Source organism: Perca fluviatilis, chromosome 1, assembly GCF_010015445.1.
Source record: "Perca fluviatilis chromosome 1, GENO_Pfluv_1.0, whole genome shotgun sequence".
Lineage (NCBI taxonomy): Eukaryota > Metazoa > Chordata > Actinopteri > Perciformes > Percidae > Perca > Perca fluviatilis.
The window spans coordinates 30,484,592-30,556,680 of record NC_053112.1 but is presented as its reverse complement, the minus strand read 5'-3'; the positions used below and the strand labels follow the sequence as shown (position 1 = coordinate 30,556,680).

Below are 72,089 nucleotides of genomic sequence, written 5' to 3'. Positions count from 1 at the left end.
CACAGTTTGGTCTGAAGCTTCTACTTTTGTTTTCTCCACCACCTCAAACACAAGGTAACAAATAAAAAAATAGTAGCTACTAAATTCAAAAACAAAAAAACTGAACAAAATGGTGGCCCTTGCTGGTCTGCTCGGCATGATACACATCAATTTACGGTATGTATTTTTGCATAAAGCACACGAGGGAAGAAGAGATTTTCAACATTAAGGATTTCAGCAAATTTTGGTTCCTCAAGCCTCCTAAAAAGAAGCTGATGCTACTTCCAAAGAAAAGTCACAACAGCAGCATGTATTCCCTTTCAAGTTTAGTTACAGTGCTGTCATGTTCAATCAAACACTGTTCCGAGGATTAAGATGGGAGAGATTTGAAGCCAGCTTGTTGAAAAGAGAAAAGAAAGGAGTAATTCTTCAGATGGTGACTTCAATAGCCCTGAGTGCAAAATTACTACCGCGCTACCATGCCCGCAGGGGCCGTTTTAATGACAGCTCACAAAGATTGGCTTCACCCACCACGATTAAGGTTACCCTTCATGATCAGAGGCAGAGCAATACAAACAGTTAGTCCAGGAAAACAAGAGAGAGGTTTAACACAAAGACACCTGCCCACTCAGCAACTCCTTGTATAGTTCCAGCCATGGGGCCTCGCCTGTAGCTACCTGGCTAACAAGTCCAAAGTCCTGTGGATGATAGGAGAGTGACAGCAGCCTGGCAAGCTACCACTCTCTGATTAATATTTCATCTTGGAACTTTGGCCCTAAGATGCATCATAGTTGTCTGAGTCTTAGATGACTTAGTGCTGAGATTACAAAACTAGGGACTTCAACGCTTTTTAAAACTCTGTCTCTTGCAACTTTTTTTGACAGCATGTCAAATTTTTTCACCAACAAAGAAAACTGCTTTTGCTGTTGTGGTCACTGTATTTTAATCCTGATGGTCATAACTCATTTTCATATTATTCTTATGTAATTGTATGTGTTTCATATGTACAACTTTAGAGGTAGAATATAATATATACAAAAAAAAAAATTCTCTTTTTTTTAAACAACTATAACACAATATTGTGGAGAGACAGAAATTACATATATAAACCATTTCAAATGTGTCTGTAAATTTAGACGAAAAGGAAATTTCATTGTAGATTCTGGGCCAAAAATTGTGTGTCTGGCAAATTAATGTTGCATTCGGCCCTTTGCTCATTCATCATTGGGGGTTTACTGGTAGAACTCTGGGGGTAAATATTTCTCTTATCAGATTTTCCTGGCAAGCGTGCCTGGTATATAGCTCAATTTATCATATCCTCTTACAGCACAACATAATGAGGCATAATAAACAAGGCGAACCTTCATTTGATTATTTTCATCTTGTGGAAAAATACATTTCTGAGGGTTCAAAAAAATGTCCTGTTCAGGGACCCAGTGGCGAGAACCATGTCTCTGTTTAGTGTCCTGGCCTGGCGCAAAAGAAATACGATTGAATGAGTGTGAAATCAAAAGCACTGTTTCTCGCTCTCAGACATAGGACGTCTTGGTGAAGTGTCAAGCATTTTTTTCCCCAAATGGTTTAATAAAATATTTACCCACGCTGCTCTGTCACTTGGAGAAAACGAGAAGACGAGGATGCACAATCAATAAGCAGCAAAGGCGAAGTCCAATTATGTAAAAGTGTAAATTATAGATTTGGTGTGATGCCAAGGACACTTTATTGCTCTCTTGCTTATAGTCTTTCTCTCCCTCTCTCTCTCGCATGCACACACACAGAAGCAACCAAGAAGAAAATATGAAATTCTAATGTTTTGAGCCACAAGCTATTTCAAGTGCAGTGTGACTACATAGTGTACATGTGAGACCATATTTAAATTTGGACTCTTCAGCATCAGGGCGCACATCTTTGCTGAAGGTTTATGAAAAATGTATCTATTAATTCATTATTTCGATTGAACCTGTATTATAAAAACCCGACGCCGAAACACAACAGTGATTCTGTCTGCCTCAAGTTTCTATTTCCATAATTTAATTGAGGTCACAAAAGCAGCTTTGAAGAAAGTCAAAAGTTATGGGGCAAAAGCTTCGCCATATGTTTGCATCGACCTTTAATTTTGTGAAATATGTGTACACAATCCTCAGCTTCCGTGGGTCAACCTCAATGATTATTCACAGCAAAAAACTAGCAGCTGTTGACTCTGACAGCCACATTCCTCTCTAGCCTCCTGCGTTTCAATTTGTCTTACAGCAAAAAGCCCTTCCGTTTTTAAATACCAAGCAGGGCTTTTTCCCACACAGGTCCTGCTGAGGTGAAGAATCCCACTCCTGCCACCACAACAGCATATACGCCAGGGTCTTTTGAGAGGTTAAAACATTCTGCCGATGTTGGAGGAGGAGTGATGAAGAGAAGCGGGAGGGAGGAGAAGCGGGTCTCTCTGACAGTCAGAAAACAGTCCCTCACAGCGTTCGCCCCAGCCTCTGCTGCAAAAACAACACTTTCCTAACAACGAGTGCCAGGTGGTCACAAGATGAATTCATCGGGGCAATGCATAACGCAAAAGGCAGAGATTATCACATTGCAGCAGCCCTAGGGCCATGGCAGCTCAGGCTGATTGGAGACATAGAAGGAGGCCCAGGAGAGGCGCTGGTCTTCCCTCTGGCCAGCGGAGAGGTGTCGGTCCACTCCTGGGAGAGATGGAGGAGTAAGGGAGAGAGGAGGGAGGGGGTGGGGGGTTCAGCGTGATGGTTCACCTCGCTACAGGCGGCCCTCCCATTGGGGCAGGAGCAGGCTAGGAGAGGCCTGAAGGCCACACACACACACACACACACACACACACACACACACACACACACACACACACACACACACACACACACACACACACACACACACACACAAACACAAATAATACACACTTGCATTCTGCTTTTCAAAAGACACAAACACACAATGATCGTTTCTACCAGATCTTTGGCAACATTTTTTCTTGTCATGGGACTTGCAGTCCCAACAAGATAAGGGTTAATATCAAACAGGAGTGCTTGTATGCTTTGCCACTGTAACCCTGCATTGTTGAATAGTTAAGTCTGAGTAGCTGTACTGGTAACAGTGTGTGTGTGTGTGTGTGTGTGTGTGTGTGTGTGTGTGTGTGTGTGTGTCTTTTTTTCAAAGGTGATAGAAATCAAGAATCATCTACGCTGTCCAATAACACAATGTAAAAACAGATACTACTGTCATTCAAGAGCTCATCAAAATGGCCTTATGGTAAATATGTAAAATCTAAAGGGCATCAACAGTGAATATTTTTATAAACTATGTCAGAGTGAGGGTAATATATTCGGTTATCTGCAAGGAAGAAGCTTTATGTGCAAAAGGTCAAACTGTTTTACAGTCCTATCAAATCTTATATATGATAATCTGTGGTTAATGGTTGCATGTCAGTCATGTTTCATTATCATTACATGATTTGTAATATGAAATCTTAACATTTGTTTCAGCAGACACAAGTAACAGTATCTCAGACCAAATATATAAATCATCAAAAAGTGATGTTCATATAACACAGGTTGAATTATTTTTATTTTCTGTTAAAATCAATCTGTTAAAAATGATAAAAGATCCAAATGTCAATATTATTTAAGAAGAACGGGTTGGCTATCCTTATAACGTGTCTTTGAACAAGCCACTGACGCCCAAATTACTCCTGAAGATATGTATGGAGAAAAACAGTAATACATGTTTGACAAATGTGTCTGCCATATAAATGTAATGTTTAATGGCCAAATGTGTTTGTGGAAGAATTGGATGAAATGCAAAAACAGCACTGCATTATGAATGTAGAGATACCTATAAATATTATATCTACACATCTAATTGTAAGGAGACGTGTATTCTGGACCAACTAAAACCACCATACTAAGTACTATCATTGACTGTATGCAGGTTTGAAACTCAAGATCTTATTATACAACTTTAAGCCACTTTGTGGTTATACAGTAGCATCTTTGAAATGGTTCTGATAGCATTCGATTTTGTAGAAAAGTAAAACAATGGATGAGGTTAATTATCAGTAAGTAAAGTAAAAAGAGAACGGGGTTATTTGAAGCAATAGCTTTGGCTATAATTTTAATATTAAAGAAATCTTATGTGATGGCAACAAACTACAGTAGAAGGGCACCCGAAGACCGCAGACCTCCGCCAAGACACATCTCGCAATTGCTATTGCTAGCTCGCAACATTAACGTTCCGACTTGAGGGGGCGTTCATGTGATTTTTTCCAGTCAGAAAAAAAAAAAAAATCAGATTATTCTGACACCACATCAAATCAAGCAGATCCACCAAGTTTCATAAAAATGGGGCCGATAGATTTAGGTAATACGTGTTTTAAAAGTAGAATATCATCATCTTGGGGCATTAGCGTAACCTCTGGATGTAAGTTCTCCAGTTAATTGTACTTTGACAGTGCCAAAGTATCATAAACAAGAACACAACATACAATATCGCAATGGCAGCAGGATCAGAGTTGCCACATATTGGGGCCTTTATTTACCTGTGGTAAAAGTAAATATTTATGTCGACAGCAAGCAACCAGGGGTTATTAAAGTGGGCCGGAACAATCCGGATCGGCGTTCCAACACCTTTGATTAATAAGCAAACTAATCTAATTGACAGTTTAATACATCAGTGTTTCCCGTTTCATTTAAAATAAGGCCAAATATCCTTTCCAGTGTTTCCCCTATTCACTCTCAGCAGCGCATCGTCGAGGCCATGAATGAGGTTAGTTCACGTCTGTAATAATAGCAGGACAGTCGGCTACTACCTGGTAGTCAGTTGAACAGGTGAAGATCACGTTGTTGGTAGCCTATCGGTTACAAACAGGCTCGGTAGTGAACGACACGGTAATGTGCTGCATATCCGGTGTTTTTAGCTGAGCTAGACAAAGAATATGTGGTTAAAATAGTTTGGTGATGCTATTTTGCGCTCATTGTTCTTCGTGAAGTAAGCTGGAAGCAAAGGTAGACCCGGTGTGTTTAATGTGGAGTGACTGCTCAGACTCGGTTAAAAAAATAGCCTTTTAAATGCTTGTCAGCAACAGGTCATATGGTAACTTACCAACTTAACATTTTGTTTTAATGATAACTCAACTCCAGGCAATTGCTCCTGTGTTCTTCACACACTGTTTTGGAAGAAGGAAATAATCAGAGTAGCAGCTGAACTAGCTTTAAAAAATGTAAAAAAAAAAATTGAGAATGGAATGTGGTGTGGTGGATCTTAGGGTTCCACCACCTGCCAGATCCCACTTTAACCCCTGGATACAACTGAAGCGATTACAAAATAAAATATTATAAAAATCACCTGTGTCACAGTACGATCACATAATATTTAAGACATATTGACCACCCCAACAGTCTGATCATAAAAAGGGCTCAGGCTATAAACATGGATACGATTTTATGAAACATTCTTCACATTCTTTTTTATTTTTTTTTCATGAACCTGTTCATTTGAGGTCATCAAATCCCACAACATATTCACTGTACAGTTACAGTGCACAATAGTAAACAAATCAATGTGTCGAGTGTGCCTCTTAAATATCCAATATTCATGGGAAGGTGTGTACATCATGTCTGTTCAAATAAAATGGTTTTAACAAGCTCCTTATGGATGGAGGGGGAAAAAAAATAAAAGATCAAAATAAAACCAGACCTAAGCGACTGCCAACAACACAATCAAATCCACAAGTAATTTGTATGTTGCTGCCATTTCCAACCTGTGTTGTTCACTTTTCTGTCGGTGTTTCTTTGTCTTTGCTTATTCTACATAAATTATTGACTGGCTAATTTGGTCTGCTGGCCCTGTGAGACACTGCAGCATCGGCATGACAGCTTTATCTATTAGACTGGGCCCAATGACAGCCTTGTTCCGGCTACGTGTGTCTGTGTGTGCATGTGTGTTGTGCCTGTTCATGCGTGCGTGTGTGTGTGTGTGTGTGTCATGTGTCTGTGTGTCAGTGCTGCAAGTGGGGTGGGTGGGGGGTCAGGCTCGTTCTCAGTTGCATTAGCACAGGAGCAGGACTGGGACACATCAACATCTTAATCAATATGCGAGAGTCAATTACTGAGGAAGCGCGTGCTTAAGCAAGATCTGATTATTGGGTTCATGTTCAGTCCACCAAATGGACCGAATCAATGCGATGCGATATGTGCTATATACACCCCCACCCACCCCTTCACACACACACTCTCTCATCCGTCCTCCTCTCGCCTCCTGTCACCTCACTACATGCTCCCTCTCCACCCGCTGTCCCCCACCTATCACATTCCTCATGGACACTTGAGGAAAGGAAGGGAGGCTGATCAAAGTGACAAAGAGGAAGGATTTATGCTCTGGTGCGGCAACTAACAGGACTGCGCTGAACTTGTCCAGACAGCACAAGTGTATTAAGATGAAAAGGCTGGCGGAGCTTCAAGCTCTCAACGACCCTTTAAATAAGTCATATTTGGGCAAGATTTATGAAGATGGAAGAGGGTAAAAAGAAATCATCTTAGAGGATATCTGAATGTGCTCACTACACTCTACTAGACCAAAGCACACTTTTTAGTGAGGTTTTCACCATTTAGACGCTGGCTTTGATAAGCCCTGCGTTTTTATGCTTGTGGAGATACGCGGCAAACTTTATGTGTATTGTTTCAACTGTGAATTTTGTTTCTGTAGATTGCTGTACTGTGGATTTGAATTTGTCTCTCTCTTTCTCCGTTTGCTGCAGGATTTTGGGAGTGTAGCGGTTTCTGTTGCTTTTCATCATGTCATTTGAGCGCTTTATAACGATATCAAGCATTCTGCAACTCTTCTCAACCACCCCACTTCAATAACGAGTGAAACACCAGTGCCAAAATCTGCCTTTTACTGTAGTATTTTCAAGGGCTTTGTCTTTGTGTTTTAGATATTGATGGGTGTTTTTTTTTTTTTTTTTTCCTCCTCTCTTTTCAACATTTGGCTGTCATATTTGCTTTCACAAGGATTCCGTTTGGTGTGCTGCTCCTGTCTATAGCCCATCAACCTATCAAGATGGATCACACATTGGGTTTGCTGCACCTCCTCACAGAGAAACCTCGCCACACCTCAGGCCCCTCCTTGGCCCGGGACCCCACCTCACTGTCGGACCACTTTTTTTTTTTTTTATTTACCTGACTGAAAAGTGACACATGGAACACGGAGGACACAACAAAGGAGCGAGGGAGGAAAACGAGGGCGATGAGAAGCCAGGTGGTAGGGAGAGGACCAACAAGGCAAGAAATCAATAGCCCAGAGATTTTTAACTAAGGTTTTTTTTTCCTCTCACTCTCTGTCTTTTTTTATCTCGTAAGCTGCCAAACATCACCAGTGAAACTTGCACGAGGCAGTCTTTGCCAGAGGGTGAATCATAGCAATATTGATTTGATTATGTAAAAGCTCGGTGGAACCTCAAGCCAGATGCAGAAATAACTCCTCACCTAGGTCCTGCGGGATAGTACACACACTGGTTTGGAGGAGAAAGGGAGATACCGAGACAGAGACAGAGAGGAGAGAATGAGGGAAGGAAAAAAATATGTTGTTGAGGATAAAAGCATAATTGCTTCCCTCATAGCTAAAATAAATTCTTCTTATTTGCCGAATAGCTCTTCCTTTTTTGGTCCCCTGCCTCCCGTTCTCCAGCCTTGCCGGATGATAATTAACACTGCTCTACTGTACTGAATTAGGAGCTGACAGTTATGAACTCTGCAGAAGAATAGCAAGCTAGAAGCGTGCTACCCTACTTGATCAGATCTGTGTGTGAGTGCGTGTTACCAGACGGCGCCACGGCTGATAGAAAAGAAGGCAAAAGAAAAGGCAGAGCGTGCTTGGATTCTGATCTATGGCACCCTCTTCTGGACCCACCATCTCTGACTTTCTTTTCCACCGAGAACACAACAAAACTTGATAGTCTCTTTATTCACCAATAAAGACTCTTTAGGAAAAAGAAGAAGTATATTTCTCTCTATTTTTTTCAATAAGAGCTCTAAAATTCTGTGCAATGTTCCAACCTAGGTACACATGTAATCATATATAATATGCAGTGTGATCTTTCAGTATAACAACCAACGAGAATTTAGTGTATTTGCTGATAAAAAGGGATAACAAGGAATAACATTTTATAGACAATTTCTAGATTTGCAACTTGCAGCAACCATCTTTACAAAAGTTACGAATAGAGTTGTGCAGGCCTACGAAAGATTTCCAAACTCCCATATAGGATTTGGCCACTAATAGCTGGCGTACGCAAAGCCAGGTTAGACTAAAAAACGCCGTCGGGCAGGCACTAATTGCGCCACCTTTTTTACAGTGCATTATGGGAGCCACTGATCCAGCGGTCTGTCTTTAACTGCCCTAAATTATGATTCCACCTCACTGAATCTCCACCCCATCAAATGACTGGAACATTGTGGTCAGCTCTTATAATTGGCCTGGGCTGGTATCTCATGTAAAATACTAATCAGATCACATGAGTGGTGGGAGTGTCTTCAAAGGGAGATGGGGTTTCACAGAACCTATTTGAGCGTGTGATTAGGTGGGTATAAAATGGGCCAGAATAACAGATCTCATTAGACTGGACTGTATGCCTACCCTCGCTTTTTTCCCCCTTCCTGAGCATTTTACTCGTATGGACTTCCTGTGAATTTTAAAAAGGCATCCGTGCTTCTTGGTAATGTAATGCAAAGCAGAAAGGTCTGAAATGCTGTTTGTACCCTATCCTCCTGTGCTCTTTGAGGGCTTGTACAGTACAAAATAAAGGCGAGGCACAGACACAAAAGATGTGCTGTTGCGTCCGCTGTTAAAGAACAATAACTAGGTTTTCACACTGATTTAATGGATACTTTTTCATGGGTCGATTTTGATATTAAATGATTTTTGACATTTGTTGAAATTACAATACACGTTCTCCACACTTGTTTTACACATTATTCTATTCAATAAAGGCCCCAATTTAAAATACCAAGTGTAAAGACTAACAAGGCAAGAGATACTTGTAATCGCATCGCTTTGTTTGAGGATTGGCTTATTTTTCCTTTCGATTAAAAACAATTCAAACAAAAATCAGATTTTGTTTCTTTTTGACATTTTTGCAGGTTATCTTTATTCTAAAAAAAAAAAAATATCCACCTGAATCCAACATTTAGTTTAAAAAAAAAAAAATTGGAAAGGCAACCAGTCATTTCAACTGAGTTTGACACCAATTGAATTTCTCCCTCATTCTGGATGATTAGGTATTAATGTGATTTAGTGTGAAGGAATGCATGGTTTCATACCTAACTGGCATCGACGGGTTAAAGAGTAAACATCAATTCCAAATGCACATAATTATATTACCGGGCTAATCAGCATTGATTCTTATTCAGATCAAGACAATAGAAAAAGGTTGCATGCAAATGAAATAAAATACATTTTAACCATGAGAAGTTGTGAAGGATCTGAAGGACAGATTGCACTTGAGGCTTGAAGTTTGGAAATAAAGAAAATGTTCCTTTGTTCAAACTGATAGTAATACCCCTCTCTCTAATGTATCCATTACTGTATCGAGGTAACTTTAGTTAGAAAGGAATCCTCCTGTAGCAGAGACTCTTTTCTATTGCTTGCTAATAGCGTTGGAGCTCTTAATTAAGGTCTGTTTCAGTGAGAAGCCCTCGCTCCTGTAAGCCCCCTCTTCAGAATAAGGATAATTCCCATTCATTTGGACGATCTCCTAATGATCACTCCCACACTGGACCCAACCTCCAAATAATACAATGCCTCAATCAGCATATTCCACAATCAATTCTGAATGGATTTCCTTTGCTGCTGATTACTTTAATAACTTCAACATATCTATTAGCGAATGGGCAATGTGAATCTTTGTGATGATTATCATTTAGCTATGAAAGGAGTATAATTTAATTAGGGTCCAATATTGCTTTGCTCAATTATGGTCCATGTTCCTTTTTATTATCTAAATTGTTGTTTCAATACAGTCAAACAAAAAAATGGGAGACAAATCGCTTAGATTATAATGTCAGATTAAGTTGTTTTTGCTGCTTTGCCCACAAAGGAAAGACCACTATAATGTGCTATGTGAACCAATCTCTAATTACATCAGTGGTGCTTCTAAGATTTGAGCTCTGCGAGGGCTCGCACACTCCAGTGGGTACACACTCTTCTAATGAGTTCTGAGCACAGGATATAGACATATTTTACAAGGAGCTGAAACCTTGGAGGGAGGAATTTCTTGGATATAATCCCACCCATTTTAGATGCTGTTTCACGCTCCGAATACCTGTGTGACATATCAACTGGAAGAGGCTTCTTAGTGTTCAACTTCCGAAGTCAAAATCAAACTTTACACAGTATGGATAATGACAAAATGGCCTGCAAGTTTTAGGTAGATGAAGGCCTTAAACCCTTCAACAACAAAAAACGTGAAATAAGGATTAAAGTCTGTGCAGATTTAAATAATATGAGCCGTGACTAAAAAAATGATGAAATCCCAAAAAAGTCTCCATAATCTGCACACTGCATCATTTCATATTGTACAACACATCTTTTACAGCATGGTGTAGCCCTTTGGACAGCAGAGAATGAACAATCATGAAAATATTTCAACAACTTTATCTTTTTCTGCTCAAATCTGACAATGTTATTATCTGAATATTTAGTGCGGGCTGAAAAAGAGGCTAAAATAAGATCTGGCAACACCATCACATTATATTTGCCAAGTTTACTAGAAAAGGACAGTCACTGAGGACTTCACTCAACATCCATGCATCAACCCCACCACATACAAACACAGTAGCTACATTTGTCATCCCTGCTGACAGAAGCAACTGGAGATTGTCATAAAATGTGCATTTGTCATGGCACATGGTGATTTGTCAGGAGACCATCATTCATAGATCATAATGCCCTCCCTCTGTCTGCCTATCCAGCAATGCTAATGTTGTTTAAATGCCCAATGGAGCTGCACTACACCAGATAGCATCCATCTCCACAAATCAGTCAATCAGTACCTGGGAGAGCCCTAGAGAGCCTCTGGATTAGGCCTGTTAGGGTGCTCTCCGGTCTAGTTTAGTGGATTAAGCCCCTCTCTCAAAAGGCTCAATAGACCGAGCCACACAGGAAAGGTAGCGTAGCTGAAAAGTAGTATTTCCTCTGTAACGTATTTGTGGCTTGTGGTCTCCAATGTGTTCTTAATTCCTGGGACAGATGTAATTGTTGCACTGTTAGTTGCCTGTGGTCTGGTCCTGTGTGGAGCGAGTCTGTGTTGTGTTACACTTTGTCACAGAAAAGCTGAGAGAAATTAATAATAATTAATCTTTTACACTCTTCATTGATCCCCAATCGGGAAATTACAATTTACACTCTGTTGTTATTACACACTACACACAGGCCTGAAATACACACACACATGCTCAGGTCCTTTTACATGCACAAATGGAGAGATGTCAGAGTGAGTGGGCTGCGACTGCTGAAAAGGTGCCCTGAGCGGTTGGGGGGGGTTCGGTGCCTTGCTCATGAGCACCTTGGCAGGGCCCAAGAGGTAAACGGGCATCTCTCCAGCTACCAGTCCACCTATGTACTTCGGTCAATACAGGGACTTGAACCAGCGACCCCCCGGTTCCCAACCCAACTCCCTACGGCCACTGCCACATAAGTTGTGCTTAAAATGTAGCACTGGTGTAGCCTAGAAATCTAGACGCGCTCTAGCGGCAGCAAATGTAATTTGCAGCCAGGGGGGTCTAGCAACTCTTTGTTGGCTTGCGAGCTGGAAAAACCAAACTCTGGTCAGGCCAATCACATCGTGTATAGAGTCGGTGGGCGGGCTTATGGCTGCTGCTGCTGCTGGGAACAGCGGTCTTCTGGAAGACTTGGAGTTAAGCTTTTCTTCGAGAAAACAACGGCACTGAAAACATTCTTAAAAAAGGAAGATGTGTTCGGAGTTTTGCCGACCGGATACGGCAAAAGTATAATCTAACTAGCTCTGCTACCTTCTTTGTTGCTCTGCCTGGTTGTAGCGCTATCCTATTGCGTGCAGAGGGAATTTGAAAGACAACCGTTTATCCCGCCCCTCGGATTGAGCCCTGTCAATGGTGAGTTCCCAGATCCAACATCTTGATGTCGGTCTGGCCTGTCAGGCTAGCACTGGTGCTCTTGGATGTAAAAACATTAAAGCAATGTGTGGAATTCCAATTATTCTCCATAGATTCCTACAAAAAAAAACAACACGGAAAATTTTAATATTCTGGTCTGACCCTTGGACCTGAACTGTTCTTATTTCTGAGATCTGTATCACGTCAACTTAGAATTCACCCTGCCTGCTGCACTTAACTGTGGAATAAACAATGTGTGTCATACTCCAAGAAAAAAAGACACTTGCCTTTCTCTTTAAGGATCAGCAAGTCAGAATACATTTAGACTACCATTCTCTCCCTCAATGAAATTAGTACCAATTATGAGTGTAACATTTTGAAGAACCTCATTACTCCCTTTATAGTGAGCTTAGTGGAGAATCCCAGGGGCAGAGGGTTTGAGATAGGACACATCATTCTGTTGGGGAAACTCATGGGGTCATTGAAGGTACACAGGCTTTTCCCCCTGACGCATACAAGCAGTCAGAAATTAAAAACACTGCAAGGAAAAACAAGCAAACGCTGCAATTAAAGGCCAATTCTTCTCATATAAAGCAAAATAAAAGCACTGTACAAATAGCAATAAACTGCGGATAATGACCTCAGGATGCCAAAGCAATATATTTCCCCCCCTTTTTAATTGTAGTTGTGTTCGCCCTCACCGTTTCATGTTATGGGGTCGGGCTTTTTAAACTTTTCACAGCTGTGTGGAAGGGAAGGGGACAGCATCCTGAGGCGCTTTCAGGCCCTGGTGAGGGGAGTCACTGTGCCAGCTCCCAAGACTTGGATTCATTAGCCGCTTTAGCAGCGCAAACATTACCTTAAATGGTGAGGCCATGTGCTGGCATGGACCCACTCTCGCCTTGTTTCAATTACATGGAATCAAACATTGCAGGTATGCTAGGCACAGGCTCTTTATTGAAAGAGGGAAAGGGAGGGAGAAAGTAGTTTACAAAGCCCTTGCCCTCCCTCGCCTGTGAAAGCCGGCCTTGTTTTATTGGAAAACTATTATAAAACAAAAGAAAGTGGTAGTTTGGCAAACAGTTGTGTTTTCAGTAACAATGTGATTTCTTTTCTTCTTTTTTTATTTAACAAAGCTGTGCTAACTATTATATGCAAAGTTTTATAGTGAGGTTCCTTTGATTTTATGTGACTTGTCAGCCTTGTTAAAACGCCTGAAAAGATTAGAGCTGGATTATACGTGTCACTCCCCACATATACAGTATGTGTTTCATTATGGACCTCGGACCGATCCTCCATACGCAGAGCAGCATTCCTGCTGTTTGCATTGTTTTTGGAACGCCTGGAGTGCCCACAGCTGGTGCCAAAAAAATAAGGCCTTGTACCTTTTTGCCCCTACACCACTAAACAACTTGAATGTGCTCACACATCTACTAGGAGTCTTTACAGGTAATGAGGTCACTACATTGGAAAGGGATCATGAACACATTTTTATAATGTGACCCAACTGGAGGGAATTAGATGTTATGGCAAGTCGGTTACACTGAAAAACAAGAAAATTCACACTCGCATAGAGGGTAAGGTGCAAAGCGGAGGAGTTCAGAAAATATAAAAATGGCAGCCAGGTTTATGATAAGGTGGTGAGACCACTACAGCACATATAGTTAGAATACCTTGTGTTTATACAGCCAATCTAATGTAAAACAAAGCACACTGTTAGACTGCTGAGCAGAGGTAACTGATATATGCCCCACGTAGCAAGATGAAATAAAAGTTTGTGTAATATATTAATTAGTGTGGCTGTAGCAAAAATGGCCCAAAAGTTTGAATCCACTCATTGTGCTTGGGGGAGGGGGAGGTGGGGGAGGGAGACTAAATGGTCATTTGTTTGGGTTAGTGAGTGTAGAAACAAAATACATTTCAGGCAGTTGGATGAGAGTTTAACCACATCAGGGGCATAGTTTTGATAAATAATGATTGACTTGTGGACTTCCCTCGCCGAGACATGCATCACTCACTCACTGGGCTGTCATTGGTATTTACCTCTAATTTAGAAAACTGGCTTTTCCAGAAATACTGTCAATTTTCTCTTGCTTTCTTCTATGTGCAGAAAATGATGACAATAGACAAAACATATACAGTAGCTTTTCTGCTTTTATGTAGACGTCACAGCCATGCAGTGAAGACTAGAGAAGGTGAAGTGAAATCTGGCAGCAGTACTGAAGATTCACATTTGTGATTCCCTGCAATGCAGACATATTCTGTTCTACATTAAATTCAAACGTGTTAATTTTATGTGAGCAAAGTAATGTGTATGACACTGTTATGAAAGTGTATAGAGTGTCTTGTCAGCTCTTTAGCAACATCACTTATACCTCACCGTGCCATCTAAAATCAATACAATATTTTTCTCCCAATAAATAATGTAGGCCTGAAAAAGGTCCAAATGCACGCATCGACAGTTGGCTGCAATTAGAGGGCGGCGGCAGCAGTAGTAACTGATGACAGTCCCTCCCTCCCTCTGGCTCACACGGGATCAGCAGAAAATGAAGACGCGGAGACCACTTTGTCACCGGCTGAGGGTGGACCTGGAAATGACTCCTAATGGAAAAAAGGCTCCCTGAGCCGCCACTGCATCTGCTGCTCCAAGCACTTTCTCTGGGCCGATGGGCCAGCCCCAACCAGTTTCCAGCTCCCTTTATCTAAGCCTTTAATATGCTCTGGGCAGCCAGCAGCGACCACAAGCTGAGGTCAGGAGGCATCGGTGGCTGAGTGTATGTGTGTCTAGTCTCTACACATTTGTGTGTGTGTGTGTGTGTGTGTGTGTGTGTGTGTGTGTGTGTGTGTGTGTGTGTGTGTGTGTGTGTGTGTGTGTGTGGGGGGGGGGTGGGCGAAGAGAGGACAACAGCAGTGGAAATAACAGCAGAAAATACTATCAATACCAGGCTACTAGATTAGGGAAAAATGATTAAAGTTTACAGTTGCGATGTCAACCCCAAGCAACACACATGAAAAAAAGGAGGAGCAAGATATTACATTAATAAAAAAAAAACAAGACTAAAAGACTAGCCATGCTACAGTCCCTGAGGCTACAATGCTTATTACACACCAGAAAACAAAAAATGTTGCTTTCTTATATCCTTTCTTCTAGTAGAATGACCTTGTTGTTATCTAAATCAAAGGGGGTTATCCCCTGTACAGTGTACATCTTCGGTTCCGTCTGTCAAGATCAGCTCTAAACGTTCACTGGCATAGCGGTGGTGTGTGTTCACTTCAGTCCAACAGAATTCCTGATTACACTAGCCCATACTGCTGGGGGTAACAATCCTGATGTGTGCATGATATGAACAGTCTGCCTAGTCCTTACCTGTAGAGCCTTTGGATAGGGCACACAAACTGTCCCTACAATATTATATTGAGAATACAATAAACTCTTAGCTTTGGCATTTACTGTACAATTGCTGCTCTTGCAGCCAATCCATACATTTACACCACAAAATCATGAATCTGGAGGGTAAAGGTTGGCATGTCCACTTGCTATATTGGCAATGATCTTAACTTGATCTTTGATCTTTCAGCTGACTTTGACTAAAACTACATCATTTGTTTTAAAGGTATCCTGAGTGTTTAAAAGATAAAGATTTTTACTTGCCAGTGGCGCTAGATGAAAAGTCAATGATCAGCAAAATGATAAGGATTCATCATCTGCAGACCATGAATGTCTGTACCATATTTCATGTTATACCATGGTCTGGGTGAATACTCGATTCTGATTGGCTGCAGGGTGTCCATTAAAAAGTGTTATACCATGGTCTGGGTGAATACTCAATTCTGATTGGCTGCAGGGTGTCCATTACAAAGTGATATAGGACACCTACTAAAGGAGTTGGGTGAAATGAATGCGCTACATTAACTCAAAAAGTAAATGTGGATTTATTATTTCCAAATCGTCCTCTGAACACCACAGGATGGCGCTAAAACACACAGGCTGCAAAAAGTAAGTTCTACTGGTCCTCTGGACTGACTCAGTTTCACAGCGAATAACGTTATCTCACATCCCGTTCACTGTTCAGCTCGCTGCTTCAGGCTGCGCCGCTGCAGCCGACGGTAACGTTACACATCGCGGATCAAATTCTTCGTAAAAGTATTTATATTGTTTTGGGGACATGGCATGGCTGGATAGCTAGCTTGTCTTGTTGTTCAACATACTGTCAAATTATTTTTTGACTGATTGCCAACTGTACACAATGTTATTGACTTTGGATCTTGCTAGCATAGCGTTAGCTTTCTGGCTCGTAGCTAAACTGAAGGGTTCTATCAGCTGAGCGGACTATATAAATATCTCCGGTTGCTAAGGGAGGCAAGTCGTATCTAAGTCTAAATCTTCTTCCTAATTCCTGGTGGAGAGAACAACGTTTGCATTGCATAAGAACCTGATGGATGGGAATGATTGTTCCAGGTATTAGTCAAACCGTCAGGCGTAACCAGGGAAACGGAGTTATTGTTTGGATAAACTTTAGATTTCGATTGTAAAACTAATTAAAATATGAACTAATGTTTTAAAAGTATGTTATTTGGCAAGTGACCATGGTATAAGCGGGTTAATGCCCTTCGAGGTGTCCATTGTCAGGTATTAATGGACGACGGCGAGGCGTGAACCGTCCGACGCGCAGCCCTTACATAATCCATCTGCACATTTTATTCTGGAATGTTAAACCAACAGACTGACCAAAATTCCCCCACTTGGGATGCTGTGTACACTTTTTCAGTTTTCAAGACATTTTATCTAACTCCTGTGGCTCCCAAGCATATTACTCTCAAAGGACTGTTTTAGCTGTTCAATTACTTCAGGAAATTCAGAGAGATAAAAGTAAGTACCACAGCTGTCAGAGATTACGCGGTGTACTTGTAGCACAGTACACGCAACAGTCTGGGACTAACTTTCTAAACAGGCTGCTCTGTGGGGGTGACAGAGATGGTAGAATATAGCCTCCCTTTGTGTCACTGTGCCCTGGCCTCCAGGTGCCTCCAAGTGATGGAGAGGGCTCTGGGAAACATTTATATCTCAAATCCACTTTATCGACCGTTCCCCTGTCAGAGCGGAGCTAGCAGCAGTGCTAGTGGGGGTTGGAGGAGAGCAAGTGGCTCTTAGCACACACGCTGACACTGAAGGAGCCTCCAGCACTCACTCTTTAGCTGCAAGTCTGGAACCTCTTTATGGTGATTGTTTTATCAGCGTTCCTGTCTGTCCCCCGGGAGGCTGGGGCCCAGAGAGGATGACCCTCATTTTCTGAAAGCAAAGTGTTCAGTATTGATCAGTAGGAATGAGCAGCCTGTGACATGGGTTAATTTACTGGACCTAGGAAGGTTCATTGTTTCCTGTCATTCCTGAACTCATCGCACTGACCTTTACCGCCCTGTCCTGCCACGCACTGTGTGTACACGCACAGACACAGACACAGACACAGACACACAGACACACACACACACACACACACACACACACACACACACACACACACACACACACACACACACACGACTCAACTGCTCACTGCCTAACCGCAGAAATAGAAAAAGTGAGACCGACACATTGACCAAGAGATGGACAGATAAAGAAAGAAACAACCACCACTTCAGGGAAAAAAAGTAACTTTCAATTCATGAAGTTTCACATTGTTTTCGATAAAAAAAAAAAAAACAGTATCATTAGCTCTATATCTGTCGACTGTTAAGTAAAATGAATGGCTGAAGGTTGATAAATAGATAAGTCTCAAGTCACACATTTGAATCTATCATGGACCTAATGCACCTGTATTATGAAACACTTGCCAGGTCGAAAACATATTCCACAGATAATTCATTGAATATGTAGTCTCCCATTCAATCCACCACAAACTGAAAAGGGCTCAATACCTGAACATCTTTAAGACGAGATATAATCAATACTAAACTCATAACCTGTGCACGGAGTATTGAGAATGACAGAGGCCAAAGGTGAATGTCTGTGGGTGAAAAGGCCAGTTTAGTTACATCGAAAGGTCAAAGCCTTAATGTGATGCTCAATTGCAAAACTTATTAGGGCATGGCCTAACAACCAGACTACAAAGTGGGGTTATACCATTTTAGATAATGCAAACTAAACATAAACCATAGAACAAAAGAAGGAATTTTTTTTTTTAATGAAAATTTTTAAAATGTTTAGCCTTTTTCAGAATCCCAATCTAGTTTTATATACAATTGTATTCTTGCCATGTAACTTTAAGCTGTGTATTAACAGTATAATAGTATTATTAGGTCAGTATGTTAGTATGGATACAGCTTCTTTTTTTTTTATCTGCGGATTAATCAAGGATGAAAAATAGTCATTAATTGCAGCCGATATATTAAGCACATAGTTCGAGTGTAATTTACTGTACCATTAACTTAAAATGAATCACATTTTGATCTTGGAGGCACAGTAGAGAAAATCTAAATGATAAAAGAAATGGTAACAATGAATTGAGGATATTAATTCATACATGCAAATACAAACAGTTTCAGTACAAAGGCAAAACTCAAGAGGTCTCTCATGATTCAGGATTTCCAGGCTTGTTTTTGCCATGTTTGGTTAACACGGAGGTTAGCTTAATTTATTTTGCCCATTTTATGCAGGATTCGCCCAGCTCAGGATGGAGATGGGGAGGTAATAAATCCGTGAGGTGTCATCTTGCTCCCCTCCCCTTTGCCTGGCATCTGCGAGTGCTACGCCACTTCTGATTAGTGCCGCCTTTCCCTCCCAGAAAGCCAGCAGACAGGAACAAACTGATTACTGCCCATCTTCAGGGGATTGGAGACACCTAACAGGAGGATTACATTAACATATTAACGGACGCTTCTCACCTACAGCTCTCCTAATATCACTTCCATACTCCTTTATTTTTTGGGGAAGGGGGTGAAGTGTATGTGTGGTGTATTTCATCTTCAGCTGGAGAGCAAATGAATAAGGAAAGATAGTGATTCCCTCTCTCTCCCAGGGTGCGCTATCTGTCACTGATGATAGGTGAAGAGGAGAGGGGCGCCTTTGAAGTTTTTCGACATAAAAAGGCGCAAATAAACGCAAACACATCCTTTCAGCTACTCACATAAAATTAGGACCTTCGGAAGATGGGGGTAGGAAGCTGGCCTCCGCAGCCACACCTAATCACTCTGACGGCAGCAAAAGACTTCAGTCTCTGCTCTCCTGGGAACATCGGAATTAAGAATGAGAAAGAAAAAAAAAGTCAAAAAAAAAAAAAGAGCACTTTAATCTGCCTCAGCTACTTTTCCACTGTTTTAAACAATGTTCTGCTGAAACAAAACAACAAACAACAAGCAGAAAAAGAGAAAAGTTTTGCCGCCCTCTGAAATAAATATGAGGAAACTTTGAGTTGGTTGATAGAAGTGTGGATGAAGTTGACTCTGGCTGTGATATCTTCAGGCTTTGATATTTTCACTGTGGAAAAATCATAGCGTGATCCTATGAATCAATTACAAGGGTGGACGGGATAGTCCCTCCTATGAACTACCTCAGAGTACAGAGTAACAGCACAGACAGCAATAGTTATCAGAACTGTAAGTGTGAGGGGGCTCTTTTCACATTATTATTTGAAGCACTGCTCCAGACAAAATGAGCTAACTGCCAAAGGAGATAAAGGGATTTAGAGATTCAAAAGAATAGAGATTTAAAAATTAATGGTGGAAAGGATTTGCCTTCATGTTTCTACAACTTGTAAGCAGAACATGACTTATAAAGAGTCATGGAGACAAATTGCTTTTAAGAATAAAGTGATGGTGAAAGGGAAAAAACAAGCGGTGAATATTTAATGGGTACCACAGCCTCTTCGCAAACAAATCAATATGGTGATAGTAAACATAAGGAGACTCATACTGTGGCATGCAGCCTGGGAAAGGAGGGAGGACAGGTGTCAGCGGGCCCAGCCACAGAGTTTAGGTTTATCTTGACATTTCTGAAGGTTAAAAGATTGTAACTGTCTATCGGTGTCAATCACTTGGCTCAAAGGTCACAGCTAGTCTATTTTTCATTAATTATACCCTCAGATGTCTTCAGAATTCACACCTAACAATTCCAACTCCCTAAACAACGGCTGCTGAAAGGTTGTAAGAGAGGAATACATACATAAATTTAGAATTCTACATTCACACTGATGGTTGGGTACATCTGATTTCAGGCAATGATGTATATTGACTCTCTGCAATTAAACATGAGAGAGATCATCCTTTCTACTGTATCTATATTATAAAACGAGAGTACTTCAAATGAATACTTTAAATGCCTTACTGATGAGAATCAGAGCAGTCTGTGGCTGAGAGTCTGAACGCTGCCATTCTGTCACTTTCTCTGTGAATATAAACGCCGTAGCTGCGGTTTCCCTCCTGATAGACTGATTTTTTTTAGTGTGTTCAACATTCCCAAAGCACTATTTCTTTTAGCTGTGCTGATTTAAAAGACAGGGTGAATAAAGCCTGGGAATCTGGTCTAACGAGTCATCTTTCTACATCTGGATGAATGTACATTTGAAGAAAGCCAAAGTCTGCATGTCTGCAAACTTTAACATGACAGTGGAGCTATAATGATATCAACTGCCATCTACTAGAAGCCATTACCCCTAATAGTTGCTCTGTCGTACAGTCACTCTAAAAAATAAAATTTTACACCATCAGTTACACATTACGATGCCTTTTTCTTTCATAGCGTCCACATATTTCAGGAATACAATTATAAGGGTGGTCTAAGGGGCGCCCGGATAGCTCAGTTGGTAGAGCGGGCGCCCATATATAGAGGTTTACTCTTCTGTTTACTTTGCCCGGGTTCGACTCCGACCTGCGGCCCTTTGCTGCATGTCATTCCCCCTCTTTCTTCCCTTTCATTTCTTCAGCTGTCCTGTCAATAAAGGCCTAAAAATGCCCAAAAAATAATCTTTAGAAAAAAAATAAAATAAGGGTGGTCTAATGAACAGAATACCCATAGCGTCCCAAGTAATCAGATGTAATTCCAAGAGGAATTAAGGACGTTCTGAATGAAAACAGGTGTCCCTTTTCCTAATTCAGAATTAGTTGATGCTATATTTGTCTAATACCTACATTTAAAAATAAAAATAAAAGTATTTGTTGCAGTAGCCAAGTCCTTTGAGGAACAAAATTAAGACACATTGCAAACTTTTACTGACACAATGGTTGTATGTAAGGCTTCGATGAAAACATTTAATGCACCGTAGGACTGTAGAGATCGCAACACAGAACGTCTGAGAAACTGGTTTCTTACTAAAGGAAACCGGTCACTGACTACTGCAAACTGGTTTCAACCATGGGTTCGACAGTTCGACTTTAACAGATGGACTGCTCTAGTCTGGGCAGCCTTCTGGAAGCTAAAGGCCCTCTGGACAAAGACAGGACTCCATTGAAATTTAAGATAAGACCCATATTTGGGTACATTGGTCTGCAGCATCCAATACTGGCATCCTACTGACATATACTTGGGAGAGATTGAGCCTGCAGGATTCTCTGAATTGTGCCAACCTCCCCATGAAAAAGTGATAACATGGACAATGCAGGGCCTCTTTGATGACAAAGTAGTAATGCTTACTCTTGACCAGATCAGAAGGATGTGCTGAGGACAGGACAAGCTTGAATTACCTGCAGATAATAAGTAAATAAGTACCTTTTTGTTATTTGCATAGGAGTCTTCCTTCATGGCTTCTATTGTCATCATTTCCAGTCATTAATGTATTACTCAGACCTTTACTGACAGTATCTTGCTTTGAGTCTATTTTGTTAGTGGCTGCGTGAACCTCGGACAAAACACGATTGGCTAGTGATTAGATTTATTCACCTATCAGAAACTGGAGGTCGTTATGTGTAGCGGGACCAAGGAATCCTAAGGAACACTGCTTCACCTGTTTCTGTGAAGTCCCTTGCACCCTCTTACATATCACTGCTGTAATTTAGACTTTCATTTTGTTTTACTTATTGTGGGTGGTGCTTTTACAGTCTGCTTGTCCATTACTCTGCCTGGCTGTCACCTTTAACCTCCTCGGGAGCACTAAACGCTGTTCTTGTCTTACCATGCGAAACAAGGCTGAAATAACAACGCTTCTTTTCCGCTCAGGGGGCATGTAAGAAAATGGCACACAACCTGAAGTGAACAATTGTATGTGCACTCAGAGCACCTCTCAGAGCATTCCCCGAGCAGGATGCTCCACTGCTGTGACCAAGCCCTAAAGTGAGCGCTGGACTCTTCTGAGGCATGAAATAATAATAACATCCCACTTCCGTCTCCCTGCCAGAGAGGAGGGGAGGAAAGTATATGAGGGCCTTCTATTGTCACCGCTCACTAGAGAGATACCAGTATCCCCGAGACTTTAATGGGAAAGACAATAGGGCTGGCCTAAAAAGGCTTCCTATTAAAATTTAATCAGAGACTTTTGTCTCTCACTATATGTGACGATGTGCATGTGTGTGTGTGTGTGTGTGTGTGTGTGTGTGTGTGTGTGCGTGCGTGTATATGTGGGTGTATGTGAGTGTAAATGACTACAGGGACAAGTAACAGCACTCACAGCCCATCTTCATCCCCTCTCGTGTTGTTTGTTTCAAGTTCATCCCTTCCCTGTACCTTGGGAGAGTTATTTCATTTTCTCCCAGGTGTGTCACTATCCTCCTTTAACCACCCAACCACATGGCAACTGCTCGAAAAAATGTTAAGGGCAAATTGGATTAACACCACGGTCTATGGTCTGGGCACTTAACAAACACGGATGCACTTAAGGGAGCCCACAGAATGATTTGTGACTGAACAAAGAACTGGAGAGATGGAGCCTGGGCATGACCACAAGACTGGTGTAATATGTCATCTACCGGAAGAGCTATCAGCTCAGCCTACTGGAAAAGGAGTAAACTCCCAAGTGCTGAAGGTAAATTATTATTATGTGTCAAGTGCTTCTCTCCTACTTTTGTGGCTGAGACAAACATGTTTTATTGTCATCAAATCACAAGGCTTTTGCCTAGTTAGAGGTAACTTTTTTTTTGTTGGCAGTTTTGTATTCTCTGTAAAGGAACACGCCGACTTATTGGGACTTTAGCTTATTCACCGTATCCCCCAGAGTTAGACAAGTCCATACATACCCTTCTCATCTCCGTGCGTAACTCTGTCTGGTGCACCCACCGCTAGCCTAGTTTAGCACAGATCCTGGAGGTAACCGGCTCCAACTAGCCTACTGCTCCCAATAAGTGACAAAATCACACCAACATGTTCCTGTGTTGTGATTTGTATAGTCACAGCGTGTACAAATAACAAGGTCACATGAGACACAGCCATCTTGTAACCATATACAAACTGGGAACTATATTCTCAGAAAGGCGAAGCACTGCTACTTCTGCTACTTGGGCGGAGTGATTTGCTCGCATTACACGAGAAGCACCGTGGTGAGGAGCAACGGTGCTTTTCAGGTGTTGCGCTAATCACCCCGCCCAAGTAGCAGTGCTTCGCCTTTCTGAGAATCCAATATGTAGACAATATGTTAGAAGATGGCTGCGTTATCATGTGACCTTGTTATTTGTACACGCTGTGACTATACAAATCACAACACAGGAACATGTTGGTGTGATTTTGTCACTTATTAGGAGCAGTAGGCTAGTTGGAGCCGGTTACCTCCAGGATCTGTGCTAAGCAAGGCTAGCTGTGGGTGCGCCAATCAGAGTTACGACACGCACGGAGATGAGAAGGGTTAAGGCTGGGATACCCGACCCGAGCCCGACGGGTCCCAACGGTACCCGACGGGCTGGGCCGGGTTCGGACAAATATTTAGAAATGATGGACGGGTTCGGGCTGGGCTTGGACGGTCACATCAGCGCGGTAGCCTAAAGCTTATTATGTAATGGGCCTGTTTCACTTGATGCAAAGTTTCGTTTTTGTGATTAAAATAAATTTAAAATTAACCTAACATCCGTCTTTCTGTGTGCAGAATTGCGGAAATGTGTTTATAGCTTTAATTGATAACCAAACACGTGCATATCAAGCAGACTGCATGCCGCAGCGCATTGAGCGCTCAGAGCGCAACGATGGAAGATGTTAAAAAGAAGTTGGCCTCAGGAGATTTTAAAACCACCGAAAATGAAGGAAAGTCTACTGGGTGGAAGTATTTCCACATAGCTGTCTAGGCATATGTTAATTTTATTTCAATTATATGATTGGGCCTCTTGTGTGCGCCTGTGTTAACATGCGCTTGTTGCCCCATGTGCGCGCTCATTGTGCTGATGCGCTCATCTGTTGACATTTCTGAGTGCCTTACAGTTGCTTAATAAAAGCGGGCTTTCCACACAAACAAACGTAGCCTACATGTGTCATTAGTATGAGAAAAAAATTAGATTTTAACGGTGTCGGGCCGGGCCATGACGGTGTTTGGTCACGGTTCTGTCGGACGCAGGCCGGGCTCTGACAGAAAAATTCCTCCCGATCCCACCCCTAAGAAGGGTATGAATGGACTTATCTAACTCTGGAGGATACGGTGAATAAGCTGAAGTCCCAATTAGTCGGTGTGTTCCTTTAACACAGGCACCGTTTCTATGGAAGAATATGCCTCAGTATGATGATGAAGGTAGACTGAGAAAGAAACTTTCTTTATTTGAGCAACAAAAGTTGCCTCATCCTTTAATCTGATGGTTCTCAGATCCTTTCATAATTAGTAACTAAAACATTTTTTTTATTTTCTGTATTTTTTTAGCATTATCCATTTTCTTCTGGGGCAACCAGTTCAACAAATCAATAGTGGAGGTTAACGTATTAGTGTGATGAACGTGTTGACTTACAGTAGGGAGGCCTGACCCCAATAAACCTTGAATAAATTCTAACATTATGCAGCTGTGGCCTGTTGCATTGAAAGGATTCAGAAAAAAGCAAGTGCATTACTCTCACTCGCTCTACTTCTCCTCATATATCTATCAAGTTTAAGGTGTGTTTAGAGATTATTATTGAATTATTAAGTCAGACGGTTCATTATCATACCAATGTTTAAAATGGATGATTAGAAGACAAAAAAGAAAAAAAGTGCTATAAGACACCAGCTGCTCAAGTGAATTGATGATTCATTAACAGAGGTTCTGCACACTACAAGTAAGGTTTAATGTACACACACACACACACACATATATATATATATATATATATATATATATATACACACATAGCTAATATACAATATGCCACTCCTCATTGCCTTTTGTGTGATATTTATTTGTACTTTATTTCCTTTATACTTTGACAACATTTCTTTTAATAAATGCTAATACTACAGGGCCATATCAGTTTCATCTGGTGACATTTAATGCCGAGGCTTAGCCATTGATTACCTCTCTATGCTTTGTAATTGTTTCTTCAAGGTACTGTGATCCTGTGTGCAAGTGAAGTTCCACGTATGGATTTCTTTCCAATTAAGGTTGGAATTATTCACAGGGGGCTCACCCTTGACGGCCTGCAAACAATGACATAACATTGGAAAAACATTTTTGAACCAATCGATTAGAAACAACCAAATGATGTTGGCTGCATGATAAACAGCTCTTCTCCATGGACCTACACTATCAGGCCCTTAAGAGGGCTGATGTCAAATAGACACGCATACATACACATAAACACACTTCCAACCGGCCTGATCTTGTAGTCTCAGAGGCAGCTAGTTCTGATAGTATTCTGCGCCACCTGGAGATGAAGAATAAGAAGGTAGGGAGTCGAGACCTATGGGGAACATGGTTCCAAAGGAATGGCTTTATGGAAATGAGGGTTAAAGGGAGCATCGTCCGCCCTCTGATAGGGAGCCTATGAAGCGCTGACACATGCCCTCCCGCCACTCTCCAACATGAAACCATGTTATATGAGAGGGGGTCACCATTCACCCTAATCACGGCCGTGACATGACATGCTGTAGGTTGCCCCTCAGTGTTAAATATTTATGTCAGCACCACCGTATTGCCTTGATGGCTGTCAAGACTTTGACACATGCTCTCTCTTTCTCTATCTCTCTCTCTCCTCCTCTCTTTTCTGTTCCCATTAAAATTCAACAAAAACAGAAAAACAGCAGAAAAACACAAAGGCATAAGCTAAAGGTAGAGGCTTTTATGTATTTATAACTGGCCGTTGGAATTGACACCTTACTGTATATGCAAATACATGCACTATGTTCAGGTGCTTCTTTGCTTCATTCACAACTCGATGCATCAGTGTGCATGGATTGAAAAGTCCAATTGGAGACTGTCCCAAAGACTGGATGAAATTTACCCGTCACCCGTCACATTCACCAGACTCCTTGGAAGTTTGCGTTCCAATAAATGTCCCAGTTAAATAAACCAAAATGCGTGTGCTATACCAACATGTGGCTGCATGTCCTCTTTTGATTAACTTCCATAGTTTAGCTCAGAGTGATTTCACTCATATGTAAGAATGTAAAAGGTTTTGGGGGTGACTGAGATCACTGGAGACCGTGCTCTCCTCCTCTAGCCTTGCCGGCTCCCCCATGATAGGTGTCAAAGATATTCTAATGAATGTCAGAGTACATTTCAGGGGGCCATGCTCCGTACAAACCACTGGAGTGGCCCATCTTATGGGGCTGCCAAACCCCCACCACTCTAAGCTCCCCAACACCCTCTTCATGTTCAAGAGGGTTAAGAAGATTAATCAATGTCAATGTCTTTTCCCTTTTGAAGCCAATAAGGTGCACACTGTCTGGCCATGCCCAACAGAACATCACTTTGTTCCGTCGCACAGCCGCCCCTTCGCTGCGCTCACTGACCCCCCAGCAGTCCCACTTGTCAAAGTCAAGGGGGCGTTTGGCGTTTGGTAGAGACTGGCCTTCCGGATAGCACTCAGCTCCGCCCTGCTTGACCTATTCTCTGATATTTGACCACTCGGTTGCAAGACACTTGCTCTTTCGAGCTGAAATGTCACTGGGGCATCTTGTCAGCTCACAGACACCTCGGCTTGACAAGCGATTTTACTTTGGTGTGCTACAAGGCAGAAAATACAGGGCTGAGGCCGTGGCCTCGACGCAACCAAACTGTCAGCTAGCCAGCAGGGCTACTTGATACTGACTTACTGGCCCAGTGTTAAGACACAGTATTTTTTTTTTAAGTGTGGCTGGGACATTATAACAATATCTGGAAAACGATGCTGGCCATGCATAAGAAATCTGTAGTCCTGTGTTCTCTGGGTATAACAGCATGAGATGAAAGAGTAAACAAGCCTAAATTAAGTGTTTGTTTTAATTAATATGATGACAACAAACTCAACAAAGCATGTGTCCTGGGAACTAGACATGGCACAAAAGGTCAACTGATAACCTTTGACTTCCTCTGCACTAAGCTTCTGCCTCCTTTTACCTCTCGTACTTTCACCCTCTCCTCTCCTACGCATCCTCTCTTTTCTTGTCACTTGGACCCCCTCTAGTCTATTCACCTTTAAGGTTTTTACTAAATCAGCATGTTCTTCAGTTAAATGAGGGAGAGCACACGCCTCTCCCCTTTCTTTGACCGCCAGTGGCATTACAGCATGAAAGAGAAGGATGGGGATTGGAAGTAGCAGTCACATCATTTCTGGTTTGCGCAACCTGCTCAAAGTTTGCAACTAAATGCTTGTCTTCAGTCGAGCTGACAGGGGAGAAGTGGGCGCTCAGTGAACCATGGCCGGGCTGCCATGAAATGACAGGAATCATTGGCATACATTTCAAACAGCCTCGCGCTATCCTATTAAAGTGCCACATCCCCACTTTAAAACAGACAAGAAGGAATCCGCTTTGATAGATAGAGACTAAAATGGCTTATTGATTTTCTCACCCTTTTTTTTCGTTGTTAGGAACTTTTAAAAATTAGACCCCAAACTTATCTTCTTTTTTTTTTTAATTACAATAGATTGGGAAAAAGAGAAAAGTGGTCTCTTGTGACATCACAGCTTCTGTATAATAAAATTCATTGACATGTTTAAATTGTTTTGTAATTAGTGAAATACCATGGCACAGTAATCTAGCTATGGATTGTCCTGTAAGAACAACATTAATATATTAAAATAAATGTTGGGCACCATACTTTTTAATTGTTTGTTATACAGCATATATCGGTTAATCACATTATGTGCAACCTTGAGTTTCAGTGATAGCTTCGGTTTTACTACATTTAGAGCAGATTGATTTTTATGATGCCACAATTTGTTAAATCACCCAAAGACAAGGAGTGATCCAGTATGTCATTAGTAGCAACACAATGAAATCAAATAAGTAACTGAGCAACAAGGCCAACTGTTGAAGTTAGAATAACCCTATAAAATATCTAGTTTAATGTGATAATTATCACTAATATTGAGCTTTATCATGCAATGTCAATGCCTCATCCAACATAATTATCTACTGTGAATACTGTTTGGTGGGGACTAAAATATTCAATGCACAGTATAAATAGATATTCTGCATACTGAAATGATTTTTTCTATTAATATCTGGATTATAAAAGATGAATAGATCACAGAGGTTCTTGACCGCTTATGGCCTTCTAACTTAACGGCTGGACTTGACTGCTTCTAGCACATTTAACCCATTATGACAGAGGAAGTAAGGAGACATAATGGTCCTTTAAGCAGTTTACAAAGCTGTTAGTAGAGGTGCAGGGAGTCATGAAGTAGAATTAGACAGGGGGTGAACATTTAGACAATGGTAGAAATGTTTAAGGAATTAGATTTTAAAAGTGTATCTGATTGCATTAAGCTGATGCTCAGGTTTTAGGTGATACTCGTGAGGTTAAGACTGTAAGGATAACCGAGCGGTTTATATGAAACACTCAGAAAGTGCTAAAGACCAATTAGAGGATTTCTCCAATGAAGCTTATCCAACTATTTTGTTTCAAAGAATATTTTTAGGATTACCTTTCAAATTTAGCAACTAGCTCAGTGAGCTGTGTTACTTCGTAAATATTGTACTGCAGTTTGATAATCAAATTAACATAATTATTCCAGAGCTGCCTAAGGCAAGTGGTGGTTCATTCAGTGTTAAAGGGCTTGTGTCTGGCTGCAGGGTTAAATTCGATAAGTTATATCCCAAACATCCTTCTCCTAAAGTCAATTACCTAAATTTTGATTTAAAAAAAAAATATTACATTTTGAATCAATTGAAAATTCAGGAACACTCCGACACAAAGCATGTCGATTTAAATTTGGAGGCAGAGCTCTTAATGTTTCTGCACTGCTTGATACAAACAAATCCACAGAATTAGCCTAATCGGTGACTGTGGCCAGACAAAGTCCTAACAACCTTGTCAAATGCTTTGTGCCTTTCAGAATAGAGACTGTGTTCTGGCCCATCAGTTTCATAAGGCCTACATTATGGATCGTTGAGTATGTTGAGACACCCATAGCAGGGGATCTGCTGCCATGCTTGATTCCCACACTGCTCAGCACAAATATTATAGCCATAGACATAACATGGTGTAAAACACAGTGATCTCTGGGCCACGGCCATCTTCCTCTCATCTATCATTCAATCTTCTCTAATTAGGGTCTTTTTGTCATACTGAGAAAGGGGCACTAAGTAGCACTTCTGGGGGTGTGAATGATACAAAAGAGAGGGTTTCATTTCCATCTGACAGTATGATGGAGATTGAATGTGAGCTTTAGGAAGATAAATGGCCATCCCACAACCCTCCGACACTATCTGCAAAGCTGCTCTAGAACCCTCCCTGGGGAATCGCTTAATGGTGAATATTTGGGGCCTCTTTCGTTAAGTTCTGCTTAGGTTTGTCAATAACTTGTCAGGTCCCCAACTCATTGCCTTTAAATTAGTGAGTACATTTAGGAAAAAGAGGAAATGAAACCAATGAAAACGTGGATAATGTTCAATACAGTCCATGATATTAGTATTCATTTAGGTTTTTGGAATTACAGTTTGTGTTTGACAGTTATGTTGTAACATAAAACCACTATGACAATGATATAAACTGATCAGTTAGCTGCATAAAATTGCAATTTGCGTGGCGTAATCATCTGAAATATAAAGAATGTCAAATGGTATACAGAACTTTCTTTTAAAACTCCAAAATATTTTTATTGGAGGTATTAAAATATTTATTTTTATATGATTATTGTTATTTTATAATAATCGTGTAAATGGGATTTTAAACAACTTAACAAAAAACATGCTGACGTATGTATTTTGTATTTCACATGCACGATGAACAGTACAAGGCAAACGTCTTTCAAAGAGTTGTTTTTAAACTTAACAAAAAAAAATATTATTTATTTATTACACACCTGACTCTATCAGGTGAGTAATACCTGATACAGTCAGTTAATTATCAGGTATTAGTTATTATATTTAGAGTTATTATTACTGCAATTTGTGATGTGATGTGTAATTGAGTGTACGTGTCACTGTGTGGAGTGTGTGGCTGCGCCTGTGCGTGCGCGCATGTGTGTGTGTGTGTGTGTGTGTGTGTGTGTGTGTGTGTGTGGCGTGTGTGTAGGGAGGGGTCAGTCTCTCTCCCTAACAGCCCCAGCGGCCCTGCTTTAGGCCCGGTGACAGGGCTCTGTCTCTCAGCCACACTTGACTGGGTCCCGCTGACACTCAACTGTCAAGCCGGCAAGCCCTCAACCACCGCCCTAACATGCTCTACAGCTTCACCCAATTAACTTGCTTTCACTTGACATCGCGGCAAAGAGCTTCATAATAGGTGGTCAAGGTGCAGTGTGTCTGCTTTCGCCCCTCTCTGACGACTAGCAGTGCGCATACACACACATTCAAGTGTTGCCCCCACCATCCACCCCCCTCTACTACCTCTCAATGCTTGTGTGCCTCTGTAGGTCTAGCAGGCCTCTCTTGGCTGCCTCTGCTTGTTCACTGCACTGTGACAGCGGGAGAGCATTGATCCAGGAGAGGGGGGATGCAGTGGGGTACAAACGGTCTTGCACGAAAACCTACGTACACTAATCCTACTGGACACAACTCAGTCTTCTCACTATAGAATACAAAACTACATATGCAGATATGCACATCTGTGAGCATCTATGCTTGCATGAACGCTTGCGAGCATGTGTTAACATGCGTCCATGAATGTTTTGTAGTTTGGTGTGTGTATGTGAATGATATCAGTGTGTATTTCCAATGTGATTGTGTGTGTGTGTGTGTTTGTGTGTGTGTGTGTGTGTGCGTGCGTGCATTTGTGTGTGTGTCTGTGTTTTTGTGAAGCATTGTGTGGCTATCTTCAGCTCTCTCTCTCTCTCTCTCTCTCTCTCTCTCTCTCTCTATTAGACATTCAGTAAGTTGGACACCAAGCCAGACTGGGCAAAGGAAGGAAAGCGATTTGACCCCCAACTGCGCGTTTGGGGAAGAGGGTCTTGAAGCATGTCAGCTCCGCTCAGGCTCCACTTCCCCTCTGTGTCCTTCCTATTTTTTCCCTAGCGCCAGGCCCAAACTTTGAAAACATCCACCTTAATAGGACCTAGTCAGTGAGAGCTACTCTTCCGTCTATCAAACTGTGATCCGGAGTGTCAGCCTGGACCGGCTTTGACAGAATGTCTCCAAACGAACAGTACAATGGTGTTTCCCTCCCCAGCACTCGGCTACTCTAGTGCAGCCCCCTGGCTGCCTGGCCTCTCCATCTCACTACACCACCTCTCCCCTAGTTCGCCTGCTTGATTTCACCTCATAGAACACCTTGCAACAGTGGGTTGACTGACAGCCACAAGTCAGCCTAATTGTCTTCTTTCCCAATTTAGTGCACATTGGAATGCTTCAGTCTTATTTTCCTTTTTAAGGAGCTTCACTTTTTCATGAAGATGGAGAAAAAATTAAGTAGCTCATCATTATCTAATCACAATGCCTTATTAAACATGTGCTGCAGTTTTGCCATACAATGCAGTGATAAAAGCAAAAGAAAATCCTTAATGCATTGTATGTTTCTAAATCATATGTGGAGTTGTTATAGAATTTAGGAGCTAAAGTTTTAAGTGCCTGTAGTATTTGTCTGCCGTGTACCCCAAACTCTAAAATGTGTATGTAGAGAAAATAAATATTGGGCTTAAATTCCCACAACATAACAATCCCACTCGATCCATTCTTCACTCTGCCCAAAATAATACAATTCATTGCTGTCAGGCCCTATGGCATCCCAAATTTGAACAGCATCGATTGAGGATATTGACCATTCACCAGATGCAACTCCCTGTGTTTTAACACAGTGCGCTGAAATTATATCTGCCCTTCCTGTTAAACAATAGGCTCCCCAGTGGTCCCCATTACTGCATGATAAGTCAAAACAAATGTGAGAGGTTAAAATTAACATCAGTAACTACTAGACATGCACAAATGTGTATCGCTTGCAATACCCAATTGGAAATTACTAAAATGTTAATGAAGATAAGTATTCCACGCAATAACACCACCTCATTTTGTTCGGATTTTATAATACTTAATACTCTTGAACCTTTACATTTTCAGTGCTGCGCCTCTAGGCATCCTGCTCACTGTAGACATCCACTGAAAAGAAAGAGAGAGACTCAGACAGCTGACTGTTACTGAGGCCTAAGTGTTGTTTGGTTTGGTGATCTGATTGTTCTGTTGAGTTTTAATTATTAATACAAAGTCCGGGCGGCATTAGAGTACGCTTGAATCAGAATCTCTCTGATGACTTCCACAGCTGAGGCTTTGTCCAATAAATTAAAAATAACACAGCCAGCTATTTGTGAATCGGTGCTTCTTTTGCACCCCCAGACCATTTTAGGTAAGGGAAAATAAAGTCCCAGAATCGGAGAATAGGCATGTGGTTTCATCCAGAGTTTCGCAGCACCTGAGCTGCAGTAGCAGTGGTCTCAGTCTCTCTCCTCTCCAAACCAAATGTGCCCCTTTAGCCCTTTGGCCGCCAATGTAGTTTGTCATTCAAATTGTATGAAACTACTGTGGATTATCATGAAGGGGAGGCGAACTGCACTCCGGCTATACACTGTAGCCTCTTAAAAGCACTACTTGATGTCGTTTTCTCAGTGTGTGTGTGTGTGTGTGTGTGTGTGTGTGTGTGTGTGTGTGTGTGTGTGTGTGTGTGTGTGTGGTGTGTCTCTCTCTCTCTCATACTCGGCTGTGCTGGTGTTGAGATGGCAACACTTGCCCCTCTAACCATCACTGAGTCAACAAATGAGTCCACACTAGGTACTATTGGAGGAGCTCCCAGTGGTTTCCCAAGTTCCTGCCAGAGCTGGTGGAGACGTGCATACTTACGCACGCTTTTGCCCAGACACACACACACACACACACACACACACACACACACACACACACTAAAGAACTAACTGGTCTCAAGGACACTCATGCGGTTTCACATCTAGTCAACCACCCAAACAGTCCAGTTCACTTTATACATCCATATCCACAAAGAGAGCACTGGCACAATATTATTAACACTTAATGATTTCCTCTGACCTAAATGCTTTATTTATGGTGCTGTGGAAACAGCAACCAGAGTCATGATTTGGGTTTTAATCTGGCTGAATGTCAGAAGTGTCTTCAGCGAGCACACAGGCGCACACAACACACACACATACAGGCACACACAGTAGTCGCATATCGGAATATGCTCCTGACAAGCTATGTATTTCCCTCTAGCTTTTATCAGACTCAAACACGTAATAGGAATGAACCTTGCTCATACGTATATTTATAATAAAACTGGAACTTAGTGTAAATATTTCTGCATCGGGATCCTCAAGTATTGGGCCTGTTTTATGTTTAATGCTTCACATTCATGCCATGGCTGCTTCCTTTAGTGAATTTTCAATTCATATCAGGATAAGCGGTCTGTTCTCAGGAGTACCATTAGAATAAGATAAGTATTTAGCTTCAAGTAAAAAGCCTTTGAAATGAAGCCCTAACTGCAATAGTAGAAGTAGCAACATATCTGAGAGGGGAAGACTTATTTGTTGGAGCAGGATGTGGCTAAGAACAATTTCAGGACAGACATTACATACAGTGACCTGTATGTATGTGGTCCCAGTGTTTCCCATTAATCACACGGTTCAGTTCACCTATTGCATTAAATGTAATTTTAGTCCAACTGAATTCATTATTTCATTTTACATTTAAATAGATTATGAGCATCTACGTTTGTTTATAGCTTTACTAAATCTTGGCTGTAACCCTGTTTTCAAGGAAGAAATAGCAGTCTGGAAAAGAATTAAGCAAGAGCGGGAGTAGGAAACAGAGACAGACGTGTGTAAATGGGAAAAGGGGGGGGGCGGGGGCGGGGAGGGGGAGTATTTTAATGCCTGTTGTCACCACGTAATGTCCTCACTACGACAAATGCTGAACTAGAGAAACCGGAGAAGACTTTTATAAAATCCCCCTGCCGCCTCCAACATATCTCTGGGATATTCCAAGAGCAAAACGTATAAATCTGGGTCTTTCCACATCCAAGTCCCTCTCCTGAACACTGAAACACACACACACACACACACACACACACACACACACACACACACACACGGGCCCTTGGCTGGGTTATATTGAGACTATAATAACATGCTTTCAGTAAGACAAGGTGTTGGTCCTCTTTATCCTATGTCATCTTTACTGCTGTGAGACTCAGCAGAATGAGTCACACCTCTCAAGTATTTGCAGCAGGGTTAGATCTGGACTATTCTTGATTATTGTTTAACACAGATGAGGGGGCCAGAGAATCCCATGGCCTTTGTTTAGTTAGTTGTCTCCGCCGTTCACCAGTTGCATTCCATAGTCATGCCATGATTTGTTTTTAATTTACTTTCTCTTCCCACAGCTTACATTTTCTCTCCATCTCTCATCTTGTTATGTGGTTGTGGGGTGTGCACAGACTGTTTGTGAATGAATGTGTGTCCTTGTAGATTTATTTATTTGTTTCGGTCAACCACAAGCCGGCGAGCTGAGGAGGAACCGTCATTTTGGCGTAAACAGTCACAAAACACGAGGGAGGGGAACAAGGAGAAGAGAGAGGGGGTGGGGATAAAAAGAATTGGAGGAACAAAAGGCAGACAGAGGTGTAGCATGTTTGGGAAAGACGGACTCTCCTGCAGGGACTCTCCTGCAGGGACTCTCCTGCAGGGCCTGGGGGCACAGCGACGGCGAAATGTGGCCTATTCCCCACCTGGAGCTTGTCGACAGGAATTTAATGCCGGCTCTAACGTCTGAACCGCACAGCAGGAAAAGGAGGAGGAGGGAGAAGTGGGATAGGAAATACTCTCCCCACCTTCTTCATGTCAAACACAAGTCTGTGTGTGACTGTGCTGTTGCTGCCACCTGAGGGACACATTAACATCCTCCCTGCTCCCCGCCAGCCTCATTCCCCTCCTCAAGTCACACTTATACACATACAGAGACACCATTACACAAATATAAACAGACTCTCTTTCACAAACTCACTGAATGTCTTTGTTGCCTGCCCCCGGGGTCGATTAGGTCGCAGGACCAGGCCTGTCCCCATATGGAGGCTTTTGGTCCCACGCCCAGTTTGATTTCCCCTCTGCCTCCCTGATTAAATCAAGCTGGACATTTCTGTGAGGTGGGAGAGAAGGAGGGAGAGTAACAAGGGAGGGAAAGAGGAACTACTGCCAAACTTTGAGGAGAGCAGCGACGCACTGTTCCAGACAAGTCACACAAGCTTATCTTCTTCTTTCTCTGTCCATCTATCCTTCCCTTGCCCCTAATCTTTCTTTTGTTTCCTCAAAGCATTCCACGTTTGAAAAATGAATTAATGTATATACTATATGACGCAGAGAAACAAAAATGTCATCTTAAGAGGAAGGGAATGGCAAAGTCTTTAAAAAGGACATAAATCTAAATTAGCCTGAAGGACGTGGTGAGAGGACTCAGTAGTTGCTAACACATTCATGGTCACCAAGCTGGGCGGCGCAGCAGGGGAGCAAGAATGTGGGACAAAATCTGCCAGCTGGCTACAGACTGCAGGACGTTCAGCAGACTCTGCTCAAGTGTCCAGTCCAATATCCTGACTTAAGTGGCTTGTCATTTTACGTGCGTTTATTGATGCCAAAAAATAAAGCCACAGACATCTATAATGCTATCACATAGTCACTAATGTTGATAATCAATATAAGCAACATGAAAAGGGATACATCAAGTTTGTTTCTCTGTACAGTCCATCAGACGAGCTCGATGTAACGTCAGCGAGTGATGAGTCAGAAAGGTGTGTTTTTTGTGGAGCTGTAGGAAAAAACACAACAACAAGCTGGGCTAGCTCAGTTTAGTGTGTCTCAGGATGATGACATCATGACACGGTGAGTAGGAGGTAAAGAGCAGAACAATAATCATTCATCCCCATCAACTTCTGCCTCTGTTACATAAACACTCATTGATCTTCCTTCCCACTTTCTGACAGCCACACTGGAATAAACAACTAATGCTGTTAATGCACACAGACCTAGATACAGTGAAATATCCCATAGCAAAGTCCTTGAAAGCGCGAATGACCGCACAAATAAATGATAAGCTTAGTGACATGTCAGGGATATTTCCAAGTGCATGCATGGGTATGTACTGTATGTGCATAGAAATCTATGTGTGAACTTGCATAGATAAGATGAAACTCTAAACAGCCTCCGTTGTCGGGCTTTTTTTTACTCTGGAGGCCTTAAACCAATTTACACACCAACTCCTTCCACCTCCTCACATACAGCCGCATGATGTTTAAATTAAAGAGGGAGGGAGGGAGGGAGGCGGAGGGGTGGAGTGGGGAGCAGTGTAAAGGAGAGAAAGAAAAAAAGTTTCCTGAACATAGTAGAAAATTATTTTCTCTGGACAGTTTTAAGAGTCGACATCCTGTGCTGGAGTTCTCTAATCATCACCAGCGCAATTTACAATCAGAACACACAGCACGCCAGTTCAGACCAGCTCATCTGTTGACTTTGGCCCCAGCTGAGCGCCGCGTCCTGCTCTGTGTGTGTGTGTGTGTGTGTGTGTGTGTGTGTGTGTGTGTGTGTGTGTGTGTGTGTGTGTGTGTGTGTGTGTGTGTGTGTGTGTGTGTGTGTGTGTGTGTGTGTGTGTGTGTGTGTGCGTGTGCTGTTGCCATTTGAGACTTGGGTGACTCGGCACTGGGCCCTGAAAAGGGTGGGGTGAACGTCGGTGGGGTGAATGTCTGTGGGGCTGAGGCGACCGCACACATACACATGTTCCCTCTCTCTTTCATATACAGATTTTTGCACAAAAGGCACACACCATAAAACGTCCCCTGAACAAACATGGAAATGCACTTGAGCACACATGCGTGCACAAGTAAGATTTGGGCATAATTGAGCACTTGATAAACACAGATATGCATGCCACCAGGAGACTATTGCAACACACACAGTCTCAAAAACTATTCGGACGGATGGATTACCACAAAAAGCCCCCCACACACACACACACACACACACACACACACACATACATATATAGGAAAAAATATATACAACACACACACATATATATATATATATATATAGTTCAACACATACATACACCTCCCTCCCCATATCTACACTCATTCAGTGTGGCCCTGGTTCACAATGCAGAGGCCTTGTGTACATCTGTGTGTGTGTATGTGTGTGCATGTGTGTGTCACACTCGGGATGCTCTCCCACCCACAGTTCCCTTGGCTGGCCTCCACCTAGCCCAAGCCCAGTGCGGTGCTGCTGCCTTGCCGCAGGGCTGAACACAGCTCACTGTGTGTCTGCCCCCTCACAGCCCCAGACTGTCCCGACCAATGTGCTTCTGATTAGGTGGCTTAATTACAGCTGTAAAAACAATGTTGATATAAGCCTCAAAATTGCAGTGTGTCAGATACTATTAGCCAACCTTGGACTCCAGCCATTGTTATCCAACTCCTCCAGCGACCCTCCCTCCCTCCCTCCCTCCCTCTGGCTCCTCCCATGCTTTTCCTCAACCTTATGATTTTTCCTCTCCCCTCCACATTTTCTTCACTCTTTCATGTCACAAGCTGCAACACAGGCCAAATGGCCCGCAAATAAACAGCAGTGGCATGCCCACTGACCTTGACACAGCCAGGGAAGTCAGAGAAACCTCTCTGGAATACCAACATGTTGGAAACACATGATAATAAAAAGAGAAAAAAAAAGAAAAGAAAGAAAAATCATCCACTTTAGCAGATCAGGTGTGGATTACACTTCATTTGTTTAATTGGCTCTTTGGCCTAGGATGCTTGACCTTTTTCAGTGGTCTGTGGTTGTTCAAAATAAGGGCTTTGGCTTTGCAGCAGAGTAAGAGGATATTATATTAGCAAACATTGCCAGGCAGTAAAGGCTTCCAGAAAGGGGAGGTCAGACAGTCTGGGACAGGACACAGGGCTGTGTGTTGGGCTCTTTGTGTTTCGGTGACAGTGACTAAGGAGCAGGAGTGTAAAGTATGCCAGAAGTCTGGTCCAGGGAAAACTCTGCAACACTGTTGAGTTGAGGCAAGGAAAAAAAGCAAAGTAAAAACCTCAAGTATGCAAATCCTGGGTGGTCCCATCTTTGGACTGGTGTAAGAGAAAGTCCCCTTTTTACGTCTGTCTCCATCCTTGAGGCAACTTCAACATCCACTCTCCTGAGAACCAGGTGTTGTGGATGAACGGCAGACATTCATCAGGCTCACTTACAGCTAATCAGCTGAGTTAAGACAACAGGCACTGGAGAAACCAAAGGGAGTGGGTAGAACTTGACAAAAAGGCGGTGGAGTGAACTGAGGCACATGCCAAGGGCGTGTTTCCAAACCCCAAAGGCCTCCATGGTGGCCTGCCTTAGCCCTGTGGCCTTCTCAGCAGCTTGCACTTCAAGGTCTTCCAAATGTGTAATGCCAAGGCCCCAAATTCACAATCGGTATGAAGAGTGAGACACATGAAACGAAAGTGAGGAAGCAAACTAACCAGGCCTGTATTGATTCTTGTGGACCGGGCAGGGTGTGTCTCTGCAATTCCCAGCCTTGAAAGGCCGTCTTGTCACTAAAGGTGGAGGCAATACAGTATGCCATCGTTTGAATAATTGATGACTGATTCCTAAGTAATCAGTGTCCTCACAAGACAATGCATTCTCTCTCTCCCTGGTGGAGAGAAAGAGCTCGGCCTGTTTTTGTCCCGATCCCTTTAGAAGCAAAAGGTAAAAGCTTTAATGCACTGAAGCCACTGGAAGTGCTCCCTCTAAAGGACTCCCTCTGGAATCAGCTGGGATGGTGCGTCTCTCCTTATGAGGGGGCCTATCAGAGTGGCCTTCCAGTAAAGGGAGTGAGAGAGAAAGAGAGAGAGAAAGAGAGAGAGAGACAGGAAGATAGAGTCATTGAGTAGATGCGTGAGTGCACACTCATGTGTATGTGCTATAAAATGTATACTAAGTATAAAGTTTGTTTAGGTGGTGCGCATAAAGTATTTGTGCTCATGTACAAGAATGTCTTCATAAGAGCCCATATGTGCATGTGTGTGTATGTGTGTGTGTGTGTGTGAGTCTCCTGGAATGTACAGCCCCTTCCTCTAAACAGGAAAGGAGTACAGTTAATAGCATCACCACCCTTTCCCCTCATACAGAACGGTGGCCAGACCAAACTTTAACTGTGAGTCAATCTGACCCTCAACCCCTCTTCACAGTAATATCGCACACAAAGTCTGATTTCCTGAGATTTCCCCCAAATTTGCTGTCTACAAAGCGCCTGGCAGAAGATATGAAAATATCCCTAGCAATCTCTCTGCTAACGATTTACCTGCTATCTACAAGATATGTGAACACAGCAACAGAAAACGGAAGAAGCAGACAGTTGCGAAAAGGACGAGCCAATAACTCTACCACCGCTTATCTCGACATTAGCAGGTAATTAGTAGGGGTGGGTGAAAAAAATCGATACGGCATAGTACCGCAATATTTTCCTTGGCAATACCGTATCGATACACAGACGCCAAGTAAACGATCTTTTATTATATACACTACCGGTCAAAAGTTTGGGGTCACTTAGAAATTTCCATTCCACTCCATTACAGACAGAATACCAGCTGAGATCAGTTGCATTGTTTTTTTTAACCAGGGCAGCAGTTTTCAGATTACATTATGTGCTTACATAATTGCAAAAGGGTTCTCGACTGTTGTAGAAAGAAGTGGCTGATGATCTTTAATGCAATATCTACATTGCCCATTATGAGCAACCATTCATCTAATGTTCCAAAGGCACATTCTGTTTACTAATCTGATATCATTTTAAAAGGCTAACTGAGAAAACATTGGAGAACCCTTTTGCAATTATGTAAGCACATAATGTAATCTGAAAACTGCTGCCCTGGTTAAAACAACAATGCAACTTATCTCAGCTGGTATTCTGTCTGTAATGGAGTGGAATGGAAATTTCTAAGTGACCCCAAACTTTTGACCGGTAGTGTATGCGGTGGTCAGTTTCTCTGCTTGGCAATCCCATTTTGCAGCAATAAAATTGAAGTGAGATGAATAAACAGAGAAAATGATAATTTTAGATAAAACAGTTTTCCTTTTGTGGACATAATTTGAAATTGGGAAAACTTTGAAGTTGGAAAAAAGGCAATAAATAGCAATATATTGCAGAATATTGCAATATGTTTAAAATTGCAATAATATTGTATTGTGACATAAGTATCGTGATGATATCGTATCTTGAGGCCTCTGGCGATTCCCACCCCTAGTAATTAGTGAGTCTGTGTGTTGTTTCTTCAGGAGTCCCGGGCTGTGAGGTCGAGGACCGTTTCTGTTGCAGTGGGACTCTCACTGGGCCTGTGTGCATTCACCATGTGGGCCCCTTGTAATACAAAGGCACGTTTATCCACACACACAGTCCTGTTATCATCTCATAGAGCAACCCCAAGGGTCACACAACACAGTGTCCTGAAAAGTACACTAAGCGTGAAAAAAATAAATAAATAAAACATACAACGCTGTGACTCCTGGGAACCACACATTGTTACATGTACAGTGTAATGCATTTGTATTTGTCGTGTTTAAGCGCACCAAAGAAATATTATTGAATTCATGCTTTTACAAACTCTGCATAAATCAACTTCAGTTAATCGCCCCTTTTACTCTGTATTCCATGGTTCACTTGTAGGGCCGGTTATTTGTGGTACCAAAACGTATGTGTAGCAAAAACTGTCAAGTACCCAAAGCTGGAATCAAATGCTTGCTGAGATTCTTACTTTTGTCTTTTGATCTGTCACTTCTTATGTTGTTTATTCAAAATGATCTAATGTAAGTGAATTTGTCTTTAACTTGTTTTACCTATCACAGGACAACTGTATGTTTGCATTATTCTGTTTTTAGATATTTCTTTTTCTAGCTATAATAGTTGCTTTTAAACAAACTCTGGGTCCCAACGAAGCTCATGGCCGGGGTGAGGTAAATGTAATTTACAGTGAGCAAAGGCACGCGCGGTTCCATTTCGTCTGCTGAAATGTTTGTAGGAAAGCAGTGAGATCATTTCAATATCAAAGGCACATGTTCGCTTAATTTGCATTAAACAGGGGAGGGTGGAAGCACATTTGGAGCTAAGAGGAGGTCCTTATCCCAATCAATCAAGACATGTTACTTGTGCAAAATCACATAATTAAAAATGCAAAAATATCATAACTGCTCAAAAATATTCAATTATGATTTCTTTTTATCCCATAGCACATGCCTCTCCTGTTTTCATTATGTTGTGACAGTAAAGTGAAACATGATTTAATATTTAGTGATGAAATAGGCAAGAAACTCTCTCCTCCAACTCGTGCTACAGAAATAAAATTGAATAGGCAGTGAGACTCTCAGAGAAATATGCTGAAAGTGTCAATGCTGCGTCTTGAATATGGCAAGTTCCAGATTCAGCCAGTTCGCATTTCATTTTATTTTTATTTTTTCTCTTACTAAGACCATTTAGCTCTCCTTCCATTCCTTTCAATTCCAATCCAGAGCGAAAACATTGTCCATCCAGACCTTAACATTGTCCAAAGCGGACACAGTGGGGGGGAAAAAAGGACAGCCAAAGGGTTTGGGCCAGAAATGAACTGGACATAATAAACCACTGACACAGGGGTCACCTTCTGTCACTGCCTATGTATCTACACATTCATACACACACATAGAAAAGCACATATACACATCAAGTGGACAATGTGCCCCACATCCTATTGCTATTAAATACCCATACGCTCACGCTCCCGCACACACACACACACACACACACACACACACACACACACACACAAACACACACACACACACACACACACACACAGACCATCACTTGCATACTCCCACTTCTCTCCTTTGACTGGGTTAAATCCAGCGAAACCCCAGCCTTGTATCTGACCTGCCTCCCACCTCAGCTGTAAAAGAGCGAGAGCAGGGAGGAGGAGCTGGTGAGCACCGGGCTTCCCACTTCTCAGACAAGAGCAACTATGGATTTCTGACTTAAACTTTGCTAGTTAGAAGGTCAATATAATATTGAAATGCATGGGAATAATTCCCCCTTTGCATGGACAGCTACCTTCATAAATCTGAAGGATTAATAAAACAACTGGGTGAGTGTATTTTGCTGCTACGAAAGTTCTCACTGACAGCGTATCCCCTCTGTAAAAAACAGCATAGGTGTTCGATGGGAGATTCACCAGCATGGCTAACACTCCGGTCAGAAGCCCTTTGTGTTGAAACCGTCCACTGACAACATTGTGTGCGCATATGTGTTTGAGTCTATGTGCAACTAGGTATATATTTGCTTTCCATGTGAAGATAGTATTGTGTACGTGGTGTGTTATCAATCCAGCTTTCTCCTCCCACGCTATATGACTGCTGTGTTCCCCCCTCCCAGCCCTACCCTCTGCTGCACAGCCTCTATGCACGGAGAGCTCTGCACAGTCCCTGTGGAATCTCCTGTGTCAGTACATTACCTTATAAGTGGAGGCATTGACTGTGGGGACTCTTTGATACACATTCACATACAGTACAAACACAATTGATCGTCAGCAGAACATTGAGAGGAGGGGGATGCTGAAGAAAGATCTACACACGTATAAGAGATCACAGGCCCTTCTTGTGGAAAACGAACTGTGTGTGCAAGAAGGAACAAAACGCTTCTTTGATAAGGATGTGACAAGGAGCAATCTTTCCCTGGAGCCAGCTCCCGAGCACTGAACACTATCAGCAATCTGGGAAAGGCTCAGAGCGCCACAGTAAAAATGTAATATTATCCTATCTGTGCAGCGTCACATTGGGCATAATGTGACTGGCTGTATTAATTAAGCGTTTCTTTTTCTTTTTGCGTGAGCAGATTTTCCCCTAAGGGACGCTAAAATAATGACTCCATCCTATGACAACATTTGCAGCTCAATTAAAAAAGTGTTTATGTCAATTTTCCCGTGTGTGGGCACTGCCGGTTCACCATGTACACGGTAGTTGTCATCCACTAGCCATGAAGTGTCCGAGACCTTAGGTTGTCATGACAATACACAGGGGTCAAACTTCAGCACTGACTTTATCTCAAGGCAAAATAAATATTACATCCAATCTCTGCACTTATTGGTAAAAAGGAATTATTTACTCATTTTATGTTTTTTCAGAGACAGTGGAAAAACAGCGAGTGACTAATCGATCCCTCCTCCATTTATATTTAAAATTGTTGAAGAGAGGGGCGTTGGTTAGCTTCAAATAAATACTCTCTCTTAGATTTGGATGCAAGCTCAGACAGCAGTCAATGATAGGTTTGAAACAAAAATAAATTTATTGGAGTGTTTTTGCTCCCAGTGAGAGGAGAGCCCTAATGAGAGTGATCACTGATGCCAAGACCAAACACTTCAAACAAAGGCAGCTTGTTCTTTCATACATGAACTGAAAAAAAACCTTTAAAGATATTCTCTTTAAAGAAAAAAACAAAAACAAAAAAAAACAAAGAGAGTGACAGAAAGAGATAGTGGAATTATATTATTTGGTGAAGAAAGTCCGAACTGAACAATCACAACCTATTTGCTGTCTCTCTGGGAAATGGTCATAATTACATAATTTGTAAGTGTAAAAGCAGAGGAATTTAGAAAAATTACTAACACTAATTAGCTGTAATTATGGGTCTCTCCTCACACTGCTGCATGCAATGCACACTATATAATAGATGCTTTAGCTGTCCATATTTAGATGAGTTGTGAATATAAACAAGTTGAGTGAGTGAAAAGTCCTTCTTGGTCTATTTAAACCCTCCCCCGCAGGCAACAGTATTTACAAGGAAACGGTTATCATTTAGTCTCTGTTGCGGATCAAAATGTCAAGCTCCACAGAGAATCTGAGCAGTGCTGTTAGGGCCAAAAGTGCAGTTTAAGAGCCCCAGGATCTGAGAGAAAAAAAAGTGATTTGCAAATGCCCAAATATGTCTAATTGACCTGAAATATAGCCTGTGTGCAGGAACTGTTTGAAATCAATACAAAGAGCGAAGAGAATATCCTTGAAGGAACATTTCAGAAGATCACACCGTTTGTCTTTCAGAGCAGCATTATGAAGTATGCAAGAATTATGAAAACAATCAAGAAGTCATGAAAGGTCATGTGAATTAAAATTGCAGTGGTTGCAGCAAATGGGGAGAGAGTGAGGAACAGCTGTTTTTCACCTAGCAGACCAGTATAATAGGAGTACACCGAGCGCTACTGTAGATTATATGAATATTCTGTGAACGTGAAAGCCGTTTGTGAGTGAATTTCCACATAATGTATTCCCAGTCTATTTGTTTATTGTATGCGTTTAGTGGGGTAAATCAATAGGCAGTATTCCCAGCCTTGATTGGATTCACAATTAGCTCTAGTAAGAGACTCCCTGACAGTGGGTATGTTAGATTCCGCACAGCCAACCAACCTGATTGTCTTTCCCTCACATCAACCGCCACTCCACGCCATCCTCTCTCCTGTCCAGGTGCCTTGTGGTTAACGGCGAGGACTGGAGGGAAGTTCCTCCCCGTGTGGCAGACGGGCCGTGACAGCTCCGAGATGCTCTTTGACCTGAGAGGAAGGGAAAACAACATCAATGGTAATTCCCCTTCAAACACATTAACTGGGATGAACTGGGTCCCACCGAGCCCCTCTGAGTGGACTCGCATTGATCGCAGAAATCCATGAATAAATTTAGCACTAATTGATTTTCTTTTTCCTCTTTAGAAAACAAATCTCTAATTCTGAGTAGAGGCAGTGAATGTAGCAGATTCTGCAGCCACTTTACTTTATTATTTTTTTTTTTTTTTATCTGTAGGAAATACATTTTGAGAACTGTCCTAATGAGCTACAAAAGACATTCAGTGTCCCCTCATACCACCTGATCCAGGACGCCTGTTGTTTTCAGTGTTATCATTTTGTGACTTGAAAAGAGTTAATGAAAAAAGTCCACCTTAAGCTCAGTTGCTAGACAAACAAAGAAAATTCATTACGTGCCATTGCCGAAGCAACAATCTCAGAAATTAACCCATTATTGTCCTCTGGATTTCAGCTACCTTTTAATTGCTTTCAGTGGGGATTACGGTTATAGTTGGAGAGGAAATGGTATCACATATGCATTTACAAGAGTTCCCCATGCTTTCACTCTGCCAGTTGGAAGAGTGCTACCGTCAATATCGGAGGAAAGCATTTACAAAAGATTCTGGGCATTCAGTGTAAATTCTGCAATGGGTTTACAAAGTGCTAAAAATGTTAAAAAATATGCTCTCGTGAAGGTGAACTTCTGAAACGGTTTTGTTCAAATCGATAAAAGGTAAATGGTTTAGGATCAGTGAGCATTTCTATATTACAAAGTGTAAGCTAAAGAAAATGTCCTTACAGTTTTTGACCAAAAAGGAACAAAAACAAGAGGAGTCTATGTAAAGGATTTTTTTTCTAATTGTGGAATCTTTGAAAAAAATCCCCCAAATTCTAGGCTAAAAATTATCATTAAGCTATATTTAAAGACAAGCTATTTAGAAATGATTTTGGTCATGCTATATAAAGCTGATTGGAAACTCTCAGGAGCATACTGTTCACAGTTTAGCCAATGAATCCTAAAAGTTCAGGTTGATTCTTCACTCAGATGCTACAGCAATATATTTCATATAATGAGTTTTTCCCTTTGCTTTTCAAATGTAATGCTACAGATGAACTCATTGCTCAGTAAAACATCACAGCTTTGTGAATGAAAAGTGCATGCATTTATTCTGTGATAAACACATTCTTTGAATTTGAATATGGATGTCTGATCTGTAATAGGATATAATAATGGTTAAATATATACCACTTCGTATACAATAACTGCAGCACATTTTTGATTGTATATTTCAAGTTGTCAATTGAAATAGGGTGCTTATTCTTAGTAATGATTGAGGAGTCTTGATTTGAGAAGTTGTAGATTCAGGTATCATACTGCCACCTACTGGTTGACACTTTTCTTAAAGAGGTTCAGTCAGTCAGAGTGCACTCAAATGAGTTCCTCGCAATTAAAATGATTCAGTGATTTCAGGAAGGACAAGTTCTACTTCAATGACATCTATGGAAATTAAATATTACATTAAGTTTAACTTCAAATGATAGATAATATACTCAGACATCTGCATTAACTAGGAGAGGAAATGTCCCATGGGTGCCCTGAATAAACATCGTGCCCTGGGCCCTTTAAAGCACATGTAGCTGAAGATGTGGTTATGGTCTATCAAGACTCCCTTCACTGACAAACCTCAATTGCTCAGTCGTGCAAAGGGAAACGCGTTCCTGAAATGTTCCTTTTTTTGTTTGATGGATGAGTTGTTCATATAATAGCTGGGCATTACCTCTGCAAATAAACCAGACTTGACATTGCCCTGCGCTGGAACATCTGGGACGCCCCAGAGACAGGATCAAAGGCCTTGCACGTCCTTGGACTCTATCTGTGCCAAACATGCACAGCAAGCTAAAGAACAGCTATCCAGCGCATTCCAGTCATCATCATCGGCACTGGCTGCGTTTGTTAGGTCATCAGCTATTTCTGTTTAATTTGTTGCAGTCATATTCCTCGGGTGTTTTCGTCATGGTAACAGCAGGGCTGAGAGTGTTGTAGCTAGACAATACAGTAAATCAATTTATGAGCTGATTATCCCACAACAAAATGATGTCTTTAGCTAAGTGGAAACATGAACGTGATGTTGAAAATCAAGCGCTAGACTGATTGATCTTCTCGCACTTTTCCTACTGACACGTCAGACTGAACAGCATATCAACCCGGCTCTCATCTTGCACTATACTATGGGGGCTGAGCTACAACACAATCCACAATACTTGGGCTTTGTTTGGAAAGAGCCAGCCAACTGTATAACCTTAATTAGTCAAGCTGTATTCATTCAAGTGATTACTACGCCCTGCACAGTAGTGAAGAGAAGCATCTGTCACTTAAACTCAAATGATTTCTCAATCTTTCCACTCAGAAGAAATGTATCGTAGGTGTATCACTATATGATACATTCTGATGATGATTTTGTGCCAAATTAAAATATAATCCTGTCTAGGGCTGCCAATAATAACAACTTTTGTTAAGATTAGTCTGTCAATTATGTCTTTTGAATAATCGATTAATTGTTTAGACTACAAAATGTTAGAAAATAGTGATGAACAGTATCTAAAACAAGTACTTGCAACCCAAAGATATTCTATCTACAATAATATAAAACAGAGGAAAGCAGCGAATCCTCACATTTGAGAGGCTTCTATGAGCAAATATTAAGATTGTTTTCTTGTTCAATGACTTTCACAATCACACAATTATTGAAATTGTTGACGATTTATTTCATGTTGATTGATTAACCGATTAATCTGTTATTTAAGAACTAATCTTGTCCACTATAATCTGATGTGTTAAGTAAATTCAAAATGCAAAAAGCATAGCATATCTTTAGCATCATGTAAATTCTGCCGTGGCAAAAAAGGTTTATCTGGGATTGGTTTTTTTTCTTCTTTTTTCAGGTTCTTGAGTTTCATTGTGTTTGCCATTTCTAAATCTTCCCAAGGCTGTGCATCTGCTGCTCTCCAGCCTGCACAACTGGGTGGGGGAGCAGGATGTCACTTTTGTGAACCAGCAGCAGTGGAGAGGAGGGAAAATGACGCAATCATCAGAAAAGGGGTCTGGGTGGTGAAGCAGGGGCCTTACGAGGGGCAGGTTGCAGATCGCCCGCACCTCGGCAGATGTGCCTTGGTGTCACTCCACATCCGCAGCCGAATGAATCACCCAACAGATGTTTAACGTCAAGGCCAGGCTGTCACGCCAGCCAAACACACACGTGCACACACCAGCCATGCAAAGATATGCATACACACACACACACACACACACACACACACACACACACACACACACAGTACAATTTATTACTACATTAGGAAAAGTGGCTCCACAAGGGGTCAGACCAAGGCGCTGATGTTCACCTTGATGCGACTTTCACAAAAAAAAATAACAAACCAGAGATTTCACTAAACAATATTTTTGCAAGGTGGAAAAGAATCCGGTGATGTGCACTAAACACACAAAACACACTGACTGAAATGTAGTTCTGTTCAAACACACTGAGCCTGATGACATGTTTCTACAGCATAATATATTTTCGCTCTTTTTTTTTTTTGTCTTGTACCATCCGAACACAACCCGTCAATATTGAAAGATAGAATAGCAGATATTTTTTTTAGGTAATTCTACCAGCATCTTCCCCATCCTCTTTTTTGTGGGACCTTTCATGGCTGAATAAAAGATATTTTGTCAAAACCAATTTTCACCAAAAAAACTACACACGGATGTATTTTTTTCTAATGTTTTAGGGTGTGTTTCAGGAGGAGGGAGGGGGGATGACGAAATGCAACGCTACTACAATAAACAGATGTTTTCCACCTTTTTAATATCACACTGCGATGCTGTAACACACCACATTTCCACATGTGAGATTTTATTGACAAGAGGAACATTATGGTTAATTAAGACTACGGATTTAATTTCATCCATTCACACAAAAAAAAAAATTGTCTAGAACAGGTCCTGTGCCCATTGTCATTTAAAGTGAACAATCAGAATGTGACTTATCTTCTCACTGAATTTTTTTTCTTTTTTTTTTTTTTTTTTTTTTAAGTGTGCCTTGGTACTAAGAACATTGAGAACCGCTGTGTTAGAAAAGAGCAATTGAAGGTAAGGAGCTTTTTAAGAAAGAGTTACTGGATCTTTGAGAACATTCTTGAGGCCCTTTTCCCCTCTTTTGGAGAAACCCAGGCAGATAAAAGGAAACACTCGGGTGGATTAAAGTGTTCAGAATGTATCAGCATCAAACCACTAGAGTTTTTGCCCTCTACATTTTTCAAACACAGTCAATAGATCTAAATATTTTACTGTGCCCTGGCCGATTTATTGTTTGATGTTTAAAAACTTGTGTGGAATGAAAGAAAATTCATTAAAGAAGATGGCCCCAGAACGAGGCCCTACGATCAGCTTTGAAAGTCTAGTTTAACTGGGATATTGATCATTCTCTTTCTTCTGTGACAAAGGCCACCAGGGACGCTGGAGGTGTCGGTGGATGAAGGCGCGCTGCCAATAACACCAGACGTTTGTGTATGCACTGTAGGTGAGGCTGGGAATTACACTACTGACATCGAAAAAAAATCCAATAACTTAAAAATGACCAAACAAACATCACGTTGATTTCTTGCTGGTCAAAAAAAAAAAAAATTCAGTGATGTTTAGATGAAGCCATGTGCACTTGAGGGTTTTGAATTTTTTGTTAAATGCATGATGGATAAGACTACACTAATTGTGAACTTAATTATACAGCTTTGTTGGGCCACTGGAGATAGAAATATATTGTCAAGTGTCTCTCTGTTTCATTAAGCATCTGTAAAATAGGGCTTTAATCTGATCACAACTTTCAGCTCTTAATCAGGAAATGTCTCGTGTCCTGTCAGTGTGGAAGGAGCTGTTCCATTATAAAAAACAATGGATTGTTCTGCTTAACAAGAAGATTCACAAACCAGAACTATTACAGAAGTAACATACTGTTTGGGAGTTGTATTTTAGTGTGGATTTTCTCTTTTAGTAATCTCTCATGGCCTAAAGATTCTACTACACAGTACCACAAGGTCTAATGCACGTGCTGGAAACACAAGAGGGATTTTTGACAGAGTAGGTAGCTCCATTATAGAAATCTTTTTTTACTAATCTATTTTAGAGATACTCTGCAAGCAAAAAAACTTAATCCACATGAGTTATTCAAACTTAGATTGCTATCAAAGATAACCTCATACATTTCTGGCTTCTTTCTTGACATCAGGAGACAGACTAACCACATCATAATTAATTAAATCTTTGGAATATGCAGCTCAAATAGTCCTTTTCCCTGAGCTGCAAAACATTAGACAAGCAGGTCTCGACAACTGCCAGCAGTACTTTGGAGATGACTGGGCTATTAAGAGCTATATCATCAATGTACATGTATGTGTCAGTTACAAAGAAAAAACATCTGTGAGTCGTGCCATTTCTCTGAGAATGTGCAAATGGAATACCCTATATCCATGTACAGTATAACATGAAATCAAATTTTGACCAAGAAGCTAGCCATAGTAAATTAAGGCAATTGTTTGTGTGAAATAAGTTTGGTCAAAACAATAGATTTTTCAATACATATCGATTTGAAACCGTTTCAATACAAATTTTCCGCACTATTAATACACCGGTACCAGCCGCGCTCTCGCTTTCTTGCTCTACTGTGCTTTAAAAAAATATTTTAAAAGAGATATGTGGGGCAGAATGCTTACACTGTATGTGGAATGGTAAGATGCTGCTTACAATGCTGATGAGTCATTTCTTTTTTGACAATGTTTGCATTTGATTTTCATAAATGCATTGAACATTTCAACCAATAATTAACATAACTGTACTTTTTATGCTGTCGTTAAATACAGTACTGTTTATACACCATATAATGCAACACAAAATGTTTCTGCCCTTTTTGTTCGTCCCTCGTTCTGCACAAAATTACCCTTTTAATCAGTTTTTAGCACAGCTGTGAGTATGCAACATGACCAGTCTAAATAAAAATGCACCTCTTCTTTTTCCAAGCATCAGTTACTGATTTCCATCTCATCTGTTTTCCTGCTCCAGCCATAGCTCTGATCACAATGTCTGTGTGTTTCTGCGCAGCAACAACTGCTATGAGACTAGATCTCCCACATCTGAACTGGACCAAACCACTGATGGTCACTTAATGGGTACATTTCTCTCCTGCTGTTTGCTGACCACTGTGTTCAGCCAGTGGCTATCTCAATCCCAGTCAGTTTTCCACAGTCTTTTGTTTTTCTCTTCCTACCTGCCCTGAATATCTGTGCTTTCCTCTGCCTTATCAACCATGAAGTTATTGAGCGGAATTACCATTCTGCAGCTGAATCAGCGACTCCGTAAATATGGAGTAAACAAATACATTGACCGGAGGTGAAACAGGTCCTTACATTCAAATGCAGGCAGACCTGCTGGGCCATCAACTCCCAGAACCAAGTCAAGGCGCTCACTCACTGGAGATTCTGGTTTCTTCCATAGCACGTGTAGAGGCTGAATAAAAAGAGTAAGCATGTCAGTTATCTCTGTCATTAGTAACACATTTGTCACAGCAAAATCAGGTACTTGGAAGTACATGAAATATGGCGCTGACACTTAACAATATCATGAACTACTGAGCTGCTGATAAATTTGGAGTAGCCTAAAGGGAAATAAATGCTGATAAATTACCCTCCTGCACTCCTGCTACTAAACACACAACACTTTGACATGTTTACCTTCATGAAAAAACATATATAATAGCTACATTTCACTAGCAAGCCCAACCTATACATTACCACGTAGCAAACATTGTTCCTGTGGACGATCTGCGAGAAGATGCTAGAAATAGCACTCGATTGAAGTTTGATTGAAATCTGTCAATAACGCCTAGGACTAGTTTCCAAGGCAACACGTTCGCCAAGAGGAATTAGATGATCAACAGAAGCAGTGCTTGTGTCTTATTTGTTGCCACCATCAAAAATTATCTAAATGAGTTGCATGTCCTACCCATATCTACGTTTTATCAGAGGCATTTATCAGAAATGCTCAAGTTTGGAGAATAAAAACATTCATACAAAAACCAAGAACATGTTGGCAGCACTGCACAGTCCTAATTTAAAATCATTTTCTGGGAAAGTGTATAGATTTTCAGCCTGAATTTTAGACATACTGGCTTGACCTGATTTATTAAGAATTCCAATCACATAACGTAGTTTTAAGGATGTTCAACCTGTGTAGCCCATACTGTAAAACTAGTCAAATGAATTGTTTGTGAATACACATTCTATTTTCTCAGTGCCTCAGTGAAAATGTCTACCAGCACTCTGTCCTTATGTCCAAGTGTGTAACTCTCCTTTGAAAAGACACACAGGACACAGCAGGAGGGGAGATGTGATGTTCTCTCTTTTTATTGATTGACACGGCTGATGAGGGCCCATCCTGCACTTTGGCAGGAGGGTAGGCAAGCATGCGGAGGTGGCGCCCACCAGGGTGCAAAAAGGTGACAACATGGTCGTCCTTCATAGATATTCCATGCGTGGCTTTACCCTCAGCTGCCCTGTCAAGGTCTGTGTATGCCCCTCCGAGGGGGCTGAGACAGGGTCATGGATGACACCCGCCTCTATGCCAGACGTGACAGCACAGCTGGGCCGCTTAATGACAGAGGGGCCTTGCCCAGCACACACCTGCCCATCCTGGGCAGGGCAGGCGACCTCACGGGGAGAAAGAGGAGCCGCTGCCACGTTCGATGGGCAGATGTTCTGGAGAGGAGACAGCAGAGACAGCTGCACTACAGGGACCCCTCCGTTTCTCTCCTCCCTCCAGTAATTGAAAATCATGTAAAAGGTCAATTGTGTGATACTAGCTGTCCCTCTCTGCAAGTTGTTCCTTTCAGCCAGAACATGACAAAAACAACACTGACTGGATGACAGCTTTTGCCGCAATTACTGCCTATTTAGCTATGGATGTCCATGTAATGACGATATCTGTAAACATTCCCAGTGAATAAATCTGCATATAAAAAGAGGTGTGGGCCATCTGTTGGAGGCTATGGATAGCGGTCCCTGAGAGAAACCTAATCATTGGATACATTACACAGACACTGTTATGACATGTTGACTCCAAACGAAAGAGGACTGTACGGGGGGGGGGGGATGTAAATAAATCTAATTTCAAACTTTATCAACATTTGCTGAAAAGCCGGCCAACAGAATCTGTGTAAAGAGTCCAGCGTGGTAAAAGGGGGTCAGCGCCTGTCTTGAATACAGACAGAGTGACCCTCTTCCTCGGTTTCACTCTGATGAGAAACGGCAAGGTTCTAACCTCCACAGAATTGCTCTCCGTTTGTGGTTGTCTTAAACAGAACCAGCTACAGAACTGTCACACACCATCAGCCTCTCTGGAATTTAGCAGAGATTTCTAGACCTTCATAGACAGATTAACGAAAAGATCAGAATGGACGATGAGGACTCAAGTAACAGCGAAATGAGATCAACTTCGGCCGTTTGACTTCCAAGTACTAGAAGCGTGGCAATATATTTGAGAACTTTTCTTACTTGACCTAGATAAACGCAAGTTTTATGAGAACTGGAGAAGGTAAAAAAAATCTTTAGATGCTCAGACTGTGAAATGCAGTATTTAAAGAGAGTGTTGGACAAAGGATGGCTTGTACAAATGTGACATCTCACCCCACATTTAGTTCAGTAATTCTAAAGCTTGAAAAAGTTGTTATTTTTAATGGGGAACAAGTTAGGGCTCATCCACAAACATGTGGTTTTGAGGGAACTCTTAACATTTAACAAAAACAAGTGCTGTGACTTGAGTACCAGCACAAACAGGAAGGAAACAATGTATTCCATAAACTCCCCCAAATGAGAATTTTATCAATAACACTTGTGTCTGCAGGAAAAACAAAAATGAAGCTCTTCAAGATGCATGTTTCTGGTTCGACTGACCGTAGCCCTTTGCCAATAACAATGTTACCCGCAATCACGATCCAAAACCACACACCCTTGGCACGGCACACTGTCACAAATTATGTTTTGATTCTGACCAAATGCAACTGCTTCCTGTCTAGTGCTGTTTTCTCTTACTGTCTGTTTGAATCTCTTGAACCAAACGCAAACTAAGAGATGTTGTTTTTTCACTGCAGAAGGGACATTTAGTAACATATCTGAAATGTTTGGAGGCTGCAGATCCTCATCACAGAAACAATTACTATAACCTCAGAACTTCAAAGAAAACAACACTATCTGCGCTCATTTAACCCAATGAAAATCTATTTTACACACGGTTGTTCCGTCACGGACTTTACTCCTAATTGTCTCGCGTGTCTAGAAAACAAATATATAACTATTATTTCTATTTCTAGTTTATCTGTTGTGTCAAATCAATTTTGCGCTGGCTTAATGTTGTGTTGGTTATTTGTGGTTGGACTTGGACAACAGTAGCTAGCATACGCAGCTGGGGATTACTGAAATAATCAAACCTTTACGCTTTCTTCGAACAATAAAGTTAAAGTCACGTATAAAAGAGACATTTTACTTAAAATATTTAAACATTAAAAAGCAATGTTTTCTCTATTCAAACAACGGCTCCCTTTTGAAAGTCTGTGTCTGTGCTTGGTGTGACAATATCACCGCATCATTTAACATTGTTATCTTATCTTTAATATCCGAAATCATATCCATAACGTTAACTACTCTTATGGAGCGCGCAGCATGGTTTAGGTGAGCACAGGCTAATGGAGAATGGAGATGCGGGGTGTCACATCCACGGAAAAGAGATTGAAAATTAAATTGTCACTCATGCTAATTAACGTGGCTCAGCGGACGGACATGCCACTCCACCAGAAACATCTCTAAAGAAAAAAAAAAAAGACGAGAAGACTCTAAGATGTATTTCTATAACATCTTACTTCTGATATTAAGTTAAAATAATCGCCTTAATATCGGTGTAGGAAAAAAATAGTCAATCATCCCTTTAAACATTGGCACAAGCCTAAAAAGAAAAAATTTTCCTGAATGAATGAATCAATGAATCAATCAATCAATCTTTGTTTCACTGGCACAAAGGGGGAAATAACAATTAAAAACAAAAGAAACAACAAAAACATCTGCATCGGCCCAATTGTGTATTTTAAACATCGGTATGGGCCCAGAATTACACAGTCGGTGCCTCTCTAATTATTTCTTATCACTCCTGAAACCACTTGGCCTTCAAATTTACTGTGTGTGACTGTGTTTGTGTGTATGCCATCTGTATGAGAGTGTAACTGTGCAACTGCATGTGTGTAGCACACCAGAATGCACATTTCAAAGGCAAGACAGCTCCTGGGCTTGCTGAACTTTTGCTTGTTATCAGGAGCTGAGAGTGAAATGGAGAGAATTGATCTTTTGTCTACTGGAGGTGCACTCCCTTGGGCTGGGCCGCTCGCTTGCTCACTCGCTTGGCTGCCGTGCAGAGGGCTCTCTTTCTCATCCTCCCACCACCATCCCCTCACCCCCTTCGCTCACTCACTCACTCGCTCGCTCTCTCTCTCTCTCTCTCTCTCTCTTTCTCTCTGCATGGCGGCAGCTGCCTCTCCTCCAGCTGACACTTGTCCTGCCGTTACTGGGAGAGATGTGCGCTGAGCTGCTGACACCAGGATTGATCTTCCTCCTTTTTCCCATAAGCTCCATATCAAGCTCCTAGAGACTCTGGAGGAGACAAAGGATGGGAAGAGGGGTGAGGAGAGGATAAGGGGTTGGGGTGGCGGCTGGAGAGGAAGGAAGCGGAGGGAAAATATTGTCAACTCACATCACCTCTTCAAACTAACAATGTTTTGGTGCATCGAAGGAATAGAGAACACAAAGTTGACAGTTTTATTGGTGGTGGTGAGAGGAAGTTCACCCTTTTTGCTATATTGTTGCTCAAAGTGACACCACAAGACCAACAAATAGATCTCCTAATGCTACTATCACTATAACTATTTGCTAAAGTGAAGAAGTAGTATTACAAATGAAAAAACAAAGGCGTTGCATCATTCTGTCAATAATAGACTTCAAAACAATCAATACATTTTTATATGTCGCATGAATCTGTACGAGGTAAAATTCCAGTTAAATGTTATCCCATCAGCAATTCAACTTGCGCATGATTAATCATGCGCAAGTTGGGCACACAGAAAGCACACAGGAAGAGTCACCCGGTTGAATGGCACCGGCACTCTAGGGGCCCTATTTTAACGTTCGCACGGCGTGAAGCGCCTGGCGCTGGTGCGTTTAGGGCGTGCACGAATCCACTTTTGCAAGTTTAACGGCGGAAAAAAAGGGTCCGTGCGCCGGGCGCATGGTTCAAAAGGGTTGTGCTTAGTGACTTCATTAATTCATAGGTGTGTTTTGGGCGTAACATGCAATAAACCAATCAGAGTGTCATCTCCCATTCCCTTTAAAAGCCAGGCACGTTTGGACCTTGGTGCATTGCTGTTATGATGGCGGATTTGCACCTAATATTTGTATTTGTAATCTTTTGCATGTTTGTGTGCTGCTGCGCTTCCCTGTGTGTGTGTAACAAGCACAGTGAGCGTGCGCTGTGCACGAGCCTAGGAGCATTTTACTAATTTGCTGTTAAAATAACAATGAAATGCTGCGTTTTTGACTTTAGACCAGGTTTGTGTTGGTCAATGGCGCCTCAAGATAGCAATACGCCAAGAATGCACCTGGACACACCTCCCTGTAAGACCGGCACGCCCATGGGCGCACAGATGGCCGCAGGTGCATTTGCCATTTAAAACGACGCGGGCGCTGGACGGGAAATTGACTGCATCGGTCTTAAACTAGCAAAGACACTTGCGTCCATGGTTATGACTCATGGTAGCACTACCTTCAGTGTTGTTTGCTTACTTCACTTCTATTTCTTTTGTATTGATTTCTACTTACTGTAAGACAAGTTAATTATGCTGATGAAATTGATTTTTAAGAAATCGTAATTATTAACTTTTTGCTGCATCCTGCTGTGACTGCGGTTAGAGCAATGCTTGGGAGGCTGTTTCAGCGACAGGAAACATAACGTGTTGTATAACTAAACTGTAAATTGTTTAGTATTCAATGCAACATACAGTAAAGTATTTCATATAATAGTTCATTAATTAGGCTATATATAGGCTATTTAATATTTGAGGGGTGAATTTATCATCATATATGTGCAAAGATTTGTGTATCAGCAATATGCGTGTCTTCATTGATTAATTTATTTCAGGTGTGTCAAGATTCTTGTTAGTGGCAATTGAGCTGTTGCTGCTGTAATAATGAACTTTAATATTCTTATTTTTTTCAATATTGTAATTTTGAAATATAGGCCTAATATAAAACATTTTTTTACACCAAAAATGATGAAATAGTTGACATAGTTTGGATCACCCTTTGAAGCACAGAAGTTGCTGGCAGAAATGATGTCAGGTCTAACCTTTCTCTAAACCAAAACTAAAACCTGGTCTACAGATTTTTTACCCATTCCATAAAATGCGGTTTGTGGTAAAATAGCAAAAATGTTACAAAACACCCATTGTGCAATGTTAATAAATCCTTTAGCAAAATGCCTGGCGCTGCATCTGGATTTTCCACCTAAACCAAATCACTTCTTTCCTGGCTCATGGCCTAACCTTCATCCAAATTTCATTGATATTTGTTTATAGATTTTCCAGTACGCCACTAACTCACAAACAACCAACAGAACTACAAAACACAACCCCCTCGGCAGATGTAAAAATTACAGCATCTACAACTGAAAGGTTAAAAAATGTATCTGGACTCATAATTAAACTGAAAATAAAAACTGTATAGTCATAAATAACATGACCAAACATTTAAACACATTAATCAAACTCTGTGTGCAGCTATACAGTAAAGCATGCATTCTCAGTGGTTCTTGTGGACTTCTGTTGGGATTGTAAGTCCAGGCATCGGAGTGGATGTAACTGTGGATCTTTACAGTTATTACTGTGTGTTATTGGCATCGCGAGGAGAGCAGACCTGGGAGGAAGGGTTCAGGGTGGAGGGGGCAGATGGGGGAAGTCTAGCAGCAAACATGATAATTTGCAGGTTAGCCAATTTCAGGAAGGCTGGATGGCCCGATACCCTTGGTAAGCATCCGAGAGCAGCGGAGACCCGAGTAGAGCAGGGCAGAGCCATGCACGAGGAAGATGAATCAAGTTTAATAACAAAGGGTTCTAATTGCCCCCCCACACAACCCCACACCCCCACCTCGGAGCTGAACTCTAATTACGGTGAGAACACAGTGCACTGTCACCCAATATTAAGTTGTTGAAGAGCGGGACGAGATAATCGATAAACACTTTAGCTGTATGGGGGGGAACAGTGAGAAGAGAGAGAATAAAAAAAGTAAGATGCCCCTTCCATTCAGTGGGAACCAGCAGCACCCAAAGCCCTCCTGGCTCATGAGAACACCGTTGGGACAGTCCAAGAATGATTGCAGAGCAATAATCCTGAGCGAACCCCCCACCCCCCCACCCTCAACATCCTCATACAAATACACACATCCTAAACACTCCCTCAAAACGCACAAACACACACATGCACGGAGCACATGTGAGCATACAGCACAATGTAGAGCCCCACTTTCCCCACGGGCTGCCTGAGCACCCGTGCGTCTGAGAGGAAAGGTGAACACGGTCACCCTAATTACAGGGGCCCCAGCTCTCTCACACACTAACACACACTCACCAGGCATAACTAAAGACAGGCCAATTAGGGCGAGAGGGAGATAAGGGAAGTTTTATTTGTATACTAATTAAGCCCCTGATGAAATTCAAAAGGGAGGTGGTGAAGGGGACTGGGGGAGGGAGTGGACGGGTAATTGTGTGTTTGAGAAAAGGTTGCTTTAGGTGCGGTTATCTGAGAAGCACAGCCTTGAGATAGTTGCCCCCTAATCCCATGCTGAGCCCCGGCACTGCACTCAAGGTCTCTCATAATTTGATCTGTTACATATGAAATGGCAGGCTCTGACAGCGAGATCATCAGCAGCGTTTATTGTCTATTTGGTCCTCGTTTCGGCTAAACGTAAAAGAAGTTGTCATGCCAAAGAGACTCAGGACTGGGGATGAACTGCCACCTTATTTGTTAAACAAATTGAGCATAATTAAAAATATTTAGCAATGTGCATTGTACATATGCAAAGTAATATTTAAAAATATAACCTCTGATCACCGAAGTATGAATTAAAGAGGCTAAAAAGTTGATTGTCCTAAATAGACTCTTTTAGGTAAAGCACAGGTGTAACTAATAACATTACCAATGGCTCTGTTCTATTCCACTGTCCCAGTAAACAGCTACAGTGAACCTAGTCTGGATCAACAACAGTACATTTCCAGAATAATTGCTTAAAGCTTTTATATTAATAAACGTATGTTATATTCAAGCCATTGCCAAATGAGTTGCTACAAAGCTAATTAAGACTATCAGCTTCACACAACTCCGTTGTGTATTTCTCAGTATGGCTATGTTCAGAAGATTGTGTCGTCCGGTGACTTTCCCTCCTCCTGTCCTCCTTGACTACTAGCAACTGCGTGGAGGAGGGGTGGGGGCGCGTGCGTGATCACGTAAGGCTTGTATCATGTGGACGCGCCGACAGTGTTGTTGTCATTACTTAGAATTCTTAATGGGGGAGACAGAAACTACGCGCTATAGCTTTAACATCCGGCGCTGACAGATGTTCTGCTGGATGTCCCTCACCTTCTGTTCTGTGCGTTGCCTTTCTCAAACTCTGTTCGATTTGGGAAAGAACAACAACGTTCGAGCTAGCAAGCTACATGCTGAAAATGGAAAGATTTAAAAAACGTGCACGAGCATGCATAATACCCTAAGACAGTCACCTAAATGGAATGCAGCAATCATTAAGGTTGTTATTTGAAACTGTGGGTTTCCTGCTATGAATAGCAAAAAGGTCTAATCACACAAACTGTATTTTGCTCAGCAGGTAGTCTGGTCATTAGTGGACATCAGTAATAACCCTTGTCACACTTTGTTTCATTTGAACATTTGTGCGAGGCCTGTAGGGGTAATATTCCGAATGTCAAACAAAAAAGGCAAAGATTACAGAAAAGTCTGAAAAAAACTAATATGTTGTGGGTTGTGGGGGTGGGGTTCTTCCCTATTTCCTATATCATCAATAAACCCCTCAGACTTATGCATACATACTTGATGCCACAACAATAAGAATTTTAATTTTTAAAATGTAAATGTCATACACTGCATTGTATATCTGAGGCTGGATATAAAGTCAGTTGCCAATTTATTAGGTAGCTACACCTAGCTAAAACTAACATCCCCTGCAACCTTTGTGAAGGTTATAATGTTCAGTTTTTGTTGAAGCTGCTTTAGAGAACATTTTGGAGAATGTAGTTTGTGGTACTTTTGGACTATACCTCATAACCTATCCGCATTGATATAAATGGGACAAAATAATATTAACACCTGTCAGTATAACAATTCAACAGCACCACAAACTAACAAAATAATCATACAGTTGAATCAACAGCAGCTCCTTAAAACAGCTTCAACAAAACCGGAACACATTAACCTCATTGTGATCATTAAATATTTTGTGAAACCACCCTACAATATCGTCGCAATATTGATATCGAGGTAACATTATGTTACAAAACGCAACAACGTTTAGCTAGCTAGCTAGCTTTACTAACGTTAGCTTATTTACCCAACATTAACATTAGCTGTATTGTAGGCTAGCTACATCACAGGTCACTTACCTTTCCAACAAATATAATGCCAACTCCAGTAAATCCCAAGATGCCTCCACCTTTCAAATGTCACACCAAAGTTCACTCGTGTTTTGGAGAAACAAAACCGAATTTATGAGTTCATTAACTTCCTACTAACATGTGTGTTGTTGCTGGACGTTCATAGATATAGTGTTTATATCTATGCTGGACGTTAAGGTTAAATTGCGCTAATCAAGATTGCTAAACATGGAGCTTCAGTATGACGCAAAAGCAGTAACGTTCGACATTCATTGCCCAGAAAAACGTGTGAATCTTCTGCTAATATTTTTTGTTTGGTTGGCTGTCCAGCAGTTTTATTAGCCCGTCTAAATAAAACGTTGTTTGTGTCAAGACTACCTTTTATTGCTTAAAAGCATGGATTGGAGACCCAAAGTAGGCTATATCAAATAAATAGATACAGTAAATAAGCCATTATTAAATAAACAATCATGTGAAAAAATACAGACAAAATATAGTCATTAAAGTCATTTTTATTCAATTCCAGCATTTATTATTTTAAAAGGTACTTCCAAAGTCTTTTTTTATTTCAAAACCCAATTTTTCCAGTGGGCTTTTTTTTTCGCATAATGCCACTTTTTTACATAACAAAGTCTTTGTCAATCAAGGAAAACAGGACAAAAGCAGTATGCTAATGTTTATGTATTTATGAAAAAACTTTTGCATAATATTGAAATGATAAGCCATATTTTTATTAAAAAACAATAATGAAACACAAGTTACGAAGTAGATTTATTAAATATTGTCTTACAGAAAAGTGTTGCTATTGCTTTGGTATAAGCAATAGCAACAATAATTTTCTTTTTGTAAGACAATATTTAATAAATCTACTGCGTAACTTGTTTCTCATTATTGTTTTTTGGTCCAATTCCTAATTATAGATTTTTATTTTGATGAGACCGTTTCTCATATATTTGGTTTCTCATAACTAAATAAATGAAGTGTTTTATAAAACAAAATCATAAATTATATAAATAAATAACTGCAATATCTCAGGAGCCAATCCAAGAGTGGAGGTCCATCATTAACGCTTCTACCTCAACCATCTTAAGACATCGTCATTACCAGTCAATCTTAAAGCAGTTCTGTAAAGATCGACCTGGCATTCAGCTGCTTCATCAGGAGCAGCATTTCATCTCTTATTAGAGATTAGCTTCACAGAGACCCCCTGTGATGTGTTGTCACAGTAAGCCATGTTGGGCTGGGTATCAAAGTGGGTGCCCCACCGAGCTTTAGCAGAGCTCCCTCTGTATTGGCCTCAAAAAGCAGACCACATGTGGCAAGATCTTCAAAAAGTCAAGCAATCTGAATGATTTGACGGGTCACAGCAGGTGGCTGTGTTGCTCATTTCTGAGACCAATTCTTCGCTGTTTCTCCACCATTTTGCAAAGCTCTCTGCTTCAAATTAAATTCGCCTACCAGCATATGAAAATATTAATGATGTAATAATTTAAGATCAAATTCTTAGTATGTTCTATATACTGTGTGATGTTGAGTGATAAAGGGAATGACATATGACCTTAATCAGTCAAATAAAGACACACTCATTCATATGAATGCAGTATATTTTATAGCACACCACATGTGTAAACTAAAGTTTTGAGATATTGTCTCAGCACAGATTACAATTCGAACAGTGAATGGGTTTTAAAACAGACTTTGATGACTGAAATATTCTCACTGTCACATCCTACCATCAAATGGAGTACACTTAGATAATTCATTTCCTGATATCATTTAGATTTAATATCACAGTCCAGCGAGAAAAATAGTTTGCAACGCTCTGAATTTCTATTGACTCTCAATAGTCCAATTAGTTATAGAAAATATAATAAGAGTGCGAACATTTATCTATGACCATTTGTACGTTGTGGATTTACTTGCCAGAGAGGGGCATTGGGGGAAGATTTGAATAATTCATCCAAGTTAAACCCATTAGGACTATCCATGTGGACACTTTTTTGATGTTAAAGACAGTGTATGATCTTAGGGTGCTTTCAAACTGTATCTAGCTTTACTTATGGTGCCTGTTTTCCCCTGAAGCGACAAAGATCAACTGGCCTTGTGTTAATTTTGTAGAAGTGTAGTACAGAGGTCTTTGCTACAGTGTTGGCAGACTAGCTCCCCTGTCAGCGTTTTACAGCTTTGCACCCAGCCTGAATAAGGTCTCTCAAAAACTACAGAATGACAAATAACTCAGTACATCTTTCACAAAATGTATTTGAAAATAAATAGGCATGAAGGAGCTTTTATTGTCAAATGACTATGTCATCAGCTCAAAACTTTGATTAATATCCTACTTTTACCTCAGAAGTTTATCAGCTTGATGAGAGTATCACTTAAAAATAAAGGCCCATGTGAGAATTGCCACTTCCTTACTTTCTTATTAATTCATATGCTATTAATGTTGTTTACTTATTTTCTGCAAACACATCAGTCCAATCTTCATCCATCTGATAGGTTTCCCCTCTTGAATTTCACACAAATATTTGGAGGTGATGCAAACCCCAGCAACAACCACAGGGTCAAAACAGGGTTGTGATATCTCAAACATAAACATAAAGCATCAAAAACCTCCTAGAATACTCCACTGTGAGTACCAGACAAAGAGCGTGCATGTGAGCATTTGAATGAAGGGTAATTCAACACGGTGCTTGTCATGGATCGCAAAGAATAACAACATCTAGCGATCGCCTCCAACAGCATAAGAGCTGTCAGACCCTTTTTGTTTTTGCCCAGTGGTCACTCACACTTTTCAAGTCGGAGGGCTCGACTAAGCCCCCCCACAGCGAGGGTAAAAATCTGAGAGTAGGAGGTTTGGCATGTGAAGCAGGTGAGGCAGAGGCTTCCCTTTGGGGCCTGACTGACTGTTTCTCCCAACCTCAACATTGGGCTTTGCTCTCAGGCAGGATCTCTGCAGGCCTAATGCATAGAGTATACATTTTGGATGTCCATCTTCCAGTTTGAGTCCAACAAACTCCCTAAACAAAAGTACTGCTTGTCAAGCATGTAGTGATAAAATCGGTCCTTGTATGTTCACATATTCTTAGCTATGTGATGAATCCAACGGGGATTGAAACACGACAGAGCCAAGGCTTGTGACCTCAGAGTGATTTCTTCAGCAGTTATTAGCCAGAGGCCACAAAGGAGAGCTCTAGAGAGTTTTCCACACAAGAGCCAGTGACAGGCCCTGCACAGAAAAACTGCCAGGGAAGCATAATAAAGATAATTAGCAATGAGACCACTAGCCGCCCGTAGCCCCACCACAAGCTCCCTATCCCCTGGATATCTCACCCCCTTCATCCTCAAACTGTGCTTAACTCATTCCCCACTCCCCCCGCCCCCCATTTCCTCTTCCCCCATTTAACCATGTTCAGTATCTGTCAGTCCAATAAGCATCTGATACATGACGAGTTGTAATGTCTCCAGCTAGTGGTGAACTTTACAGGTTACTGTTAAACATTTTAAAAATGTGCCTTTTAGCCAAAAATTAGATGAGAGGATGGATACCACTCTCATATCTGTCCACTTTTTAATGTCATCCCTTTAATTTGTTTAATTTCTCATTTCATTTTTATGTATTTCAGATTTAAATAGTTCTTTCAATGTTTTCTTACCTCTTAGCTTGTCTCTGTGTCTCTGTAACATATGAATTACCCGCCGGGATTAATAAAATCCTATCTCTTATCTTAAATATGAAGCTGGAGCTAGCAGCCAGTAAGCTTAGCATAAAAACAGGAAAATAACTTGTTTTTTACACTTTTTGGACAGATTAAACGAACTGGCTAGAATGTGTTCATCTGTGAGCTTTATAGGTTCTGCTAGGTTGATTTTGTTGCCTTTGGACAGAGTCAGTCTCAGAGTGTTGATTCCTGTCTTTATGCTAATCTAAACTAACCGGCTGCTGGCAGTAACTTCAAATTTACACAAGAGTAGTAAGAGTAGTAAAAATCTTCTCATCTAGCTCTCGTCAAGAAATTAAAAAGTGAAGAAGAAGAGTGAATTTCCCAAAATGTTGAACTGTTGCTTGAAGCTTAAAAAACAGTGTGCAACATTATGCATTGAACATTAGCACTTAAATTCCAGGCCTCAACACTGAAACCTCAGTCTCGGCTTTGTAAGAAACACGGAGTGAAATCAGTAAAAATTAAAAAAGCAAGGTCGTCTGGTGTTTAGCAACCCATTACTGGACCCACAACACTCCACCATAATCCCAGCCCTTTGGCCATGTTACTTCTGTCTGAAAACAAGGTAGTGTAATTTAGAATGCATTTCAGGGCAATTAAAATTTCTCAGGCACAATTACTTATTCCCCCAGTGGGGCCGCCTCAATCAGTCTATGTGTGTAATGGGTTTACAGCCTTGATGCGGCAAACATGTCCTGCCTATCTGCCTCGTACTCTTCTCAAGGCTGTGGTTATTAATTGTGGCCAAAGTTGATAAATAAAATCACCAGTGCTCTTAATGCTAATTAGTGTTTGAGATAATATTTATGATTTCATAAGCACATATTTCTCCAAAGGCTCAGGCATTGTGCCCCCTATCCATCGGTCATAGGCTGTCTTGGATGTAATCTATCTTTGGGGAAAGGAGAGGCCGAAAGAGGGGCCAGAGGAAACACAGGCAGTAAATACTAATAGTACTTAGTGGGTACTTTGGGAGCAGGCGTATTTCAGGCTATTTATTGAGCTGGGCTACTAAAGCAGAGACACAGGTTTATATATATAGAGAAATATATGATAAATAGGATTGCAACACAGTATAAACAAATATTTAAAGCAGCATGTAATCAATATTTTTATATTTACAATGGGTCACGACTACTCCTAAATGAATTTATGGTGACAATCCAAAAGACAGTTATCAACCGACTACAACTGGGAAGATAGTGGGGATAGAAGACAGTACCAGCTGAGGAGCCAGATATTTCGCTCATGAGTTAGTGGAGACCAAAAACATATCTTAAGGGAGGCCTGCTTCCTCTGGTGGCCAAAAATAGACTCCATATAGAGTAGCAAAGTAAAATAACAGAACGTTCGGGTTCTGTTAAATCGAGTAGCCCCAGCAAGTTTAGATGTCTGTTATAACAAAAAATTACAGAAGCGAGAGCTAGTGAATATTATGCATATGAATGAAACCAAGTTATGATGCAGTAAGTACCCACGCTGCTGAGTTGGTACATTTTCAAGAGAGGTTTTTGTATGATCTCACAGCAATCGTAAAAAGCAAGCGCTGCAGTGGCTGCAAATTTGTCTTAGAATATCTAATCCTGGAAACATGCTTTATTTTTTTTAAAGACAGATAAAATAAATGCTCAATGAGAGATTTTATTGATTGATTGACAAGCTGGTGAAACAGGATAAATGATATAGCATTTAAATTATGACTTTTAACATGAAGGGTAACAAAAGGATTTTTCTATTTAAAAAAAAAAGTGACTTAAAGTTATTTTTTTCTGTTGTGCTTCCATTTACAGAGCAGCTTTGTATGGCTTGATCCATTGTGGCTTTCCAGTACTTTGTAGCATGCAGTGTGTGCTGCTGAGATGATCTTGACAGGAACCACTTCCTCTCACTTGCCCGGCACACAGGCATTGAGAAGCGCTACAGCTACTTTTTAACATCACAACATGCTGGTGCCAGTGGCTCACTGGTCTGACTATTGATCCAAGTCACCACATCAAGGTGAGCATCAGTGCTGCAGAATCCATTGTGGGACCTCATCCTAAAAGAGCAGAGCGGTCCACAGCTCTAGGCGATGCCCGAAAGAGTGACAAGTGCTGAAACCACTTCAAGGGGGCTAACAGTGCCCTCAGCCCTTTCTAGTCCCAGCTTCAAAGCCGATCGCAGCCTCTGGCAGTTCACCCCCTCCTTTTTCTCCCTCCCTCTCTCCCTCTCTATGGTCCTCTGGGGTAGCTGGCCCCCTTCTCCTCTCCCAGGGCCGTCAATGTCAAAGCATGAGTGAGTCCAGTCAAAGCTAGTCGCCCCCCTTCAACACACACTTGTTTTTTTCCCCTTTCTCCCTTTAATTTTCTCTTTCCCTCTGATGCGCAGGTCCCATCCCCTCTGCATGACTGGCCCTCACTGACAAGTGGAAATCAGAGAGATCCTACTGGCAAAAGATGGAGAGTGAAGAAGACTTCAGTAACGTGTACCCTACAGCTATCAGTGTCCTCAACTCCAGAATAAAGACACCAAGCATATTGTCTCTGCTATATACTATAAAGACTAGTGAGAACATGTGAACAAAAAAATTTAAAGGGGGGTTAGAAAAATGGTTTGCTGCGTGGTGATTTTTCCTTTTTTTTTTTTCTTTCTAAGATAAATAAGTGATAGAAAAGAGGCAAGAGAGGGAGCTTTACTTCGCCAAAAGGGACCTTGGGTTTTGCCCTGTGGGCATGGCAGCATTCATTTTCCTCTTTCCTCCGTTCATATTCCCAGCCGGTTTCCGGAGTTATGATTGAGTTTCACATATTGGAGTTATATCTGGCAGCCAGACTTGTTTATCTGCTGGGGCTGATAACTGTACTGGCCTGAGTATGAAGCAGAAAGCAAGTGGAGGGAGAAAGAGAGTGGGAGGGAGATACAGACAGACAGACAGACCACTCACATATTCTCATCTCCTCCAGTCTTTTCTCATTGATTTAGCATGTCTTCATCAACAGTCTGACCCAGGTACAGCTTTTTTCTTTATCTCACACTCCAGCTTAGACCTCTGGTATGGACTTGACGGGAGCACCCGCCAAGCGTGTGTCAGTCAAAGCAGCTGAAAGTGGACTAAACAAGGCCAAGGACATATTTTATGGGGACATATGGATACCATATTAAAATGTTTTGATTGTTTCCCAAAAAGCTGTATTTCAGATGTCTATTGTTTCTAAGATTGACATGTTAGACTTCATAATTTACTATCTAACACTAATGTCCATGAATAGAGTCACAGATTCAGTACAAACAGACATAACTTAAGTTGAGCTGGATGAAATTAGAAGTGAGACCAGGTTTTTTACTGCGAGGGCACTAACTGATAAAAGTAGAAATAATGGGTGACAGAGGGCAACACACAATTTGGCTCAGTTATAATCTAAACCTTCAGTGTCACAACATCTTCAAACCAGAGTCCGTCAAGGACTGGCTGTTGATTCCAGTTGAAAGGAAAGTGAGACAAAGAGACTTGGGGAAGGTTGAGAGAGGGGAAGAAAGAAAAAAAGACGACTGAGGGAAAGTGAAAGAGAGAGGGCAAGCAGTGCTTGCTGGACCCTGACTGCGTGCGAGGCCTCAATTATTCATGCGGCAGTGCACATGTCAAGAGCCCACAGACAAGCACAACAGCAAGGCCGAGCGCAAATCAAACAGCGCATCCGTGGGCAATGCCCACAATGCACCTGGAGGAACACACCTCGGCGCATTTCTCTGTTGTTCTCGGATAAACAGAGAACAAGGCTACCTGAGCACTGCCTGATTCTCCTCAAGAGCCAAGAGCTGCTGAAATCATGGAGTCTTTGTTTGTTTGTTTCCCCCCCACACACACACACACACTTTATTTACTTGCTTCTTTTTTTTGGCAGAGAAGTTGGTGCCAGTGGGTTCCATCTTTTCATGGCTCATTAGCCCCCTGTTTCGTTCACTTTATTATCTGAACTAGCTATCATGCCCTTAGTGTTGTTTAAGTCCGCTGCCTCTCTTTGCTGGTCCCCAACATGTCTACATTAACTATGGCTGAGGTTTGTCTCCTCAATTGCTGGAGGTTAACGGATGGCTCCAGACTTTCATTCTCATCTTGTCTTAGTTTATCGACCACTGCCTCACTTCTGTCAAATCTATTTTTTCTCTCCATATACTCCCAAGCCTGCTCCCAACACTCATACTCATACTCATACTTTTTATATTATTATTGAATTGTTCAAGGCTAAAAAAAACCAAAACATGTAGTACCAGAAACTGCAGCTAATCATTCAAGAAATGACAAACCTTACTGGCTTGGCTTCATCACGGTGCAGTATTCTGCATGATTAATGATTGGTGTATAATTGTCATACTGTCTTAAAATAGCCTGATCACCAAACTGAATTGCCATTTTATTTGCCATTCATCTTTTCTTTTTTTTTATGATTACTTTTGGGCATTTCCGCCTTTAATGGATAGAGGGGAGGGAGAGGGGGAAGACATGGAGGAAATAGTCACAGGTCGGACTCGAACCCTGGACCTTTTGCATCGAGGAATTATCCTATATACATGTGCGCCTGCTCTACCAAATGTGCAAACCCGGCCACACAAAAAAATACTAATTTAAGAGCTACTTTTTCTGTACGTTGACATAAAGTATAGCAACCTGTATAGAAGCATTGACCTCAGCTAAGCTTGTTGCCATATTTTATTTTTTAAAGAATATTTTTGGGGCATTTTAGGCCTTTATTTCCAGCTTAGACATGAAAGAAGGGAGAGAGAGGGGGAATGACATGCAGCAAAGGGCCACTACATTTTTGTAGCAGTTTTTCTGTTGCTGTTTTTTTTCTTGCTCATACACAGAAAGACAATGTTCCCATTTTTTAATAAAAAGGTGTGATTGACTCAGTTGTTTTTTCCATAATAGAAACAATTTGAATAACTAGACTGAAAAAAGAAATACCATAAACAATATTTTGACAGTTGTAGACAGCTCTAGGCTAAATAGGTAAAACAAAATAAAATAAAATAATGAGATGTGGGGATTAATTCAGAGGTCTGGAACAAGGCTAAACCTTAAAATACTCTACAGTAAGGACATACATGCAATATTTTGACAACTCTTTCAATGTTTTAGATACTTGAGAGCAAAGTATAGCACTTATATGCACACTTAAACCACATCTTCTCTTCACATTGCCTGTGAGGGGTCTCAGCGACCTCAAAGCCCTGATCCACTGCCTGTCACCCAAGGGCCATCCTTTTAGTGCCCTCTTTGATTGGCTCCTTGCTGTCGCTGAAAGGGAGGACCCCTGGGTCACCTCAGGCCTGCCCCAGGCACACTGGAGTCTGGGACAGTTTACACATCCTTGGGAGGACTGTGAAACCACACAGCCAGCAAATTGTTACCTGCCTCATGTGCCTCTGACTGCAGAACGGAGACGTTATGCATGAGTAGGTTCGGCCTAACATAACTCATTTTCTTTTTATCAATAATTTGCCGCCGTAGATAATAAAAATATAAAATGACATACATTTATGTGAAAACAACTGGCGGTTCTGCCATAAAGTCTACTTTTTATGTCTATAATGTTCTTTTTTTTCCACTCTCAGGGAAGTGTTAATCAAATGATATGTTTTAGCAGTGAGTTCATAGTTAGTAGTTGTGTTGTACTGGACTGATTATATTGAGAGGTTATTGAGTTTCTAATAATCTGCCCCCACATGTATGTAAATAGAGATGTAATTTATACATATAATTCAGTCCAGTAGAACACTATCTTCATCTATGACCTCACTAATAAACATAATTGAATTTACACATTTGTGACAGTCTCATCAATAACTGAACATTATGAGCTCAGTAAAGATAGATGTTATGGTAGATCAGTTGTACTGATTGCATTAGCTTGAACAGGTGTACCCAATTAAGTGGCCATTTTATAATTTTTAAGTATTTCCTCAGTTGCTTGACTTTTGCAGTTGTATATCCAAGGCCTTGCACATCCTTCAACATATTGGTACGGTACACTTGTGAAACAAAGGGAGACCACTTCTCTGTTGTCAACTAGTTCTCAAGACACAACTGACTGCAGGTTTCTACGTGCTTGAAAAAACTAAAACATTATTGGCCAAATCCCTCTGTGTTTGTATCCTGAACTTAATTTTCACTGGCCTGACAGACATGAAATGTGCATGGCACAGGTGTAGAGAGCGCAGTGCCTCTGGGAGAAAAAAAAAATCACTTTCTTGAGACATAATTTTACCGGTCAGTGAATCCCATTTCTTCCTTCGTAGGGGGATTCCATGTCTTGCAGTAAATACAATAATCTAACATGTTCCTACGGACCGGCCCTGTTCAACATCATTTTAGAAGTGTTTTCAAGGGAGGGCACACAAGCTCTTTGGGCCATTCTGATTTTACTCTGAATTTCTCTTCCCCTACCTCTCCTTGTTTGCTTGGTCATGCAACATCAATATATTTATGTGGATGAAATGGCCTTTTTATTGTTGAAGCGGCACCAAAAGGACACTTGAAAAGAGCACTGTGAGGATGCAAACACTTGTGCAAACATACCACAACAACATTTTTGCTGTTGTTTGCTGATGTTCAACAATAAAACAAGCTTCACAGGAAATTACCTACAATAGCGTGACTTCAGTGTGTGCATTAAACCCACAAAGGAACACTGCCACCATGTTTCCACTGTGGATTGTTGTGTTGTGTAATGATACAGCAAACATCTGAGACTGATGGGGGAGTTTGTATTTGTTCAAGGCCTTCCTATTGTCGCAATAAGTCATCCTTGTTCACTATTCAAGAGTACAAGCCTCTACCTGTGTAGACCAGTGTCTCTGTATACACATATACAGATATTCACTGTTCATTAAAGCCCAAAAACATCATTCACATTTTCCATCCAACTGCAGTGTGTCCTCATGCTCTGCATCAGAGGGAAGTGAGAAGAATACAGGGACAGAATACATACAAGCACTAATTCTGGATTGTATACCATACTGCATCCTTACTCAGAGGTATAGATCAGTGGGTAGATTTTCTCCCCTTAAACCTAGAGCAGCCAACCTTGGTGTTATTCATAGAGGCAAATAAGAAGAAATTGTGTGAGTTGAATATTGCATTGTGTTCATGTTTTGACTATTGTTAGCACTGCACACAGTTTCAACATCTGCTCGGATAGCTGCTGGGTTTATAAAGGCTGACAAGCAACATGACAGCAAATGTGTGTGGAAATGTATTATTTTGTGTACATTTCTGAGAAGCATAAGGGGGAAAAGGGTTTTAGCAGGTTATAGGGGCTTTTCTTGTCATCACTGTGATGTTACCTGGAAGTCACTGCACCCAGCCAAGAAATTGTCACACAATAGTAATGGACAGGCATGAGTGCTGTCGATATTCTCATCTGACC

At 41.3% G+C, this 72,089-nt stretch overlaps 1 long non-coding RNA gene across 2 annotated transcripts; it reads right to left on the bottom strand.

Annotated features, from left to right (window-relative positions):
• Positions 1-17,845: 17,845 nt before the first annotated feature.
• Positions 17,846-61,249, bottom strand: LOC120560124. 2 transcript variants are annotated; one of them, XR_005639431.1, is made up of 6 exons: positions 60,968-61,249; positions 55,727-55,960; positions 51,618-51,717; positions 45,010-45,152; positions 19,244-19,341; positions 17,846-18,958 (listed from the first exon to the last, which is right to left on the bottom strand). It is a non-coding gene; the product is annotated as an uncharacterized LOC120560124 (long non-coding RNA). The 2 variants fall into 2 exon arrangements; XR_005639430.1 differs by lacking the exon at positions 55,727-55,960.
• Positions 61,250-72,089: the final 10,840 nt, after the last annotated feature.